Source organism: Corvus moneduloides, chromosome 5 (assembly GCF_009650955.1).
Source record: "Corvus moneduloides isolate bCorMon1 chromosome 5, bCorMon1.pri, whole genome shotgun sequence".
In the NCBI taxonomy this organism is placed as follows: domain Eukaryota; kingdom Metazoa; phylum Chordata; class Aves; order Passeriformes; family Corvidae; genus Corvus; species Corvus moneduloides.
Genome location: NC_045480.1, coordinates 61,441,072 through 61,510,387, shown reverse-complemented (window position 1 = coordinate 61,510,387; position 69,316 = coordinate 61,441,072). Strand labels below are relative to the sequence as shown.

The window sequence follows — 69,316 nt, the reverse complement described above, 5'->3', positions numbered from 1 at the left end:
GGGAGAGAGAATGAAGTGTAGCCCCAAGTGGCTTTCCTACTTTTCAAGTAGTTTGGTGGCTGCCAGAGGCACTGACAAGAGGAAAAGGAACCACTCTCCCCCTCACACCCAACCCTCCAGCCCCTCACTTCTTGTTAATTCAAAGGACAAATCAGAATATTCCACCCCGCAGCATCAGGATACTCAAATCAGACAAATCAGGATATGTTGACCCCAACAGACTTTTTGCAGAATTCAGCTGAACTCTGGGCTAGTAGGATTTCTGGATTTCAGCATTTCTGGGATTTCAGGATCCAGTCTAGAGAACTGAACAGAGCTACTCACAATCATAAAAACAAACGTGATAGTCATGAGTAGATTTGCTATGGCGACCACGCTCTGTCCTGCTGCAATGGCAAGTGCCATGGAAGTGGCTGTGTAGGACACCATCACAAGGGTGAACATCATTATAAAGAAGGCTTCTACTGTTGGTTTCAAACCTTAAAGATCAGAACAAGAAGGGTTTCAGTACAATCCTGCTGAAAGCTGTGCCATAACCTGAACACTATCCTGACTTTCCTAGTGTGTCCTGCCAACAGAATACACTTTGTCTGCCAGCATAGGCTGTGTCACTGAGACCCAAGACTGCCACGGTGCTTGTGACAGCCCTAATGTGTCTGTCCTGACAGTGGAGGACAGGATGAATAAGTAGTATGCCCAAAACTGCAGTAACAGTGAGGATAGCAGAATGTGTAGAAGTACTGTACTTCATACATCCAAAGTGACTTGAAGTTGTCCATCAAAGGAGAAACTTCTAGTGCACTTCCGTGAGCAGCAGCTGTACAGCATTCCACTAGTTTCCAGCAGAGAGCTCTCCTAAAGAACCTAGCGGCCTTTGGGTGGCTATGGATTTGTTAGCAAGGCCTGTCTCACTCCAGTTTCACAGTCTGAGAGCCTCTTGCTGATGTGTCCTTGTGTCCCATTGCTTGGGGAAAAACTCAGACCCAAGCCTACAAGCTGGTATTAATTCACACAGTATTAAGATCTTAAAACAAAAGCTTTTCCTTTAGGTGTTCTTGCAAGGATCAGAAAAGTAAAGCAATCAGAAGCCAAGATGGCTGTAGATGAAAAGGAATAGATCAAAACTACGTGGTAATGGTTATGGCTTCCTTCTAGGGACAGTGGAGATGAGAGATGTCACAGATTCTCTGATGAATGCTTAAATCTTTGTGCCTTTTCTGTAGAAAACAACATGGTGTGCTACAAGTAAGCTCAGTAACCACTACCATGCCAGTGTAGGGCTTAAACCTATATAAATATCCATGTGTACATACACATCTATCAAGTGCACGTGCCATGCTGATTTATTGAGGGGGTTGGAATGAGGCTGTAGGTGGCCATACTTGCCTAGCATGAAGTAAACTATGCAGGTGAAGATGATGCTGGGCAGAGTCCTTATGGGTATTAAATCAGCCATTAGCTTTGCTATGAAGTATGAAGACGTTCTGTAGTACCCACTGATATATTCATGTCTGGAACACAGAGATAGGTACAGCACATTACAAATTTAACCACTAAAAACTAGTTTTATTACTTTCACCCGGAGACAAATGAATTCTAGCTCAAAATGGATGAATTTTTCTTCTCAAAATGGAAGAAAATCTTTCATACTTAGGCTGTAATGCAACTGTCCAGTAAGCCACACAGTACAGAACTGGTGACATTTTCATATGCAAATAAACATGGGGATTTGTGCACATGATTTTTAGTAAATTTATGTGTCACGTCATTGAGACAGAGAGGTAAAGTTGGCATAATTTTCATATTTTTTATGCCATAATATGCATAGCTTTAAAAAATCCAGTTAGATTATATCCATTGCCCTCACTAGCAAATCAAAAACTTATTAATCAATGCCAAAATTGAGTATTCAAGGGTTTTTTTTCCTGCCGTGTCAATAATATTAATCTCTGAGCCATTTGTAATCATGGGTACCTTTTGGGGTGTTTGCAGACAACTCACTAGCAGACTACCAGAGTACATTTGCAATGAGCACTATCAGTGAAATAATTTGAAAACTCTGCACTAGCTGTACTTAAATGACAGCTACAGCATGTCAGACAATCTCACTGTCTAACGGTAGTGCCTGATAACCTTTTTGTATGCTTTACTTACATAAATATCTTTTTTTCCACGACAAAGAGTTCAATAGCTGAGATGCTGCTGAAACACTGGTTGGTGGTCAGAAAGAACATTGCACCCACTCTGCAAAATAGCAAGCAGTTGTTGAAAATGGGATGTAAATGTAGTGTTTCCACTACAGAGTAGTTTTTGGCATGCAAGGATGGCACGTTTTCTGGTGCAGTCAAAAGACAGAAAATCAACTGAGTTGGTTTTTGTTTGTTTGGGTTTTTTTTGGTTTTTTTTTTTGAGGGGTTGTGGTTTGGTTTTTTTCTTAATGCAATTTCCTGACTTGTTGAATTCTGATTCTTAGATTGTGAGGCATTGGTCTGCTGCAAACTGTGAGGAACGAAATAAGCAGTATGAGAAGTAGTCTTCACCTTTCCACAAAAAAATTTAAGGCACTTCATACCCACTTTAAAACTTGGCCATTTTTAAGTAGATTCTATGACGTGTTTCAAGGTTAAGAACCCAGAGGTTTCATAGTTGCAAACTCACGTGTCAGGTCAGGTACATACCCCTGTCAAAATGATACACAGACCAGCATAATTTGAAAATCTAGCTTTAGGTGCCTTACTGCTGGTAAATTCAGGTGTGTGAATAGAAACAGTTGCAAGATTAAAGCTTTAGGTTTAAGTAGCCACAAGTCTGTACATTTTAACCCTCTCAGTTCTGCAGGGACCTTGCTAGAGGGACAAAAGCACATCCTCGCTTCCAAGTCACATAGACTTGGCCTTACCTACTGATGTGAAGGGAAGCACTTGCTTTAAAGAGGTATTAGGCTCCTTTAAAGGGAGCTTTATCAAATTTTTGAGTATCCATTACCTAGACTGACTGACCTGTTCTGTAGTCCAGTAGAGTCCTCTTTAAGTCCAAAGAAAATGGCACCTACAATCAGTCCCAGAAAAGCTGTAACACACACCTAAATGGGAAAAAGAGAAAAGAGGAGGGGAAGTATCATTATCATTGCTTCATTATCATTTCCTGAATGCCAGGATGAGGAAGACAGCTTATTTTCATGCTCCACAGTGTGTAATTACTGGGCTCTATCAGACATCATATTAATGGGATTGTTTTTAACAAGATGCTACGACAGGACTGCAGATGTGCTGGTATTTGCAGTCTGTAACTATTTAAATAGTAGAGATAACAGCTGCCTCAAGGATGTCAATTAAAAGACTAAAGTGTGTGCATCACACGTTTTAAATGCTAAATGCAAATGACAAAAAGCTCAGGAAAACTGATGGTATCAGGCAGTTCTGTCATTTTTAAGCCCGAGCAATGCATGAGTCTTAACACCATAAACAACTTGATCCATGGTACCCTCTCGCTAAGATCCTGCCAAAAGGAGCAAATGTCAGGGATAATTCAGCTCCTAAACCAGTTGCAGTGGAAAGCAAGACCAAATTGGAGCAGATTAATGAAAAAAAGGCTTAATGAGCCATGTACCCCTAAAAAAATGCTGGACAAATCCATCCCTAATTAGAGTGGGGAGATAAAAAAGATTGTGAGAAACAAGTCAGGACCATTAACCTCAGGCTATTAAGGAGGTTCTTGAGAGCCTAATTCTTGTCACAAGGTCAGGCTTTTACAAAGCAATTATTAAGGATCTCCATAGTATCAACATATAGGCACACACACGTACTCAAAGCCTTTTAACCTCAGGGATTCTGGACTCGTTTACCTCCACACCAACCATTTATTCACTCATTATATAAACCATGATGAAGATAATTTATACCCCTGGATACAGGCCAATTTTTCTATTGGCTTCTCTAGAACTGCTGAGAATTGCAGTGGGAGTTTTGGTGGTGCTGTGACGGCAGAGTTTGGTCCATGAATTAGGGGATTCCCGAGGATCAGTCACTCTGCAGAGACCAGCCGTACATTCTTTATTTTTGAAGGCAATGTGCAGCTTTGAAGGAGTCAACACTTTCGGTGTTGATCCTTCTGAAAAAGCAGCACTAACAGAGCCTGGTGTTTATCTTCCATGGTGGGTGTTAGACCCCATTGTGGACTTCATGACACCTCATCCAGATGACATCATCACCAGTATGAACAGCCAAATGACCAAACAGCACACACATTACGAGACTGTGAAAATATTTTTGCACTTGAGCCAACTGCCAGCACTTCATTTTGTGCTGAAGTTTAATTTAAAGTATTCAAATGCAGTCTGTTAACTTTTCCTGACAGGGGAAAGGATTTGAGGCCAAACCCCACAGTGCTGAGTCTGGACAATTAGAGTCAAATCTGAAGAATGTTCTTGAGAAAATGTGTGAAACTGCTTGGGACCTAATGTGCTTCTGGCTGGGAGCAGCAAAATGCCCTGCTGGGAAGGAAGGGTCTTGCCTCCCAAAGTCTTTCACTAGTCCAAACTTAATTACTGAACAGTCCAACATTTGGGAGCATTCAGGACACCTTCTATCCCCGCATTCCTAGATCTTGAGCACTCTTTCTTCAGATGCTTACTGCAGTCAAAATATCAAGAGGCAAAACCATCCCAATGATTTGCCTGATAATCCAGGAGCTGAATAAATTCAATGTATACAACAAAATTATAGATGCAAATAGCCTTACCTGAGCTATGGAAGCCTGAGGGTTTCCTATCAGATTTTTAAATGTGCGCCTGGACACCCATTTCAGCTGGTGAAGGAAGGAATTGGCATATGTGATTTGCCGGAAAATTCCTTTGGTTTTCATTTTATTTCCTGAAGAAACGCTCTCTAAATATGCTTTTGTTTCTCGGTAGTAGGCAGAGTTGGAGTATTTTTCTGCTAACTGTTCAGCCACTGTTTTATCATATTCAGAGCTTTCTTCAGTGCTCTCTGCTGAAAAGATTAAAAAACCAGAAGAATTAAGATGCACATGTAGTTCCAGTGATTCACTGCACTCAGTCCCGTAGCAGGCAGTTCATAAGAGTCTGTATAAATAAGACCAAACCTCTGTGTTTGTCTGTGCAACCTGTCCCACAGGCAGCAGCCTCTCAGCACTCTGACCAGGCAAACCCCTGTCTGCCCAGGGAGTTTCAACCTGGCAGCAATATGGCATTTAATGAAAAAATTATTTTTACATCCCCTTTGCCCCCAAAAGTTTCTGTAAGTGATCTGTTTCACAGATCTGATTACATAATCCTGGACTTCCCAGATTTTTGATCCAGGTAATCCTGCATGTTTCTAATTTGGTCATAAATAAATTTCAGCTGGACCTCCTTTTTTTCTCAACTATAGTGCAGTGTGGGCTTTTCCAATGGCAGATATGATGTGTGTTGCCAGTTATAATATTTGCCAGAGCCTGATCACAGCATTTTTGTAAAATGATGGCTGCTCCTTTGGTAAAGATATAGTGAAACTGTGTTTGGGCACACAGAGTATTCATTACTTCATTTGCCCTTTCACTCCTGGGAAAAGAGGTAAGCTATTAGTGAGTGGCAGCAAAAAAGGATGAGAAAACATGCTCCATAAAATAGGTGAGAGCTGATTTGTTAGTTTGGGGATAATTTCTGCCTTTGCACAACTTCAGGGAAACATCAGGTGAGCAGTGGTACCCTATCTCTACCCCTTCCCACCCTGCTCAGAGGAAGGAAAACAGTAATTTCCTAATGGAAAAACTGTTCCATTAGGTAAAATATGCAAGTCGTAACTGCATCAAATTATGTCCTTAACTGGAACAATCGTCCTGGTTTATTGTCTCTGGTTCCGCAGGACTTCAGCTGCTTTGCCTTGAAGATGAAAGAAGCTCTTTCTCTGTGCTGAGGGTTAACAAAACAGTTTCTTAAATTCCCATTCCCACACGTTAGGACAACTTGACTCAGCTCTGGGTTTCATACCTGTGTTACTTTCATCAGCCTTGTTCATTGCCACGGCGGTGGAGTCTCCATTGATGACGTCCAGGAAAAAGTCTGCGGGATTGTTGTAGGGCTCGCACTGGTAGCCTGTGGTGACAGTGTTACGAGCCCTGAGTGGGGTTGTGTGACTGGCCAAGGGCTGTGCTTGGCTGTCAGGAGCATAGCCACACATCCTGCCCACGGAGCAGTCTGCACCAAGGGCGTGGCAGCCTTCGGAAAGTCCATGATTTCCTGAGGGATGAGCAGCACTGCTGGGCAGCACTGTCAGCAAAAGCGAGGTGACAGCTGGCAGCATGCTCTTCCCAGACCTAGCCTGGGCTTTCTCTAATTAAGATGCACCCAGGAACAGCTCATCCAAATCCACATGTGGGTCAAGAGAGGACACACCCAGGGAAATGCTCAGCCTGTTACAATGCTGGGCTTGCTTGGACACGCTGTGTCCAATTCCGGCCCAGAGCTACTGGCATTTTACTCAAGTTGGTGCAAACCAAAGGTTGGCCCTGCTGGAAGCTGAGCTCACCGATGGACTGGAAGTACTGGATGGCATGCTGGGCCGGGCCATGGTACAGCACTCTCCCTGCAGCCAGCAGTGTCAGGTTGTCAAACAGTCGGAATATGGAGTACCGAGGCTGGTGGATGGAGAAGATGATTGTCTTTCCTTGTTTTGACATCCTGAATGTGAAGAATGACAGAGATGTCAGCTTTGAGAATTGATTCAGTGTTTAGAATTTGAGAATAATAATGAGTTTGAAAGTTCAGTTAAGTCTTGATGAAGTCTGATTAAGTTGCTATGCCAGAGAAGGGAGAAGAAAGGGGAAAAAAGAAAATATTTGGGCCAAATTTACAGTGTCTGTGTGAGAAAAGAATTCTCACTTTGGAGAGAGAGAATTAACAGGTTTTTTCCTACCCTCTTTGTATATTTGGCTCACTGGTAAATAATTAGATGTCTGAACTCCCTGTTTGCTCATTCTAACTGTAATTCAAGTCAAATACAACTGAAGTACAGCAGAGTGGAGTGCTGAGAATGGGAAGCTGTTTCCAAGGCCATCACCTTTTCAGTAGCAGTAGGACAGCGTTAGCAGTGCTGGCATCAAGTCCTGTGGTTGGCTCATCCAAAAACAAGATGGCAGGATCCGTGATGAGCTCCATCCCAATATTGGTCCTTTTCCGCTCTCCTCCAGACACCCCGCGAGAGAACTGGGTGCCAACCTGATAGAAAACAAGAAACTTGTCTTATTTGGCCCAAAGAGAAATCCTTGAGTGAACAGCATCCTACCCACACGGCAGTATTTAGGGAGAGTTGTAAGGAATTTTGGCCCTACTCTCAGGAGCAGATGTAAATGTTATCTCACACACAGCCTGGTTCTTGATGTTAGTATTGCTGGAGGTCTTGTCTTTTTCTCCAATCACTACCTTTCTCTTTCACCTTTCACCTTTCCCTTTCCCTGCAGTGTAATGCCATATGGCAGCATGAGCATAGTCTGTACAGATCTCCATACAGAAATGTTATTAATTACTGTGTTACTGAAACAGCCTGTTGAAGTTTACTTTTTTTTTATTCTGCCATGATGAGCCATTTGATTAATTAATAAACCACTTACTACTGGATCATGGTTTAAGCACCTTGTTTACAGGCTTTACCTTGGAATCTGCCACTTTGCTCAAACCCAGTTCCTTGATGATCTGATTCACTCGTTCATCTTTTTCCTGCTCCTTCACTGACTTTGGCAAGCGAAGTGCTGCTGAGAACTTCAGGTTTTCTCTTACAGTCAGGGTTCCCATCACTACATCATCCTTCATTAAAAAAAAAGGTAGATACTTAGTGGTTGCTCAGCAGTTTCTATTTATTCCTCTGAGAACTGCATCTACCTATGTTTTATGCTGTCCTTGCATGCAGAGGAACAGTAGCAGCAGCCAGAACATGCAGTAAGGTGCATCTTCAATGCCTGTGTCATAGCAGAGAGTGGATTTCATGTACGTAATTGTATTTGCCTTAATTCATAAAGCAATGCCATATAGGAACAGCCTCCATCATGCATGATATCAAAATGCATAAAGAGCAAAGTGCTAAAAACTATCCCTTATGAATTCTTACCTTATTCATTTTTTTGGAGGTGTCAAGGGAGAGACTGAAGGGCTGAAGGGGCCTAAGGAGTAACTACAGCTCAGGTCATTATCACAGTGTGTTTGTCAATGCAGCCTCAGCCCACCACAGATGAGAGCAGGGAGAAAAGAGGGAAGGAAAAGAGAGGTTGGGTCCATGTGGGTTAGGATGAAGGTGTTCCCAACTTGTTTGTCAAAGGAGGAAGGAGGGGAGGTTTTTAGATACCATCTTCTTGTCTCTTGCAAAGGGAACCTGTCAATTGCAGGAAGTTGAGATTTACATGTGGTTTGAGAGACTGCCTTTCTGTAACATGCTGACTGCAATTTTAAGGAGTTTTCCTAGATTCTTGGGTCAAGGCAAGGTATTTGCAACACAGCAGCAACTTCTCCCAGTAGAATCCACAGTGATAAAAATTACTTACCTGTACTACGTACCCAGAGGTACATTTAAAGTTGGCAGGCTGAGGAGCTCCATTGATCAAAATGTCACCAGAGAGCCCATTGGGATCCTTCCTTGCAGCCAAAATGTCGAGCAGCCTAAAGGGAAAGTTGGTTACTTTGTCAGATGAACATGCAGGAGGCAAAGCTCTCTGAACCATAAACCCAGCTCACGGAACGAAGAGCTACCTAAAAGCGTATCACATTAAATGTTTGCAATTTAGAAAAACCCCAGCAACTTCCAAGGACTGAGTTTCTTTTGTCCTGGTTTCCTAAGGAAATGAGATCTGTGCTGTTTCGTGTCCATTTTTTCAATCACTTGATTTTAAGCTAGAATGGTGTGTAAGGAGCAAGTGTCAGCAAAGTACCAGCAAAGTGTGGACTAAAACTGAATTTCACCTTTCTCATACAAACTGATTGCCTTTTTTGAATTCAAGTATTTCTCGGAAAACAGTGAGGTTTGCACAGACCTAAATAAAAACTCTTTCTCTGAAAGAGAAGTGCATTATGCTAGAAGTGTGCAGTTTCATTTCCCCCTTGGGGTAATTTCTGTGGAGGGCAAAGGGGGCACTTACGAAGATTTACCACTGCCAGTAGGTCCCAAAATCGCATTCAGTCCTGGTTTCATGATGCCACTGTAAGACAAAACAGATAGGTTTTACAAAATAATTAGGGTGGGGTTATTTCTTTGCCTGTTTCAACTGGTAGGCCAGTGTAACTTATCTGTACTACTACTTTCTGCATCCCATTAATTTTGGAATTAATAAAGATGCCTAATCACAAGCAATATTTATGATCAGATTTCACCTTAACTTTTATTCCTAAGCACAGAAACATGACTAAAATGTAGCAAAATCTGTACATATATTTTTACCCCATGGATCTCTACAAGAGAAGCATGCACTTGCTTTAGCCATATTCTGTTCTCTCAACAGAGAGAATAATGGTCCCTGTAGACAGAATAAACTAGGGATTTGTCTGTACTTAAAATGCAGTTGATAGTTTCTCTGTATCTGGCATTAAAGCCCCATGAAACTCAAAAGCCAGATGGAAAAAGTCACAAATGACCCATGTGAGTCAACTGAGGTACCACAACACATGGCTTTTGAGGAAAGCAACAAAACCTTTAAGAGCTCATGTTTAGCAGGTGTGGAAATTCCCTGGGCAAAGAGCAGGACAGACAGAGTTACACAAAAGGGTGAATATTTATGATAGAAACTGGAGTTGGAGAGCTGAAAGTCACGGGTAATTTGAAATGGCATATTGTATGAACACTTGCCACTGAATTTACTGAACTGTGAATGGGCAAACTTTATTCACTGATTATTTGAACAAAGGCCATAATGACATGACTGCTTTACTGCAGTAGTGCTCACTGTTGGGGAAAAAACACCAAAAGAACTCAACAAAAAAATGCCAAAAACCCAGAAACCTTTACATCTCTTCAAAGTTAACCTAACCCTCATATATATTAATGTGTTAAACATTTTAAGTTAAACCCCCCCAAAAATTAACCTTTCCCAAGGCCACCTGAGGGAAGGAGACACAAGTGTGGGGGACAGGCTGTTGGTATCTCAGCTAAACACCCTGGCACAGTGGGAGGATTGCCAGGTAGTGTAGAGCGAGCAGAGCTGGCTGGTGTGCCTCGTGCTGATAGCAACCAGGAGGGCTGTACCCCAGGGCCAGGGGAAGTGAGCTCTCTGATGTACAGGCTCAGCCCAGTGACTGAGGGCCTGGGTTTAAGCACAGCTGGCAGCAAACACAAGGCAACCACATATACAAATAATTCTTCTAAATCTCAATCTGCATATTGTGCTGAATGGCTCAGTGACACGAGTAAAGTCAACTCTCTGGACAGAAATAAAACCTACATGTATTCTAGAGAGATGTTTAAATACGTACTTGACATCCCTCAGAACTTCTTTATCAGCGGTTTTTCGGAAACACAGGAACCCAGTCTTTGTCTTCACACGGTAGCAGATGTTGTGGAAGGTAAGCATGCTTCCTGCCTTGCCAGCAAAGTCTGGTGAGGACTGCTTTCTGCTGGGAATGCCATTTGTACTGGAGTCTGACATCTGAATGCATAGGTGTGGCTGGCATTCTGCCATCTTTCCTCTGGAAGTAAAAAACAGGCAAGGGGAAAGGGAAGATTTGATTAAGTATGAAGAGGAAACGTGTCTTTTGGGCCCGGTGTTCAGCACTGGGCCTATGGTAGGCTTGGAAGATGCCCATCTAGGAGTCTCTCTTTTGGATAGGAACATTGGGTCCTGTGGGCTCAGACCTGGAGACGACACGAAGCTGATGAAGAGCTGGGTCTGCCAGGGTTAGGGAGGTAGAAGACTTTCCCTCCACCCTGATGGTCTGTTGGGGTGGGCTGACCTTGGGTGGCCACAGCTGCCCACCCAGCCACCCTCTGAGGGGAATATCTACTCTGGAACCTGGACCTCCTTCTCTGGGGTTTGTAGAGCTGTTTCTCTCACATTTTCTCACTTCTCTCTCACAGCTGCTGAACAACAACTTTTGCCCTTTCTTACACAGGTTTCTAGAGAGGCTCTACCAGCATCACTGACACGCTCAGCTTTGTCACACCAGCTGGAGGTGGCTGTGTCTGCCACCTCAGGTGGCACAACCCCACAACCCTCACAACCCCAGGATCTTTCCCACAGAATCCTCCCGCTCCAAATACCCCTCAGCAGCAGCACCTGGCCACAGGCAACAACTGTTATATTAATCTAAATAATTTTGCCAAGGATATAGCAACAAGGAAACTGATATGGTTGCCAAGTCTGATATGGGTGACCAGTCCTCCAACTCAGCACAGTTACACTGCTTACAGCAAGGAAGGAGGCAAATTATGAGACAGTTTCAGACATGCTGAATGAATTTGAGAGCCATTAGTAAAAAGGAGCCTTGCAAAAAAAAAAAAAAAGCACCATTTAATCTAACAGGCTCATACGGTCACATAAAAACCCAAACCCAAGCCCTTATCTTGTCAGTTTGCTAAGGCTGCTTGACAGACAGCTTGAGCTGTCCTTTGTGGCTATTGGCACAGTGAAACCTCTGGAAGCTCTACGTTCAGCAACCAGCCTATCTGCACATAAAGCTGGTTCATCTGTCTCCCAGGGATGCTATCCCAAATCTAGCCCAAGATTGCCTCTTCTGAGAAAGCTGCAGTCTTCTGTGCTGACTAAAAGATAAGGTCTTAATGTTTTACTAATCAGTAATCTTGGCCCAGTGCAAAGCAACTGTGTTCAAAATGTAATTACAATGGGTCTAGCTTTAATTTGAGCTAGAATGCATTTTTAATAAGTTGAACATCAATCAAATGTGCAACATTTAAAATACAGAGGCCTTTTACTGATAAACTGCATACACTCTCACTTGTGCCAGAGAAGATTTACCTACCTGGAGGAGGACAGGTAATTTTATAAGGCTATTTTTTCCTGTAGTTTCTGGGCTAATCTGTCTGGACATAAATCACTACCTTTTGAAAGGATGCTTTGGTAACTCAGAGATGTGTATTCAGAACTGCAGTGGGAGTCTCACCAAGTTCTGAACAGCTGTTTGCCGAGCTGTTTGCCAAATACTCAACCACAGGGGCAACACCAAGGGTAGGCATTAGAAAATCCCTTGAGCTGTTGGATAACCAAGCAGCACAAGGTGAGAGCAGAAGTCAGGAGACAGTGTGACTCCGACTGTGATATATCACAACATATATAAGGTATTTGGATCAGTATTTTGCTTGATCGCATTTTTTTTCTCAGCTTAATATTTCAGTATTGCTGATGCAACATTACAAGCAAATGAGAAAAAAAAATGAGGTAGAATTTAACCTCAGGCATTATCAACAGAATGGTTACATTTTTTTTTTGTTTGTTTCATTTGATTTTGTTGGGGTTTTTGTCTTTTTTTCCAAAGACTGGCATAAAAACCTAGCTCAACACTTGCACTGAAGTTTCTGAAATGCTCTTTAGAGAACAACCTTTTTTTTTTAGGAATTAAAGAAATTCAGTCTTCCAGACTGAACTAGACAGGTAGACAGTAAGCAGAGAATCATAAACTGTTTTCACAAATAAAGGATGACACTGTTTCCACAGTGTCGTTCCTAAGAACAGACAGTCTGTCATAGTCAAATTTAATCTATCAACCAAGTTATGATGAGATTGTACACATCCTTGCAAAAATGTGTGTAGAAGCTATATAAATAAATCAGGTATGGGAAGAATTACATACACCCATAGCAAACAGCCTCTCAATGGCTATTTAATACAGTTGTCAGCAGGAAAATTCCAGTTCAGGAAGGCTTGATAGCCCAAATTGCCAGACAAAAACAATGTTCTTCGCTATTGTCCCTTGGGAAAGCATTAACTACTGGCAGCTGTGAGCAGAGGCTGGCTTCAGGTCTCACTGGACCCCTGGTGTTAAGTTGTTACAGCCCTTCCTGGCTGCAGGGTGCTTGTGCCACTTGCAGGGACAGGATAGGGTGCTGTAGGTGGAACACCTGGAACATGGATTTATCTGTGTTCTGTTCCTCCCTTCAGAAAAACGTGTATTGGTGGGGACATGCCATTTATCAAAGTTAAAAAAAAAATCTACTTCAAAGGTTACATTAATACTGAAAATAGCATTTTACACTTTCAGAGCTGCTAGAATTTATTGCAGAAAGAAATTGCAGAATGCTCATTTGCTTAAAGCTGGAGTGGTTATTTCCTCTGTGTGAAACCTGTGTTGGCTGCTCTGTTCTCAAAGGGGCATAACCACTGCAAGGTCTCCACCACAGCACCTCCTTTGGCTGGCAGAATGACAGGGCTCTGGACATGCTGCTGGGAAGGGGCTTGAGGAAGTCCCAAGCCCCAGCTTCTGCCTCTGAGCAAGGCTGGCACCAACACAAGATGGGGTCAGCGGTGGTGCTGCGTGGGTAATCTGTGGAAGCCTCTGAGAGTGGCAATTTGGATCTCAGCTAACAGTGTGCTGGGAGAAGATGAAGTGCTGACAATAGAAATAATGCTCACGTGCTAAAATTAGGCGTTTGATTTGCTTTGCTTTTTTGCATGCCTCTTTTTCACCGTAAAGAGTTGTAGTGAGATAATCAGTTTGGTATTTTGAAAATCAACATTCCCATTTCTGATCTAGCAATAAACTTCACCAGACAAACAGAGGGTCCTGCTCCTTCACAGTGAATGTAATTATCAGCTGTTTGCAATTGCTCCTTAGAAACGGAATCTCTAAAATATTGCAGCTTTTAATTGTTTAAAAAAAATTGAGTTTAATGTGATATACAGCCATGAAACATTTTAAGTCAGAGCTTTTGCAGGACAAAGAAACAACCAAGATGAATGTTAATAGAATAAATTCCTATGCAAATTTTAAATGAAGTTTCTCAGATTTCATTGCCAATGGCTTACAAATATTTACTTTAGATCAGAAATGAGCAGGAGATTCAATGACAACATGTACTGCCTGCTGTATTCAGAAGTATTTGTTAACTTCAATAAAGTGTTTCATATCCTTATCATATCAAGCCTGGCTATAACACACTTTGCATCAGCAAAATAAAAAACTTATAAACTCAGGAAATTTTGTAAATTTTGGTTTGCCAAATAGTTCTAAAACATTTTTATTGCCTTTGATTTCAGCATCATTTCAGCTCAAGCCTAATAGAAAATCCTTTTCTTCAGAGATATTTAGTCTCAGAAAATTTTGTCAGGAGACGAAGTACTGGATCTAGAGATTTAACCTTTCATTAATGGCAAAATGAAACTACTTTCTTAAAAACAACCAAGAAATCTCTTTGCCCACTGTTTCAATGCACATAAAATGAAAGTCTCAGTACAGTCACTTTCCTGAGTATTCTTCTGAGACTTGTAAAGTAGAAAGTCTCATTTTTCCTACACACACAGGGGCACTGAACAAAACCATCAAACAACAACGAAATGTGCTACAAAGTTCAATTGATACAAACCCACTTGAGCCTCAACAATACCATACCTGGAGTCTTTCAAACGGTTTCAGTAAAAGTATTTGTGTGCCTTAAGATATATTGTCTATACAAAAAGCTAAGGAACATTTATTCCCGTCAGTCTTCCTGCAAAGCTTTTGGCACCAGAGGGATTTGCAGTTCAAGTAGAAAAAAACCATAATACTAAAAAACAATACTTTAGGAGGGGTAGTAAAATTACTGATAACAGAATTCAGACGTGCATTTTTTAAAATCCAGGCAGTTACTCAAAAGATTTTAGCTCTGTAGAGAATAAGCATTGAAGTTACTTAAGGAGAAAGAATTTTAGAGACAGAAGCAGCTTTCAGCAGAATTTTCTAAAGGAAGCTGCCCCAAACCCTTTTTAGAAGCAGTCTTTTTTTTTCTGGATACTTGAACATGCCAGAGAAACCACAATTAAGTGTGTTATTATTTCTCATATTTTTAATGGGTAGAAAGTTAAGTCTTGCAACCTGCAGGCTGAGACAGTACTGTATGTGCATTTTGGACTTGGGATATATATAAATTCACAGAAGTTGTAAGTATACCTTTTCTACCCTGCTTCTTTAGCCATTTCCAGGGATGTGGACTGACCAGAGAATTTCTGTGGGGATGCAAAGGGGCCAGGACCATATATTCCTCTTTCTCAGGAACACGTGCAGGAAATTAAAAGCGTTTGAGTAAATAAGGATAATGCGATTCTGGCAGTCTGTAAGTTAATTGGCATCCGATTTACCGGGGATTTGTAACCTACCTTCCATGAAAAGAGCCCTGTGTATTAACTGGGGACCGAGCAAGCAGCGCATGGTGCGTGCAGGCATTTGCATGCACGTGGATGTGCATGAGGGAACACCGAGGATGGCAGCTCCTGTAAAATTTTCTCATTTTTCACCTTTTTACTTGTTTTAAGCCTTGAAACTTCCCTTCTCCCCCCGTCCCCCCCGTCCCCCCCCCCCCCAGCATTTAATAAAGCACATTTTCATTGATTTCTTGCCTTCCCAACAAGATCCCTTGAAAAGCTAGGAGAAGGCAGGCGAGCGTTTCGCTGTGATTTCCTTGGCTGTTGGAGAAAAACAGCTGCTGAATATAATTCCGCAGCAATGGCACGGTAAGCAATTCCTGGGCGAGGAAGCACGCCACTACACCGAGCTAAAGGTGCCTCAGTAAAAGGGCTGAACTGCTGCTACAGACTCACTCACCAGCAGCAGGTCCGGGTCAACGCTGCGGGGCTGCTGAGGAGGTGGCAGAGGCGCTGGGAGGCATGCAGGATCCAGGGAAGGGAGGAGCAGGAGGTGTACAGGAGCCCAGCGCCGACGGCTCGCTCAGCTTGCGGGACAGGGCAGTGCCACCCGGATCATCACATCTGCTGCAGGACGAGCAGGCAGCTGGCTTCCTTGCGCTCCGTCACCCGGGGAGTCTCCACCCTCTCTGTACGCTGGGGAAGCCACAGGGCCTTCTGGGGAGGGCAGGGCCAGGGCGAGCCACAGCCTTCACCTTTTCTCCTTTTAGCTGAACAAGTCGTAAGCTGCAAGGGCAGGACCTCGCCGGGAGCTGCCCCAACCCTACCATGCCAGTAGCGGTGACACTGAGTGAAGGAGAACATCTCCACCTGCCTGAGGCTTGCAACCATGGACAGCTGGCAGGGTGGGATGAATGCCAGCATGGCATGTTAGAAAAGGCTCACCTGGCTATGGTGTCTTCTCTCCCAGTGTCCTGAAGGTGGGTATGTTTTCCTTCAGTTCCAAATACCTGCAAAAATGCAGAGGCTTTTCTGAGCCCATCAGAGCAGGGTTTTCACAGGACAGTATGTGGGCATGTCATTGGTGCTGTGGAAGGAACCAAAACTGAGGCAGCCATTGTTACAAAAGGTAGGAGCGCTGGTCCCCAGCTGAGGTTACTGGGCAGCATCAGCCACAGCTTTCCAGGAGCTGTGCTAACACTGGGTGCAGGATCAATGATGGGCATGCCACCTCTCATATGTGCTCTCTGATAGAGCTTTGCTTTCCAGGACAGTTGTAGCTTCCAATAACCCCAAAGATGAGGTTGAGCAAACTTTGGGGGATGCTGAAGGAACTCATTTGGTTCTGTTGGCGCCATCCCACGTGATGGCTCTGCCAGAGCTTTGACAAATGCACAAGGCCATGGAGTCACAATCTTTCTCCTTGGCAGATGACTCAGAAGAGTACACATTATGGATAGTTTTCAGTTAAAATAATGATTTTTATCCTCTCTTTTTCCTAGCAAGACTTATCACTAATTATTAAACATCAAGGCTGCCTGTAAGAGCTCTCCTGTAACGAACACCACAGAGCCAGATTTTTCAGGTGGCTGTAACTTGGGATGGGTAAGTATATCATTGCTCATGAACCATGCTCCTGAGACCTTGTTCTTTCCTTTAGCAATGATTTTATAATAATTAACCCTCTACTGTATTTATATGAGACTTTTAAGCATGCCAGCAGCTAGTGAAAATCATTTCATAGTCCCAGAGGCATTTGAGAAGATGCACATGTGACCGAATAGGTGCAGAAATACTGTTATCTCATTCAGGGAGCATATCTGCAGCCTGGGCCGGAAACCTCAGTAGACAATTTGTAGTATCAGATCTGGGCTATTCCCAGGCAGCTTGGATGCAGGACTCAAAGGTGTTCTACGTAAGTTACTATACTGGGAGGATTTGTTGACTCTCTTGAAGGCAGAGGCCCTGCAGAGAGACCTTGACAAGCCAGAGGGCTGGGAAATCACCAACCACATGAAGTTTAAACAAAGACAAGTGCTGTATTTTTCACCTGGGATGAGGCAACCCTGGATGTACGGACAGACTGGGGAATGAGAGGCTGGAGAGCAGCGCTGTGCAAAGGGACCTGGGGGTCCTGGCTGATTGAAAGTTGAATGTGAGTCAGCGGTGCCCTGGCAGCCAGGAGAGCCAGCTGTGTCCTGGGGGCATCAGGCACAGCATCGACAGCTGGGCAAGAGAGGGGATTGTCCCACTCTGCTCTGCACTGGGGCGGCCTCACCTCCAGTGCTGGGGGCAGTTTTGGGTGCCACAATATAAAAAAGACATTAAGCCATTAGAGAGGGTCCAAAGGAGGGCAACAAAGATGGGGAATGTTCTAGAGGGGCAGCCATACCAGGAGTGGCTGAGGTTATTTGGCTTGTTCAGCCCTGGAGAAGAAGAGAGTGAGGGGACACCTCATTCCTTGTGAGGGGAAGAGGAGGGGCAGGCACTGAAATCTTCTCTGTGGAGACACTGACAGGACCCCAGGGAATGGCCTGAAGTTGTGTCAGAGGAGGTTTAGGTTGGATATTAGAAGAAAGTTTCTTCACCCAGAGGGTGGCTGGGCACTGGAACACGCTTCCCAGGGAAGTGGTCACAGCTCCAAGCCTGACGAGAGTTCAAGAAGATTCTGGACAATACTCTTAGGTACATGGTGTGGTTCTTGTGACTGTCCTATGCCAGGCCAGGAGTTGGACTTTATGACCCTTCTTGGGTCCCTTCCAACTCAGGATATTCCTCTATGAGTTAGGAAAAAACAGAGCACTTGCACAAGATGCAGAGAGAGGTGCTGTTGCTCTCAGCATGACTGGTGCTCATGCTTAAACCAACAAACCAACAACAAAAGGAGATGAAAAACTGTGGTTATTTTGTTTGCACAGATATTTGTTCTACTGTAAAGAGCCAATATGATTTGGGGTTTTTTAACTGTGAGCACAGGTATCCTTGTGATCGTTTCTGAGTGCATCAATTCACAGTTTTTCCTGTCTTCAGGCATGGAGCAGACTGTCTGAAGGAAAGCCCCAGCTTGCACTAGAGTCTGAAACACTGAGTGAAAGGAATTCAGCCTGTCTTTATGCAGTTTCAGGTACTGGCCAGGAGCAATTTCATTTCACTGGGAAGTTTTTTCTCTTAGACACATGTGTAAGTGAGTCTGAAGGGACTGTGTTATCAACTCTGATAGCTGCTGAGATGCTTAATGGTCTTGTATAAGGATAATACAGAACCATTCATATTCAAATTAGTAATAGAAGAAATGCACTGTAGGAACACGATTCCTCAGAGATAAGGTTATAGATTTCATTAGGGAGAAAGAGGGCACACTCTGGCGTCTCACTGGCTTTGCTGCTGCAGGGCTCCCCAGGAGATCAGGTGGACCCAGGGTTCATGTACTGCTGCAAGGCTCAAAACCTGTGCCCTCAGGAGTGCAAAACTCGGTAATAAATTCTACCCTCATAAATTTTTTTCTATCTTACTGTCTCCAAGGCCGTGCCTACCCCAGGTGCTTGTCAGATAAGAATGCATGACAAGTGACAATCCTCATCTGTCTTTGGGCAAACCTGTGGTGTATCGCAGGATTACTTAATGTTAGTAACTGATTGAACATGGAGTTCAACCTTTCACACTTGTGTTTTGTGCTTGGTCAGATGTGAGGCACACCCACAACATGCAGCTGACCTTTGGTCAGTTCACAACACATAAACCCTGAGATGTTACACACACTGTAAGTGAGGTATCCCCTTATCAGACAATGCTTCCAAGCAGCTTCCATGTGCTGTTTAAATATTAAATCTGGCAGAAGGTCACCACCAGTTGTCCATTAACCAAAACAAAAGGTGGAATCTGTGCAGCAACCACACCAGCCAAGGAGAGGTACTGGGCTGTGACCCTTCTTTGTTTAGAGTTGAATGAGGCTCTGCACTTCCACCTCAGCACTGGAAGGCAATGTTGAAAAACATAATAAAAATTTATTACAGGGAGGAGAAGAAAACACATTTTGTATGAGTAATTGCTACTGAAAGACTTGAGGTGATGAACCTCAAGGAAGGGATGTACAGGTTGAATCTAACGTTACTCAATATGATGCTCACCGGGAATTCTCCTGAGCTGCAGATCAGGCTGGCGTGGAACAGTACAGTACTTCCAGCTTGGTGTCAAACCTCTCGGGAATCATTTGGTCTGCCTCATTTGCCCTGGAAATAACATGATGAACCTTTCCCCTGTAAGGCTTAACATTCCCATATCAAATGACTTCGACTGTGCCCCAGAAAAGTACCAGTAAAATCACTGTGATGTTAACATCACACATTTTACTTGAGTGGGAGGTTTCCTACCAGGTTCTCTGATGCTCAGAGTGAGATGCATTTCACTGATGTGTTCCAGCCTCCTGAATTTAGGCTTAGAGCTATAAGCCTTCACAACCCTGCTTTGTCTTACAGGTGTTTTGACTCTACGTTGCTTTTCAGGCCAAAGCCTGGCTTACTTGAGAATTAACATACCTAGGAAATATCTAAGAGCTCTGTTTCCTCTCGGTGAACACAACAGTTCCTTAAGCTGCTAACACCAGCTAACACCTTTCCATGTCTGCAGTTGTTTTCCTTCCCAGCTCTCTGATTTCTTTGAGACAACAAGTCCCAGGGAGGGAGTCGAAGCACCCCTGTGGCAAGCACTGCATCCTCTGTGAAATGTCCCAAACACAAACAAAGGGCAAGGACAACTAGATAGGTACCCTCAGAGATTATGCATCCATTCATGGATGTTCTAATATGTCCCAGCGACTGAGGTGTTTCCTTCTCACTGCTAAATTGCTGTGATCTTGTGCCAGAGCAGAAATGTCCAGTCATGGGGGAATTTCCTGTGGACAAACGGCAGCAGCAGCAGGGCAGTGCTGAAAAACTGTTCCTCTTTCGTGTGCTGGACTGCGAAGCACAGAAGCAAGTGGAGCTCTCAGCATCCTTCTTCCCTGCTGCCCTCTAGTGACTGACACTCTGCTCTCCCGGCTCACGCTGCACAGATTCCTGAAACACAAAGCTGCTTAGGGGCCAGGCCCGGGGGAAGAAAAGAAATAGTACCGAGTTTGTCCATTAGCAACAGTGTGGGATGTGAAACTTGGTGGTAAAGAAGTGAGGGCTTCGGTGGGTCGATGCCGCGTTTTTCCCTGATGGGTCCCTCGTGGACCGCTTGGGCGGCCCTCTGCCAGCACCCACGCATGCACACAGTCTCACCTTCACAGGTGGTCACGAACAGCCACTCACACCCACAGGGTGTGCACGAACCGGAGACAGAGAGGCGAGAGGGGTTCTCTGTATGCAATTCCGAGGCGTTTAATGACAACACCCCGAAGGGAACAGAGGCAAGAACAACAACCGACAGTCCGTGCCCGTTTTATCGAAAACGCCCAAAGGCGGGCAGAGCATCCAAAACCAATAGTCTGAGGGCTAGGGGGCAGAGGCAAGGCTGAATGACATAACAGAAGCCAATGGGAAAAGGGATGGGAGGGGGAAGAGTGCCAGTGACCAGCAGCATGTAGACAAAGGGAGAACTTTCTAGCACAGTTTTGTAAGGAGAGACCACTTTTAAGGCAACTTGACGGGTGTAAAGTGGACTTAGCCACCGCAACATGGTGGTCTGGTTTAACTTGCCTGTACTTCATGCAGGCAGCACCACCACTGCTCTGCTGCAAAAATGGAGGAACAGCAAAAGAGCTTATTGGAAACGTAGAGAACCACCCTGGAACCAGCCTGCTGTTTCAGGAGGGGCTTGCATTAGTTGTGCTTTTACCACCATCCACTACATCAACACACTGCGTTAGCCTTGAAGAGATAAGAGTTTCAGAGAGTGCCTGATCTGATGCTCAGGGTCATGCCTCACTGCATCATCTCATGTCCCTGTGGGATCAGTGCAGAGCTGGGGATGTTTAGTCTGGAAAAAAGAAGGCCCAGGAGAGACCTTATTCTCTACAACTACCTGAAAGGAGTTTGTAGAAAGGTGGGGATCAGCCTCTTCTCCCAGGTAAACAAATGATAGGATGAGAGGAAATGAGAAGAAATTTCCTCAAGTTGTGCCAGGGGAGTTTTAGGTTGAATATTAGGAGAAATTTTGTCATGGAAAGGGTGGTCAGGCATTGGAACAGGCTGCCCAGGGAAGTGGTGGAATCACCAACCCTGGGAGTGTTAACAAAATGTGTAGATGTGGCACCCGGGGATGTGGTTTAGTGATGAACATAGCAGTGTTAGGTTGATAGTTGGACTCGATCTTGGAGGTGTTTTCCAACTGTAATAGTGTGCTTTGTGGGATGGGCTGTCTCCCATTTCTGGGAGTTCCTCAGACTGTTTGAAAACACCCCCCAGACTTAATTTCTGCCTCTGGAGGCAGTAGGAGCATCCCTTCTCTGAACTGTGCTTGGAGCCCAAATAGCTCAGGGCTTCAAATATCCTGAAGTGGAACATCCATTGCCTGTAATTAGCATACCATGTCCAGGAGCTGGAATGACCTGAAACTCAGGAGAAACCCAAGTGTCCCTAACCCAAGGTGTAACAAGAGGAGGAGGTCTGCTGGCAAGAGCATCTTGTACCTCAATGGCAGAGCAGCCAGAACCATGATTTGGAGCTGGAGCTGGAAGATGCAGGAGTTGAAATCACTTGGAGCATCGAATACCTTGAGCTGTAAGCAGCTGGAGCAGCCATCAGCCAGAACTGTGAGAACCAGAAGTATCTCTAATCCAAAGTGTCCAGTAGCTGAAGTGCCTATCAGCTGGAACTAGGGTGTCTTTCACCCAAGAGCCACATGGGCTGTCCCCTACAGGGAGCCCTTCCCAGCAAGGAGCCTGGCCTCTTCCTTTGGGGATTAAATACATGTCACATGCTCCTCACTGTGTGGAGGGTCACTCTTAGTCCCATTCCTGACAGCAAAGTGAGATGAGGGTGACCCTGGCTCTTCTGGGCAGCCATGCTCTGAGGGACTGCAGGCTGTGGGGGCAGGTGAGGAAGCAGCACAAGGCAGTGGTACCCCCTCTGTACCTAAAAAGAGGAGAGACACTAGTCAGTCAGAGCTCCGGGGAGCACACCCCAGAGACTCTCAGGAGATGCCTGTTCCCCTCCCCATCCAGAAGAGTCACGTCTCTCTCAGAAGGGCAGCCCAGGAAGGGCATCTTGCTTAAACCCGCCTGCTAAGCAGGGTGCATTTCACCCCCACTGTGTGCACAGGGACTGTACCCACAAACACTGGGCTGTCCCCAGTACTACACAGAACTGCTGGCAACGGGGTACAGCTGGGCCAGACCCCAACAGCTCTTGGTTCACCTTCCCTGAACTTCCTTCCCAGCTCCCAGCCCCCCAAATGTGAGGCACAGACCTCGTGGGTGGGGCTTTGGTCTGGGGGGCTGTGGCACTGAGACCTTTTTGGCATTGTTTGCCTCCACATGTATTCATGCAGAGGCAGCAGGAGCAGACCCAACCCAGCCAGCCATGGTTATCCTGGGCTTTTCCCACCCTGGCCAGCAGCGAGAGACCGCCCTGACAGGTGTGGGGCTGTTTGGTCGTCACTTCAGGCACTCACCGGGCATTGCCTGCAGCTCCTGTGTCCCCTGACACTCCTTGGATGAGGTAGGCACTTGTGCCTCTCGCCCAGGCTTGGAGCTGGCTGCTCCTGGCTCCTGGCTGCTCCTGGCTCCTTGCTACACCTTCACAGCACTGCCTGTGCAAACAAGAGCCCCGTGAGGACACAAGGGCAGAGCTGGGTCAGGAAGGACCCGTCTCAGCACCAGCAAGGAAAACGATCACCACAACGATCCTGGCCTCGAGGGAGGCATCATAAGGAAACCACAATGATCCTGGCCCCAGCAAGCTGGCAGCGGCCTGAGGGAAGGTGGAGAAGAACAATGCAGGACCCCTCGAGTCGGAAGGGAAGGCTTAACATTGCTGCCAGAAACGCCTCAGGACCAGGAAAATATCTCTGTTCCTGCCATCCCTCGTCCTTAAGCAGCCGGGGCACGGGGACAGCTGCCAGCCCAGGGCTGACGCCGACCGGGAATTCCTGGTACCAAGGTGCCTCGCCTGGGGGTGCTGCGGGCACGTCCATGTACCTTCATGTCCCTGGGACGTGCGGTCCATCCCAGTGGCGCTCAGCCCGAGAGCCCCGGTGCTCCTGGGGCAGGACAGATGAGGAAGTGCCGAGTCCTGGCACTGCGCTGGAACAGCCTGCAGGGATCTCACGGGAAAAACGGGATCCCTGCGGGAAATCCAAGCTTATCACGCGTCCTTGTGTGCGCCGTAAGGGTGGAACATCGGGAGTGACTGGCTGGGCCGTGCGACAGCCAGGGACCGCCCGCGCAGGGACCGGGATACGGGCGGGTGCAGCTCTGGGTTTGTACGGCTCCGTGATGTGGATCACCTGCGACGAGAGGCTTTTCCTGCCTGCCTGCTACTGGCAGCAGTTTGGCAAGGGTCGTGCTGGTAGCACCTCAAATAATGCATATAGGTATGCCTACAGGTAAGTGATCATGAGTACATACTTGCTTTAGTAGTGGCCATTGGTAGTAACTTTTAATAAAGAAATTCACAGAATCAAAACCTCCATGTCCTTGTGTCTGCTCAGCAGCCTTCTGGCTGCTTCTGGCTCACTGTAGAGGACACAGGTCCCTACAGGGTTCATGGCTTTGGTCCCTGGTCCCAATGGACCAACCCCTGCATGCACTGGAGGAGAAAGAGACCTGGAGAGGAGACTCCATGATCAAGGATGGGCCTAGGAGTGGAAGGATGTTAGCAGGAATGACTGTCAGGGAAGCCCAAAACAACCTCCTGTGAGAGGAGAGATGGAGGCAGAGGGCCTGCACCTGTCCTTGGAAAGAGAGGACCTCAGCATGCCTGGCTGTGTGGCTTTGAAGCCCTTGATCCTGGGTGCTCCCAGGTCATCCATGAGCTGCTGCAGCAGCCGGGCTGCTGCTGAACTGGCCGCCTCAAACCAGGCAGCTGCCTGTGTTGTGGGCTGGGTCTGAGCCCAACCCTGCTCTGTGCTTGTCAGGATGCAAGTGGCAGGGATTTAGTACAAGCAGCCAGGAGGGAGCAGAGATGACCCAGCATGCCTGTGGCCACCCGTGACATCTGTCCCCACAGCACGGACACTGTCAGCTCCCAGCTCCGGCTGCCACCACAGCACAGCCGCTTTCTCCTGCTTCTCTGTGCACAGGTTTATGTGTATGAACACACCCATACGCGCAGTCAGCAGCGGCACAGCCTCACCCCTGCACACCGGGGGCAACTGCAACGGGAGTTGTGATGGTGCAAACAGGGGAGTGGAAGTAGTATTTTTGAATAAATCCCGCTCCTGTCCTGAAGGTGCCAGCACAGAAGCACAGACATGACAGAGCCTCCGGGTCCCCTGCAGCCCACTCTGGGCAAAACCCACCTTTTTCTCTTCAAAGCAATAAACCTTAAGCCGGTCTGAGCCAGAGCAACCCCAGTCCCAGACTTACCTCGTCCCTGTTTGTCACCATGGCAGGCAATGGATAAACCCTTGCACCCCTAAGTCCCAGCTCTTCCACCACAGCATATTACACCTAACACCCACAGCTGCAGGGGTCTGACCCACAGAGAAGCAGCTCCCCTGTGATGGTCTCTTGACAATGTTTGTGTGGGGAAAGAAGAATGAGACTGGGAATCCCACAGCATCACCATCACTCCCCACTTGTGTCTTGGTGCTGGGGACAGTCCAGGTAGCAGTAGGGATGGGATCACTTCTCTTGGGCCTCTCTGAGCAGCAGGCAATGCTGTCACCAGCTCTGCCCATTAGCAGTGTCCACAGAGAAGTTGTTCCCATAACAGATTTGGCTTTTATTTTATTTTCTCCTCACTGAATTTTGTGGTCTGGACTCATTCCAGCGTGGGTGTGCAAGAGAAAACCTTTACCTGACAACCTCATCATGGCTCTGACCACACAGCCTAGAAAAGTACAGCACTGATTCTGGTGCTGCAGAAGGACACAGAGACATAAATAACAACACATGGGCAGGAAGACAGGCAGTGCTTTTATTGCTGGCGTTACCAGGGAAGAGGGGATCAGGCATAGCGAAGGCAAACTCCTCATGGTGCGTTTCCCAACATCCAGGGCAGCAGCATCTCCTGCCTGCAGTGGCTCCACAGGGTGCACTGAAGATGGCAGCATCTGCAACAGGACAGGAGAGGAGGGTCACCCTTTCCTCAGCCATTTCTGCTCCGTCACTGCAGCAACCCTGTATCTGGAGTCAGGTGTCAGTGGAAAGGGAGACCGCAGGAAGGCACTGGGTGCTGTGCAGCAGTGAGGTAAGGCAGCACCAGCAGCCCCAGCTTACCAGAATATGCCCTGCGCCTTCCTCCGGTTGATGTCTCTCTTCAGCTGGCAGAGTGAACATGAGGTGCACCAGAGGACAGTGCAAAAGTCTCCCAGGATGGAGCCCTATGGAGCAAGGGACATTGCATGAGTAACCCCTTCCCACACCAACCTTTAAGCCTTTCAGCCTTTCTATTTGCACCCCTGGGCAGCTCACCTGGGCCCTGCAGCACACTGTTGCTCATATTCAGCAAGGGCTGGGGTGAAGTGGTGTGTGGTGCGATTATCTTCAGCTCACAGTGGTGAGGCAGATGTGTCCCTGACTCCCAGCCTGCCAGGATGCCCATGCAACTCCCTGCCTCTGTCCTTCCCCTTGGGCACCCCTTTCTCCTTCCCTGAGCTGAGTCACTGACCGGGATGTTGTATTTGGTGCGGTACAGGGTCCTCATGGCCACGCTGGAGCCACACAGGCAGCACTCGTCCATGTCCCCAGCCACTTGGCAGTCCAGGCAGGGGAAGCAGAATATCCCACAAAGACCTGTAGGACAGTGAGACGTGGGCTTGGCTGAGGGGTGCAAAGATGGAGGAAAGGGGGGAAAGCCAGCCAGGAGCTGTGGCTCTTGACATCAGGCAAGAGCTGCTCTGCCTCCAGTACCCACGGGAGTGGGGTTTGCAGCAGGGGTAATGCTGCAGAAGGAGCAGGGTAAAACACCAGGAACACATCATGAGCAACAGCAGGAATGAGGGGTATGTCTATACTCACACACGCCGCAGTCGGAGCAGCAGTCCAGCAGCCCTGTCTGCCACTCCCCCGGCTGTTGGGCAGCTGAAAACTGGGGTTGGACTGTGATCACGGTTTGAGAAGCCATTGCCAGCACAGGGTCAGGTCACTCCAGGCAGCTTGTGGTCTGAAGGAAAAGCCATCAAAGGAAGATGCTGCAGGTCTTTCTGAAGTGGGTGTCTTGCTCAGGCTGCTGCATTCAAAGAGAGAGCTCCCTGGGGAGTCCCCACTGCCAGGGGACTGCCACCCTCACCACAGAGGGGGGGCACAGCTCTGCCAGAAGCTGCCACTACCCCCTGAAGCAAAGCCCTCCCCAAAACCAGTCTCCCACCAAAGGCAGCAGCACATCATCCCTTGCCTATGCAAGTACAATGCCTCTGTGAAAACAGAGGTCCTTCTGCTTCAGAGCTGCAGTGCTTCAACACTTCAAACCTGTCTTCTCATCTCCAGGTCAGCTTTCATCATTGTCTGCATAAAATTGTCTGTGTTTTGGGCTGATTTTGTGGTTTTATTTTTTGTTTATAATCACAGTCTCCCAAAGCTGCTTGGTTCCAGCTTCCCCAAGCTCTCAGGAGTCACCTTAATCTTTGCTTCGTTCTGTGAGGATCTCAGCCTATACTCTTCCTCCTCTCCCTTCCTTCTTCCCTTGCCTTTTTAGTGTGCTTCAAGGCAGTGGGTTTTCCTTGTCTCTTTCCATCACCCTAAGCCCTGTCACCAGTTCCTATCCCTCCTCCACTTGACTGTCTGTGCCAACACCTCATGCCCCTCTTCCTCAGTCTCCTGGGGTCACCATGGCCTGTGGAGTTCCTCTCCATCCCATCCTTCCTCAGTGAGGGGCAGCATCCTCTGAGGGCAGGAAAGCTGCTGCTCCACAGCACCATCCCCAAAATCACCTGACCAATGTAACAACTCCACCTGCACCTCCATCAGGGGCCCCTTCCCTTCCTGCCACCCTTGCAAGGCACAGCACTAACCTCTGCCACTCTCAGTTTCGTTTTGGAGCTTTAATTAAAACAAAACAAAACAAAACAAAACAAAAAAAAAAGGAGGCTGCTCCCACAGAAGTCCCATGCAGACACACTCCCTGCCCTGCGTCCCAGCTCTGCACCACTTTGTTAGGCGCTTGAAGAGGATTGTTTTCACACCAGAATTGCACATTTACACGAAGTTAAGTATTAAACAACACAAGAAATGTGGTGGAACAATTACTGTGCCCAGCACTCAGACGATGCCATTGAGCTCATTACCCACATTGGAGAGGCACCAGCTGTGGCGCTGTGTTTGTACTGACTAATGCCAACAGGTGGCAAAGGGGTGGCTCCACCAGCAGCTCCTGTGGCTCCCCAGTATTTACAGACTGTCCCAGGCACAGCCTGTTGCTGTAGGGCCAACCCTGGTTCCTGGTGATCCCAGGAAGAGGAAAAAGATGGTTGAATTATGGTGTAAGAGGGAAGAAAGCTGGTAAAAATCTCCACATGGTTCGCTCCTGACTTTGCAGCTTTCTGCAGGCAGTGGAAGCATGGCTGGGCTGTCCCTGTCTGAGACACCTGTGAGTGCAGCAGGGGACACTGCACCCACTGTCCCTCTCCAAATGCCTCCTGGCCCTGCCCTGGCCAGCTGGCCCTGTTTGTTCATCCACGAGATGCCAGGTAATTCCCAGCACCTCTGCAGCCAGTGTAGCACCTCCTAGCATGCCAAAACAGCAGCCTCTTCAGGAAGCCTTGGCACACGATGATTTAAGAAGCAAGAGCCTGGAGAGGCAGGGGAGGAGACAGACTATGGACAGGCTGTGCAGTGGTAAGCCCAGCAAGGGACTCCCATGCAGGGACAGGGATGTCCAGCAGCAGGCAGAACCACAGGGACCACAGTGAGAAGTGTGCACAGGAGCAACAGCAGCAAGAGAAGTTTTAGGGGCAGGATCCTTCCAGTCAGACTTCCCCTTCTCCCCAGGTACGAGCACACCACATCCCTGCATGGGTGGAGGCTGCAGTGCGGAGCCGGCAGCAGCCTGGAGAGCCTCTGCCACACACTCACCTCCCGACAGAGGCCCAGGCCCAGCACACCAAATGCATCACAATTCTACAGTTCACAGCCCCATGGCACCACCAGCCATGCTGGAATGACTGATGGGGACAAAAGGATCCCAAGGTGTGTGCAGCCACATTTCACTGACAGCCCAGCTCACAAAGCCGCATCTATAGGCACATGTATTTGTGCACAAATGAACAATACAGAGCAAAAGCTGCTGTCCTCTACCTCTGTTCCCCACATCTCTCAAGATGCCATCAGCAGCACCCACTATGCAGAGTTAACCCTGAAGCAGTTTTCCAGGTAGAAAACCTCACCTTTGTTTCCAGCCCTTCCCCTCCCCAGCCTCACTGCTTCAGCCACGAGCAGTTTCCATACCACAACCAAAGCAAAGCCATGCCATACCTCCTTTCCAAGCTGTCCTTGTCCCAGCAGATACGTGTCCTTTTCCTGGTCCTTATGCCTTATATGTGCTCTGGTAAATGACCTCTGCTCCCTCTGACTAACAGAGCAAACTCCAGCTTAGGTGCAGCTTTGCACAATGACAGCTCCCCTGCTGCTTTCCTGCTGCCCGCCCTCACCTTTCCCCACCCTGGCATCCTCCAGGCCCAGAGCCCCAGCGGGAGAGGTTTTCAGAGAAGGGCAGTTTGTTTCCAGGCTCCTGCACTGCCCTATGCCATGTGCTGCTGGAGGTGCAGCACCTTTCCTTCATCAAACCTGAGCATCCGCAAGAACTGCCTGTAGCTGCACTGGGTGACGCAGGGGCGGCCTCTCTTAGGATAAAAATGCATTTTTCTGTATTGCCAGGCATCATCCACAGGACAGTCTGGGCCACCTGGGGTTTAAGCAGTTGGGAGTGCCATCACACCCACCCACCCCACAGCATGGGCAGAGCAGCCACCACCTGCCCTTCAGAAGTTTTGTAGTGAAGGTGAAGGCAGAGTGGGGACGAAAATCTAATCATACTCTCCTTAAAGAACGAAGCTGGGAGATATTTGTAGGGATCAAAAATTCTTTAGCATTTCTCTTGAGAGTGATGGAGAGAGGGTGGGTGCAACCACCATCTTCTGGATGGGAAAGCAGGGCTCACAGCGCAGTGCCGACAGATGGGATCTGTAAGGCCATGGAGAAAGATGGCACTGTTTGTCCACGGAGAGGACACACATAACCCACAACTCAACAGGTTTTTTTTATTGCAGGTGGGTAGGAATTCATGCTCAGGGTCCATGTCTCTGCAACATCGAGGTGAGCTGGTGCCAGGCAGCCCCAAATCCCCATGCATTTATACTCAGAAAGGTGGCACTGACCAACAGCCCTGGACAGTCACCTGGGCCACCACAGCAGGGGCAATGCTGGGTGGCCTGCAGAAGTCACTTGCCTGCAGGAAGACCCAGCTCTGCCCTGGAGCAGTACTCATTTTCTCAAATTTTGCAACTTGGAAGAGCAACACCGACTCCTTCAATGTATTAAATATCCTTCAATGTATTAAATATCAGCTTTCTAAAAGCTGATCCAAAACCAAAATAGTAGTGAAAATCTCTCTCTGCAGCAGGCACAGGGAAACCTCACCTGCACCAGGGGCTGCTGAGATGGATGGAGCAGGAGAAGGATGGGTGCTCTCAGGCGGTGCAAGAGTCACGTACACAGAGGTAGGAAGACAAACTCAAAACTTTATTGCTGCAGTTAGTTAGGGGAAATAAAATGCCATCAAGCCAAGCCTCACACGGTACATTTCCCAACAGTCAGGGCAGCAGTGACTCATGCCTGCAGCAGCTCCAAGGATGCAGCGAGGATGGCAGCATCTGCAACAGAATGGGAGAGCAGCATCAGAGAGCAGGGCTGTGCCTTGCCACACTCGGTATCCTCCCAGTCCTTCCCCCTCCACCCTGCACAATGTTCCCAGGAACATTTTATTTCAGGATGAGTTACTCATCACCTGTCCACTGCCATTTACCCACTGCAGCAAACTTTGTCCTGTGTCAAGATGTTGGCAGGAGAGGCTCTGGGAAGCCACTGTGACAGCAGCTTTATGGACCAGCACCAGCACCCCCAGCTTACCAGAATATGCCAAGCTCCCTCCTGCGGTTGATGTCTCTCTTGATTTGGCAAATGGAACACACAGGGCAACACAGGGTAACACAGAAGTCAGAGCAAATGGACCCCTGTTAGGGAGACACTGGTTAGGGACAGAGGCTTCCCAGAAGCCATGTTCTGGCCAAGAAGATGATAATCACATTCCAGGTCAAGTACTCTTTTTTTCTTGGCTGGCTGCAGCATCCTGAGTAGCAAACACTGAAGCCCTGGGCTGGCAAACACCAAGCACCAAGGAAAGGAAGGAGGGAGCCTTTATGCAGGCTGCAGACAGCTACTTATCATTTGACTTCTGAGGTTCGGACTGGGAAGAAAAATGAATAGAGGAACAGACAATTTGGGCAAAGTGAACTTGGGCCCCCATGGTTTGCTCATGGGACAGCACCAACTGGCCTCCCCCACAGGAAGAAGCACACCCACATATGTACTATCCACCTTTCTCCCAAGCCTGATTATGGATCTTTATCTGTGTAACCAACTTCACCCATTCTTTAGTCGGCACAGTTATCTCAAGTCTTTTCCATCTTTCTGATGTCTATGTAACTTAGGTCAAAGTAACAAAGTGCTTATATAGCTTGGGTTATAAGGTATCTATGTAACCTTAATATCAACATAACCTAAATCATGACTTTTTATCAATATAACCTGAAGAATATCAATATAACCTGAAGCATAGCCTTCTATACTTATATAGCCTGAATCATAGCTTTTGATGCCCATATAATCTAGTATGAATTACTTTTTATACAATGCAATGGCTAGTATATAGTTAACTAGTTGCTTATATGCAGAATGGAGGAGAAAAAAACCCAAAACTTACCATGTGTACAGTTTTAGAGATAGAAAAGTGTAGTACTAATGAGAAATTGGCAAGCCAAAGCCAAAACAAAGAATTTAGGCCGGTTAAGACCGGACGGACCGAAGAGCATCGTAACTGCACATACCCCGAAAACGAAGTTGAAAAGTTCAAGTGCAAAGAAGACTTTAGAAGCCTTCATCAAAGACTCCCAAGACCCCCGAACTGGGGAAGTGCACACACAGTACAAAGAATTATCTAATAACCATGAGATCATGCTATGTAAATTAGTTCCAGCACGTATGTGATGATGCTGTAATGACATAGCAACATTAAGCAAAATTTACTGTATAAATATACCACAGCACTTGACAAGGGGGAGTGAGTTAGGAGGAAAAATCCCCCTCACCACCAGCACTGCAATAAACAAATACCTGCTCTGTAGACATTGGTCTATGGGGATTTATTTCCAGCCTATTTTTCAGGCATCATTTCAAAGCTCAAAGGGGAAAGCAGTAGCTGAGGTGGATATAAATGGGGGAAAAAGGGTGAGTGGAACCACTGCTGCCCTGAGCCCATCCCTTAAGTGCGGAGAGAGGGGCCTCGGGGGCACCTTGTCTTTCGGACTCGCAGCACGTGAGCGGGCAGGCTCAGCACTGACCGGGATGTTGTATCTGGTGCGGTACATGGTCCTCATGGCCACGCTGGTCCCGCACAGGCAGCACTCGTTCATGTCCCCAGCCACTTGACAGGCCAGGCAGGGGAAGCAGAACATCCCACAGCAGCCTGGCAGGGGGAGAAACACAGTACTGGCTGAGGCTCTGCCCGCCCGCCCAGAACCACCAGCATCAGGGGAGCAGCTGGGAGAGCCAGGCAGCATGGCTGCACAGTGGCACCACCGAGCCAAGCAGAGGGGGTGAGGAAAGTGTGTCCCAGGCACTTACAGACACCACAGTCGGTGCAGCAGTCCATCAGGCTTGTCTGCCACATGCATCTCGAGACAGAGGACATGGCCCCACCAAACTGCGGCTGGATCGTCACAACGGTTGGGGCAGCCATTCCCAGGTCCTCTTCTGAAAGAGACAGGAAACAGGATAGTCGGTGAAAAACCTGTGGTCGGTCTGAACCTCCAACCAAACTGGTGGCTATCACCCTTAGCAGGCCGCCTTTTGCCCAGCTCCCTTGCAGCTACTGGAGGTGATAAAGCATCACCATATTTTGCCTGCATTTTCACATTTTCTGCCATTTTATCCAGCCTTCAAAATAGCATCAAGCCACTGGTGTTCCCCACTCCTCCCCATAAAGGCTCTGCTAGTGCTTAGATGCAGCTCATTTCCCTTGTGCTGAACTGGGCTGGGCAGTGAACTCAGGCATTCCGGTTGCTGGACTTGGCATATTTTACATAAGATGCCTTTGGCATGGGCACAGAGCATGTGTGAGGAGCCAATTCAGTCTGAATTCAGCCATTTTAGTTTGCCTCAACTCCGGTAGTCAGAGGCATGTGGGGGAGGGAGCGTACGCCCGCCGCTCACAGGAGGCAGCCAGGAGTGGGGAAGCCTCGTCTCTGCGGAGCCTCGGCCTGGCAACACCCGCCAGGAGGCAGGCAGCGGGAGACACTGCGGGGGGCTGCTCCGATCAGGCCGCGAGGAGGCCTCCACCAATGGACGGCACTGGAAGGCTGGACAGGGCCAATGGTTCCCGGTCCTTGGGCAGACTTCGGGAGGGGCCGGGGGATATAAAACCCAACTGCATCAGGGCTCGCTGCTGCTCGCTCGGGCCGGGCGTTTGCTCCTGCTCGCTCCCTCCTTTGCCCTGGCCCCAGCCTGCCTTCTGGCTCTCCTGCCCTCGCGGGCTCGCCCTTGCACCTGTCCTGCCTCCCTGTGCCCCTGACCGCCGCCTCGCTGCTTTGCCCTACGTTCCTGCCTGGGCTGCCTGCTTCCAACCCTGCCGCCCCGATCCAGCCGTCACTGCCCGCCCTGCCGCGCTGATCCAGCCGGTCGCCGCGACCGTTCCCACGGTCTTGGTCCTCCCGTCCGAGGCGCCCACTCACCGCGTGTCAGCTACCCTCGCCGCAGGAGCCGCGCCCGTGAAGCCGCGCCCCTCCGGGAGCCGCGCAGGCTCGGTCAGACCCGGCCCGGCCCCAGGCGGGCAGCGTGCACACGCCCCACCTCCCGCCTGGGCACCGACAGCGCTGCCCTGCTTCGCTGGGGATACGGCCTTCTTTTCCTCTCTGTCTCGTCCCTTTGCTCTCCCCGGTCTTTTCCATTTTCCTCTCTTCTTTTTTGTCTCTTCTAGCTGTCTTTCGCTCGGGCAACTCCTTTCCCTTCTCCTTTTGTTGTCAATAAACGGTTCTCGGATACAATGTTTGCCTCGTTTGGCCTCAGTCCGTTCCCGACCATCCATTTTTAAAAATCTCGCAGTTCCCCACAGTGGAACGCGACAATGTTCGCGTCCACAGGGAAGCAGCTGCGAACTCATTTCCTCATAGCAAAGCCAGCCCCCACACAAGAGAGATACTACCGAAAACTCATATCTCTGGTTTCTTGACATAGGGAGCCAGAAAGGCAGAAAATCAATGTCCGAAGTCTGACACCCTCTCCTTGCCTTCCTGTGGTTAAGCAAGCAAGTATATCTTGAAAACCAGTAAGGTTTTTCAGGTGTGAAATAATAATAATGATGATAATTATAATAAGAATAGCAACAAGAACAATTCCTCTCTGCTTCTATTTCCCTAGCCAAGAAAAAAGCACAGACTATTCTTAGGTAACTTTTCAAAGAAATTTTGGGCTTGGGTGAGGTTCTCTGAGATAAGATTAACTGCCTGTTCACATTTGCTGAGACTTTTTTTCTGTACATTGGGTTGGTTTATTTCTTAGGAACTGCACTTTGACAAAAACAGACCCACCCTGCTGGGTGGTCAGGCTCCTCTTCCTCCTCCTCCTCCTCCTGTTGCTTCTGAGTTCAGAAGCCAGAATAGAAACTGAGGTGAAGGAGTGGTGCTGGGGGAGGGGGAGCACCTTCCTTCTCCATCCGTTGGAGTAACACGTGCTTCTCCAGAAGTCCTACTCCTGGCTTCAGCTGGCATCACATGCCAACCTGCAAGCCCGGCGGGAATGCAGCTGGAGGTGGTGGTACCAGGTGCGTGTCCAGAGGGAAGTGCAACGTCTCTGCCTACCCACAGCAGTGCCACCGATATGTGGTGAATCCCTCTACGCTTTTACAAATGCACAGTGGTCTGTACACGAGTATTATTCACCTATTTTCTCCTCTCCTCGCTGCAAACAATAATGAGGAGACTGAAGCGCAGCTGCTCTTGCCACCAACAGCGCACCCCACTGAAGAACCAGCAAGCACACAGGGAGACCAGCCATCAAAAGCCATCAGTATCCGAGCTTCTGGCAGGACGGCCCAGTTTAAACAGAGAGTGAAGTACCAGTCAGATTCCTTCAACACATTTATACAATTGTGTTAGCAGCAGAAAGCAGCAAGCAAAGGTGAACCCATAATCCAGCTTTTGTGCACAGCTTTTTAAAAAAGCTTCCCCAAGCTCCCCCCCCCAACTTCCCCAAGTAAGATTTGCCAGATAGTTTCCTTCATATTATGTGTTAAGCAGGAAAAAAGAAAAAAATCCCTACTTTGACACTATTATCCCACTCTTCACAGGCTAACAAGTTACTAGTACTTCCATGCTTTTAGAGAACTAACCTGGTGAGCAGCCTTGGTCAGTGCAAGCTTCCTCTCCAGCTGGGATCCTGCACAAAGAGACTCTGGCGAAGATGAAACTAAACGTGCTCCCTCAGATGTTCTTACTGGCAGCCAGCAGTAAAAAAAGTATAACAGGTGGGAGGTAACTTGAAGGCGGAAGTCAGGAGCTGTGCCCTGTCCTTACAACCACAGACTTAACACATGCAGAACACAATGATTTATTTTTCCTTTTCCCAGGAGTCTTCTTTGAAAAAAAAATGTTGCATGTTTATTGTCTTATTCCCTTAACTTTGCCCACATGTTGTTGCTGTGAGTCGTTAAAAAACGGGGTATTCACAGACAAAAACTCTTAACTAATTGAAGTCAGAAAGTGGTATGTTTATTATGCAGGTGGGCAGCTTGGGAGTCGCCTCCTAGAGATGTGCCAGCCCCTTACACGGTTATTTGCCCACTGTTTATTTCACAAAGTGCTACATATTAATCATATACGTACCTCCAGCACTTCCCATTGCCGCTTCCTGTTAAAATGAGGTTACTAGTCCTTTGCACATGCACAATTCTTTTCTTGATTTGGGTCGGTGGTCTTGAAAGATGAAGTCAGGGATCTCTTCATCACCATGAACTTCCTACCTTCTATTGTGGCAAGCCTTGGCAAGCCTTCTGGAGATGGTCCATACCTCCCCCCTGTATTTGATCATGCAATCTAGGTGCTAGCTATAATTCTATCAGCTTCTTTTGTCCTTATGACAGTTCATTTACTATAAGCAAAGTTTCAGACAGGTACATAATAGTGAATAGCACTATACTCCTTGGCTAAATTTCTAACTCTTCATTAACTTATCCTTTGGTTCAATCAGTACAAATTGCTTCTAACTCCTAGGTAAAGTTTAACTCTTCATAATCTTGACTCAGCCGTTTGGGGGACAACAGCTCTGAATGATGTGCTTTCATTGGGACAGACATTTAGGTTTTCATTTCTTACAAAATACACCCCATGGAGGCTTTCTGTAAAAATTAGCTGATTCCCTAAGTGCTTGTCACAAGCCACGTAGCCCAGTTACCATAAAATTAACCGAGCATTTACTATACACACATAAATGTCCCTTTATGAGATACTAATATTTACAGTTTCTGCACTAACATGCCCCAAATATGTAACCGCTCATGCTCTGTGCAAGTCAGGACAGTTTTGAATGTACTTCCACATTTTGTAGAGAACCTGTGGCCCCAGGACAGCACTTCTTGTTTCCCAGCAGGATGTGTAGAGTGTGTAGAGATCCCAGAGAGGGTCTGGGTGACTGCTTTCTCAGGAGCAAGTCAAGTTCAGTGTGTCCCATGGGAAGTGCTGATGGTGAGGTTCCCTGCTCTCTCGCCCTCGTCAAGAATGGGGAAAGGGAAAGTTGGGGCTAAACTTCAATGTAGCAGCTTTGTCAACAGGCTGGAATTCATGGTGCTTTAAATGAAGCCTTTTACTAGTAGCGCTGCTGAGAAAACAGGGAGCTGTGTCCTGAAATGCTTCCCCTGGCTTCCAGCAGCTCCAAAGTTTAACTGTGGCTGTCCCTGCTTTTACAATGGGGCTGCCTGGCCACTCCCTGGCTGGATCATACACAGTTGGTGTTTCGTCTAAGAACATTGCAATAGGCTGTGGACATTGAGGTTTGCAAAAAGTTGTACATCAGAAGATTCTCCCTAGAAGAGAAGACGCCTGACATCCCACCGGCTGGCTGAATGATGCTCATGGCCTAGGAATCTGCTGGGAAGGAGGGAAATGGGAAGCTGAAATGTAGTCAGAGTTTTTAGGTGGTAAGAAGAAAAGGCTCCAGAGAGACCCTGGAGTATCTCCCAGTACCTAAAGGGAGCTACAAGAGAGCTGGAGAGGGAATTTTCACAAGGGTATTTAGTGACAGGGCAAGGAGGAGTTAATTAAACTGAAGGAGGATAGATTTAGATTAGATATTACAAAGAAATTCTTCATTGTTAGGGTCATGAGGCACTGGCACAGGTTGCCCAGAGAAGCTGTGGATGTCCCATCCCTGGAAGTGTTCAAGGCCAGGTTGGATGGGGCTTAGAGCAACCTGGTCTAGTGGAAAGCATCCCTGCCCACAGTATGGGGTTTGAAACCAGATGATCTTTAAAGTCCCTTCCAAATCCTTCCATGATTATTTCCAAGAAGACAATGGAAAAATTCAGCTGGAATAAATATTCACCAATTTAACATGTACTGCAGTAAATGCAATACTGATGAAGATTCAGGAGCACAGATTAAAAAGATCTCCCCTAACATCTTTTTGCTTTCTCTGCAAAGAACAAAGTATGAATTACGCAGTCTACCATTGTATTTTATGAAGCAGTTACAGCCAGAAACTCGTTTATTCCAATTTGGGCCGCTCACACATAAATGTTCATGCCTGTTCTCTGTACCACTTAAGACCAACCTGCAACTTCAAACACTACCACAAATAAGCAAAGCCACCTTCCCCAGCACGCTGCCTCGTGCTATTCACACAAACACTGGTGTTTCGAGTGGTGAGAGGTGTGTTCATTCAAGAGGGTCTGTGAATCCCATTGGTGTGCAGGTCAGGGGGGCTGCCTGGCACAGAAGGGTGCCTGGGGGCCTGTCTCCAAAGCTCTGGTCCCACCAGCCCTTTCCAGAGGCAGAGTAACAGCCTCAGGGTTTCATTTCAGACATGGAGAAGGGCTTCTGAATCAGAAACTTCACCTTTCTTTTCAGGTATCTCAGCAGCTTCAATGGAAGAACATGTTACCCACAAACCTTGTTTCCGTCCCACAGCTTGAAATGGCTCAGACAAAAGGGAACTTCCTGCAGCTGTAAAAGCCATAGGAGAATGGAGCTGAGCAAGTGCAAGGGGAAATTTTTACAGCCCTTGGAAATACAACTGAGGGTCAGGTGCACATCTCATCAAAACTGAAGCCATTGCAGTTGGTACAAGGAGAGACAGACATGCTCCCATGTCTGCACATCCCTCATCCTTCCCATGCCAGGGACACTGCACACAATGAAGAGGGTCTGCTTGGGTGGCTGATCAGAAAATGATGCTGTGGCTGGGAGCGTGCAGTGCCATCTGAGCAAGATGCCTGAACCCCCTGTGCCACAGGCACCTGAACATAAGGTACAGCACACAGTGTAGAGCTCACAGACAGACAAAGGGTGTCACCAGCTTCACAGCAGCTCTTAGCCACAGCAGGTCAGACCTAAACAGAAGTAGCAGAAGTGGTTTCAAATCCCTCTACAATCGCATGCTAGCTCAGGCAATGGTTTGTCACAAGATGTTTCACACATCTTGTGTGAGAAAGACATCACACTCCTTCTGGCTGAGCTTTTGCTTCCTGTGGCTCACCGCCTTTTTACGCTTCCGTGGTGCCACTCTTTGTCCAGATTACTCAGACTTACCGGATAATGCCCTCCAGGAATCAAGCTTTATCTCAGGAGCTCACAAGGTAAAAACCAACTAAATTAAAATCAACAAATCAACCCTCTTGTAACAAACAGACCAGTCCAACTCATAAATTTTTGTAGTCTGCTGCTTCATTAACTGCCTAACTCAAAAATTCACTGACTTGCACCTGCACACAAGCAGAACCACCAGAAGATGCAAGTGCGGATCCTCCTGTCCCCGTCCCCATCCCCATCCCCAGAGAGTGGTGGGAAGCAGGAGAGCCTCAGCAGTCAGCTGCTCTCAGGTCAGCTCCAGAGTCTTTCTGGAGTAAGTTGACCCATGGCTAATTTGCAGCTGGGACATGTGCTCTGTGCCATCTCTATGGCAGTTTTATCCCAAGCTGACAGCCTCTGCCAGAACAATGCAGGGGATGATGGACCTTCCCTTCTCCCATCCCTTGTGTCTGGCACACATGGTGTCCTTGCTTAAACCCCATGGTGCTGCTCCCAGTATTCACAAGGAGCACCTGAGCAGGAGCTGAGTGAACAGCCACACATGACGCATCATAAAGTTAATCCAGCATTAACCAAGGTATTGGCAGAAGGACATCCAACACACTTTGCAGCAGTATTTGACAGGTGAAAAGTATTTTTTCAATGTATTGATGTTATTTAGCCAAATAAGTTGTACTGCAGATTAAAAAGGGCCTTTACTACTTAATAATAATGATGCTTTTTAAGACAGATGGGAGCAGGTATTGAGAGAGTTGAACCAGGAGAGATGATGTGCAAGACGGGGAAGTTGTATGGCTCTACACAGGCTGCACGCACATGACCACAGGTCCCCTTCAGAGGAGAGATTTGCTGTTCCATGGCAGTCTCATGACCCAACATGCTCATCCTGATGGAAGGGTAGGTTATAACCTCTGATGGAGGTTCCCCATCTGCTTAACCTCCATTTTTCTGACTTAACGTGGCATAAATAAATCAGCACTGAGCAACTCGAATTCTTGAAGGAAATTTTTTGCCTTTCGCTTCTCCTTTTGCCACTGATTTCTCAAGCAAAGCTTGAAGACAGCAGGTACAACACTCATTGCCGTTGCACCCACTCCATGTGGAAGGCTTCCCTGTCTGCATGTGCCAAGATCTCAGAGGACCCCTGGCAGCACAGCAGCTCACAGCTGGGCTGAGAGACATGGGAAGGAGTGAGAGGACACTTCCCCTCATCCTACCCAACATATGAGAAAAAACGGAACACCAGTAGTTGTCCCCAGGTGGTGCTGGCAGCAGTCCCACTGTGGAGAGCACATTCATCAGAAAAAGACACAACAAGACAGGAAATTGTAGGTGCCAGAGTCCTGCTTGGGTTTGAGCAACCAAGTGTTTATCACCTGTCACCTGGGAGAGGCGGCATGCACTGCACACCAGACCTTCAGCTTGCCCTTTACTTAGCCAAGAGCAACCTCAGCCCCACCAGCTCCAGGGACAACCTGTGCTTACACAGCCTTGGCTTTCTGCCCTGGGTTTTCCTCCCAAGGAGGAGGGAGGCAGGACACTCCCACCCCTCATCTAACAGATACAGTCAGAGTGACACTTTACTGTGGTCTGCCAAATCCTTCTTTTATTGCCTGGCTGCACCCATTGTGTGGTGTCACACACAAGGAAGTGTGGGAAAAAAGGGATCATGCCAACTCTAAGCAAATAAATTCAAAGCGCCTTCCAATAAATGCTTAAGTAAAGCACAACAGTAATACATGTTATAGTGTTATGCAAGTCTGTGCTTTCCTCCATTTTCCTCTCAAGTACTTTTATTTCCATTTATATGTATTCCCTGAAAAAGTGGTTAATAGCATGACAGCATTTGGGGGAAAATAAGCTCTAATGAAGCTGAAAATGTGTTTGACAAATATTTGGCTGTGCTGCAGCATGAGTGGCAACACAAAATGAACACAGGTTTTTTCACTAAGCAAAATGCACATAGATTTTTCCACCTAACAGTGTTGAAGTTTCTCCCCAAAGCAGTCCCCTGGTGCTATGTATGTGCTGCTGCTTGCAAGGTTAACTTGGAGATAAAATTATTTTCCTTTAATATCGAATCATAGAAAAACATTTATGTTGGAAAAGACCTCTAAGATCATTGAGTCCAACCATTAACTGGGCACTTCCATGTTCACCACTAAACCATGTCCCCAAGTGCCACAACCTCACACCTTTTGAACACTTCCAGGAATGGCAATTCCACCACTTCCCTGGGCAGCCTGCTCCAATGTGTGACCACCATTTCAGCAAAGGAATTTATATCCAGTCTAAACCTCCCTTGGTGTAACTTGAGGCCGTTTCCTCTCCTCCTGTCACTTGTTAGCTGGGAGACGAGACCAACTCCCACCTGGCTGCAAGCTCCTTTCAGGGAGTTGTAGAAGGCGAGATACTTTTCATTCAGAGCTGAACTCTCCGAATGCTTTGACGTCAGTGCAGGAAAAAGATAAGGTCCTGTGGAATGGGCATGCCCCACTGCCCTCACAACCTGTTACAGGCTTTGTTCTGTTCTTTATGCCGTTGATACAATTTATATTAAGTATATTTTATTTATTTTTTTATTTTGTATTAGGTGTATTTCCTTGTTACTGTACCTGTCACAGACAAGAAGCTCTGCAATTTGGAGGAACTGTGTTTTGCAGGCATAAGGATTCAGGGCTGGCTTTGGATTTTTTTTTTTGCATGAGGATGGAAATTTCCACCCCAGAAATTACAGCTGTATTGTTAGAAGCATTGAACTTGGTATGAACACTGTTCTTTCGTTGTTGGTTTTGTTCTGGTTTCTTTTAAGTCTATTAGACTTCTTTCTGCTTTGTTTAGACAAAATCACTTTTGTACAGCTGCCTGGAAATGGTGGGTTTTGGCGGTTTTTTTAAACACCACCATCCAGGAAAAGAAAAAAGCTGTAAAACAAATGGAATTGTTTTCTATTTTCTTCGTAATTCTGGTACTGCATCTAGCACACTGTGTTAAAATTTGCTGTGGCCTTTTGCCTTCATCACAAAATACAGGGAGGCATTGCAGGAAAATCAAAATCACCTCTTCAGTATATGCAGCTAGTACCTAAACTTCGCATTATCCATGGCTGGCTGATGCATACATTTTTTCTTGGCAGCTTTGAGTCTCAGAGCCTCTCTCCTGGTATTTGCACTGTGAAGTGTTTAGAAATCAATTAATGGCCCTCTCCTAGCTTTTGTCAAAATGGAAATAAAAAAGGAGTGCCCTTTTTCCCCAGGTCATGTCACCAGTGGCTGGTGAGATGCCCGACCTACTGCCCTGGTGTTGCCAGGCTCCCTGGCAGCTAGGCCAGCTGGCACAGGCTCTGCAGCACATACTTGGGAATAGAGGGAGGGAATATCCTGACTCCCTCACGTTAACGGCATCATATTTACCAAGAAATACAAATGGCAGAACCCAGGCACAGTTTGCCTTGGCTGATCCTCCTCTGGCAAGCCTTTTCCCTGGGAAAGGGGAGTGTGAGACCTCCCGTGTGCCACTGTGCTAAGCACGGTTCTAAGGCAAAAATCCAGCCCCACCCTGCAGGGCTTCCAGTGCCTTGGCAACCTGTCCCTTTATCCCTGCAGGAGCAGCACCCTTACTTTTATAGGGCTAATCCTGGACAAAGAGCTGGTGTTGCTTTGATACACCCTTCTACAAAGTACAACACAAGGCAAGGGTTGGTGCTGGCAACAGAGCTTTGTTTCACTCAGCAACTGGCAATGTTTCAGTTTGCCACTGTCAGGCACATTTGACCTTCCTGCTGGCTGAAAGACGCATTTGTTATCTCAACATCCTGTGGAGGAATACTTGGAAAAGGAGGTGGGGGAGAATGGCAAAGTTTGATAGTGGAGAAGAAACTTCCAGAGGACATTGTTTATTTGTGAAAAAGGACACTAATAAAAAACTGATGCTTAGAGACAGGTGTACTTTTTAAGAAACTGTGTCTAATTCCAGCAGAGTATCTTTGTGAAGATTTGGAACAGAATACCTTGGGAATGAAGGGAGGAGATGCACATGTATCTGCCAGCAGATCCAAACAGGAAGGTTTTTGCCAGGAAGCAGCTCAGCCTTTACCTCTTTTGCACTTTAAAAATTATTTATTTCTGTGTATTAATCATAAAATTCTCACAAATTTAATATCCTCAGTATTACAGCTTGGAACCTAAATCTGGTTTTCAGGCAATTAACCTAAAATACAGCTATATCTTATCTGTGTAAAATGCATTTTAAGATGAATTTGGAAAACTCCCACAGAAAATGTGAAATTATTTTTGAGTTCAGGTCATGAGGACTATTTTTAAACTTTAATTTATACTCTATTTAGCTACACCTTTTTCTTCCTCTCATTTTAAGACAAACACTTGTGACAAGCAGTCATCAGACAAAGGACACCAGAAGGTTCAAAGGCACTACAAAATGTGAGCTTTTCCCAAATCTGAGCTACTTAAAGACACTTCAATATGTTAAAAAAAGATTAATAACTTTTGCCACCACCTCTCTAAATTAATACTACTAGTACTGAGAAACTGATCCATACTAATTACAAGACTTTTTAATTACTAGTAAATGGCTCATAAACAAAGTTCAACATTAGGTTGGATGCATCAAATTCTCCCTCTACAAAATGCAGCTATGTCACATAATTCATCAGAACCTTATTGTTTTTCATTTTTAAACTGCTTTTCATCAGCTTAATACTTTCTCCACCCCAAAAAATATAAACCCTATTTAAGAACAACTTCTGTGTAAGGGCCATTTAGTAAGCCTGCACTTGCTATTTTTACTGTTTCTAGGCATCCCCCTAAAAACAAGTTTTTCCTGTAAGACTACAAATAAAACTGGCAGGCATAAGTCAAAACAAGCGGAATTTAAAAATAAAAATAAAAAAATGTCAACAGTTTGCATGATAAATTTATAGCCCAAGGTCAACCACTGGTCACACACAGCTCTGGGCTGCTCTGTTTTTGTTTTCAGTCCTTAGTCTGTGTTCCAGTCACTCTTGACAAACAAGCTCAGCTCACTCTGTGCAGGCAACTTTGCAGAAGCCTGTTCTTTTCACATGGAAAGCACCCACTGCAACAATCACAGCAAGAGCAGAAAATCTTCTTAAATACTTCTCTATGGACTCCTTATTGTGGACCTCACACACTCAGAGTCCTCACTGCTCCTAGACATCCCAGGAGAAAAACAGTTATTGCAGTTCTTCCATGCAGCAAGCTCCAACTCAAACTGAGAACTACCTTTGTAATAAACCAGACCATCAAACGTGTACAGCCAGATTTTATTTACATCCAGAAATCATTTTGCATTTTTACACTTGCTGTCACTAAGAGACACCTGCTTCATATAAAATCTTGGGTTCACAGTCTCCAGAGCTTTGAGCAACCAAGTGTTTATCACCTGTCACCTGGGAGAGGTGGCATGCACTGCACACTAGAGCTTGGTTTGCTGATACCACAGGACCAGCAGAGGAGCTTCATTTATTGGAGCTTCTATGCAGATTGAAGTTATTGACATATAACCAAAACTTTAATTGTAGAATTATCTCAATTGCATGATTCCAGAAACAAGAATGTTCCCACCAGCTTTTATAAATAAACAATATAAAGCAGCTATACTTATATTAAAAGTGTTTTTCTTCTTACAATACTTACACTTTAGTTAGACTAAAATATAAGTATAGTGATTTCAACTGTTTTCTGAAGGCTCCCCTACATTTTTAAAGTCTTTTCACTTCCACAGATTTCCAAGCACAATCCCTATGAAGAGCAGAATTCCTACAGTACGATTTGAAGCAAATTTTTTCCAACAGTCTTCAGGCTTGTCCATGTCCAAAGTGTAAATCTGCAAAAGCACAGTGCAACATAACAAGATTATTATTCTACAGACTCATAAATATCTGACACATCACAAAATGATCTGCAACTTCAAAAAATTATTCTTAAATTCCTAAGTCTACCCTTACCTCCACAAGAAACAGGAATACTCTGTGCTTAAAATTTTTTTTGCCTAACTGGCATCTGTGTTTGACAGATTTATTCAACATACAGCAGAGAAGTCAAGGATCTCATATGAACATGGTTCCCAGGCCATTTCAATGGAAGACTATATAAACAGCCTGGTTACTGGTGTATCTGGTTTGATATTTAAAAGTGCAAAAATATCTGGCCATGTCAATAAATCTCTTTGAGGTTTTCCTCAGTTGGTTGCCACCTAATTCTTCGATGTAGCTTTAAATAAAAATAAGCCCCCCAGAACATGCACTTTTCCATCTCTGCTGCAAGGTGGTGTTCCATGTTCCAGTAGAGACAAGGCACTGGAGAGCCAGCAGTGAACCAGGGTAACTGGAAAGCACAGGGGAGTGCCAGGCCCTGCCTTGCCACACAGGGCTGGTTCAGTCCAGTTGCTCTTAGCCAAGTTCATGCAATTCCCTTCCAAACAAGAACCAGGACACCTGCAACAGCAGCCAGAGAGCATGGCAGCTCCCTGCTGTGAGTCACAACTAAAAGTAAAACAAACAAAAAAAAACCAAACCCACAAGATATAGCAAGAGCAAAGTTACTGAAAAATATTGCCAAAACCAAACTTTGGTGCCAAAGTCTTGAGAAGGATAACAAGAGGGAACGTTGAGCAAAATGAGTGAAAAGATTAATAGAGAAGGAGCCCCTAAAACCTCAAACCTTGCACTTCAGCCTTTGAAAAAGCTAAACCAGAAAGTATTTGGCTGAAAGAAGTGAAACCTACCCCAGAAAACCTGCTTTATTTGTGGTTGTACAAAGAAATCAGGGTTGGGTCCTGACGAAATCATCAAAAACACTTCACAAGCTTCTAAAATATGATGTGATCCACACCCTTAAGAACTTGTCAGCCCCTCAGACACTGGGGACTTGAAACACTGAACTGACACATAGAACTCAACAGCAGCCAAGCTATACTTTCAGAAACACAAGGAAAGTAAAAGATACTATTTTTCTGTTGGCACCCTTCTTGAGAGGGATATAATTTGACATCATCATGACCCAAATTCCTCTGCCTCAGGCAAAAATTCAGTGAATTAAGGAATCCTGGTCCTCAAGCATCTTACTCAGCTTTCTAAACTCAGTTAAGCACACGATCAGAAATCCTGAACAAGAAGGTAAGCATGAAAACATTTAAGCAGGACTAATATTAAAATAATCACTCAAAAAGAAGCTACTCTATGGTACACAGAACAGTTCTTCTATTGTGACTTTGGCAGTCCACACGATTGTGAATTCTCCATCAATTACACTCATTAGGTCTGCATCCTCACTTATAAAGATTCTTAAAAGTGGTTTCCACTCATGCCAAAACCACGGCATAAAGCCTCACTAACAATTCAAACTGTAAATGATCGTGCAGTGGATGTAGTATTCTTTCCCTCATACATTTCCAAGCACAGTCACTAGGAAAACAGCAGCTGAGTGCCAGAGTACATCACCACAAGAATTCACTTACTCAGATATATGTTTAATATCCACGCATGAGCATTAAAATGCAACATATGACCAACATGTTTTAAAAAGTCCCACATTACCACAGATTGAACTGCTTTAGACTGGCAATGGTTTTACTACTTGCAATACACAACCTCTGCCACCATTTACCTATCAAGACCAGCAATTAATTTTTGAAGAGAACTGACCTGTCACTTACTACAAGACTGTGTAACACAGCTGTTAGGATTCAGAAAGAACAAGGTAACAAGATCCTATCTGCATCCTTTACTGAAAAAGCTAATTTCTTTCTTTCTGTTATGCATAAAAATTTCTAAACTAATGCAACTACAAGACTGAACTTAATTGTCCTCTGCTATAAAAAGAACTCTGAGCTAGAACTGTCAATTAACACAAAATTATAATATTAACATCTGCTATTATATGTGCCAGACACTGCAAGAGCCGAATCAGAACAGTCAACACCACAGTACTTTGTAGCTTACTGAGGTGGATCTAGCAGCAGCTGCTGCTGGGAGTGAGGAGAAAAGCATTTCCTTGAGGTCACAACTTAATGTGTGCACTTCTGGTGGTTATAACAGACTGAAAGCAGTGCTCCGCTGTTTGTGGTCAGTACCAAAGAGCTCTTCAACCAAAAGGTCTGCAAAAGGTACTTAAGAGGACCAAGCTTATTGTCAGAAGACTTCAGTTCTCATTACAGGAACTGTTTTGCATGGGTAGCTCATGAATTGATGGGGGTTGAAGAGTGCTCTGACTTCTTAGTAAGAACTTCCACATGGAAAAAGTATAAATAAATCCATCAAACCTGGTGTGCTAGATGAGCCCCTACGGCAGCTACAGCCGAGTAATACGGGAAGGTTTGATTGCAATTCATCCCTGCCACACACAAACTCAGGAGCATGGCCAGGCTGAAGCCACTGAGCCACTGCTTCGTGTCCTCCTTGAACTGCAATGCAGTTGACTTCACACCAATCATGATGTCATCCCTCTTATCCTGAAATGAAAGGATGAATTAGCAGAAAATCCATAATCCAATGCCACTTCATAAGAAAAATAAAAATGGGGGACTTGCTTAAATTTCCAATGCTTCTTACTAGGAACCCAATTTAAGAGCAGTTGTAGGTCCCCACATTACAATTTAAACTAGAAGGTTGGTCTTAGAGCTGCTTTAGCAGCCGAGAGTTAATACCAACATCAAAGTTATTTACACAATATGAAAGTGTGAGAGCACAAAGGGCATTTTACTTCCATCTTTCCACCTCATTTGTAAAACCTTGGCAAACAGCAATAAAATATTGAAGGGCTGAGACTTCTTTGGTGCTGCTTCAGCTCAGCTGAAGGGGAAGAACTGCAAGAGGTTAGTTCTGCTATTTGACAATGAACTTGTAAATGACACATGCAAACTTGTGTGTTTAAACACAGGCATCTGGAATGTCTCACTGTTACCCTACCTGATGTGCATAAATGGTGTCGTACACCAGTGTCCACATGACTCCAGCAAAGTACAAGGGCAAACACACAGACCACTCACACGACCCTCTGATGGCAGACCAGCCAAGAAGGGCTCCCCAATTAAATGTAAGTCCTAAAAACATCAGGAGAATTTAAAAAAAAAAAAAAAAGTTAGAAGAATGCCAGCAGCAATTAAATATTATTTATTTGAGGGTGTACTGTATCAGCAACTTTTTGTATAATACTGGCATCTCTATTTTTCTACTGCTTATTTTCAGACAGGTAATAAATATAAGCTATTTGACATTAAATACTCTGGACATACAAGGAAAAATACATATACCACACATTTTTCCCTAATTTAAATTTGACTTCATTAGTGTAGGGCAACATTTGCACAGAACTATTCCAGAATATTCAAACGACAGGTCTGAAGGTAAAATGCTCAGATGTCAGTGTAACAAAAGATGTCAGCATAACTGGCTGCAAAACAGTACACAGCAGCCAACTATGGTACTTCTGGGCTGAAAATAACAATTTTGATTAAAAAAACCCCCTGAAGACAGCTGGAATATGAAAGCCAATATACACAGGTATGTTTTAGTAGCTCAGCCTAAAATACAAGCACCATCGGTATCTGTCCAGGAGTTATTTTAGAAGCTGAAGACTGAAATGCTGTACAGACAAATCTGTATTTAAGAAGGGTTTTGAAATAACCCCAAAACCATATCTCATTCTCAAATGACTAATATTTATTTCCTCCCTACTTTTCTTCCTCCTATCACTCTATCAAAACAAGGAACTGATTTCTAACAAAAAAACCCCATCTAAAGCCACACATCAACTCTGATGCCTGATTTAAATGAAGAAGCTTGTGGCACAACAGAGCTTTGTGTACAAGTTATTTCTATTTTGATATAAAGTTTAAAAAAATCTGATTGCTAAAGCTCAAATATTAATTTGTAAAACACTCCAAAAACTACAGCTGAAATAAAAAAACCAGTAAAAATATTTCCATCTCACCCAAAACTAGCTGTGGCCAGTATGTTATTCTCTTCATCAGAGGGTAGGTGACCACAAGGGATAAAGAGGCTGCTCCCAGAATGATACTGTGGAAAGTACCAAAAGGATTATTGTTTGCCAGGCTAAAGATCGATAGATGTAGTGCAGCATTACAGGATCTGTACATGGTACTGAACTAATTCTTTTCCTTTCAACTACAATTCCATGACTAATAACCTCCTCCCTCTGACCCCAACACCTTTTCTGCTCAAAATCTCTGTGCTTAACCCAGGACCCAGAACCAGCCTTTAAAAACCAAAAAGATAACTCATACATCACCTATAGTAATTCAGACACAGAAGTACACAGAGTGCCAGGCTGAGCTGTCCCCCGAGAAAAACCAAGGACTGAAAAGTGGAGATATCTCCAGCTGCCAGGGGTCTGCTTGCTGTCCTTGCAACCTAAAAAATGGAAATAGTATTACCACCAGGTACATCTGCAAGTGATGGGCAATTTTTGTTTGTTACATTGTTTTTACAATGTTTTGTTTCCTATTTTCTGAGGAGAAATGAAAGGGCCCTAATTTTGTTGCTGACTTTTGTTTCTCTCTAATGGCATTTTCAGAATCCAGTCCTATTGATGTGGAGTTAATAGCTGTGAAATGACAATTAATTTAATCCTATCTGGGATACAGTGGAGTTTAGAAACTCTGTCTGGAACAAGAAATCATATAAGTAAACTCTAAGAAAAAAACAAATATCAGAAAAAAAGTTAAAATAAATGAATGGTGAGTTACTTGCCAAAGGTGACCAATGCTGAAAAACCCCAAATGACTGAAATTCACCTCAACATGAGGAAGAACTTCTTCACACTGAGAGTGGCAGAGCCCTGGAACAGGCTGCCTGGGGAGGTGGTGGAGTCTCCCTCTCTGGAGACATTCCAACCCCACCTGGATGTGTTCCTGTGTGACCTGCTCCAGGTGACTCTGCCTTGGCAGGGGGTTGGACTGGATGATCTCCAGAGGAGCCTTTCAACCCTAATGATTCAGTGAAATTGTGCATGTCAATGAAAATGGTGTCAAGTCCATTCAAACAGGTTCAAAAGCCAACTTTTTACAGAATATTATGTACATATAAAGTGCCTTGCCTATGCTTTAATAATGTGAATTTAAATATACTCTTTTAGCTTGCTCTCCCCCCTGCCATCCGGTTATGTTAAACACCAAATACTGCTTTTGCAGTTTAAACACACACTTAATATATCTGTGACCAATTCCACTGCACGGTGCAACCAAACATGGGATGTTTCACTTAAAGAAAACATCCCCCAAATAATCAGTAACACGAAATCTAAATCACAAACCACCATCACCTACACCAGCCCACATCCTGCTCTTGGCCTGGCCTCGACTCTATGACACTTGTGTTGAAGGCAGCCCTTTAAGGTACTCCAGAAAAAGCTGTGAAGGCAATTTTTAAAACTTTCCATCTAACCACACATAATGCATAAATTAAATCATTATACTGAAATTCCCTCTTACTTATCACACCCCCACATCAAATCTGTTTAGCATATGTAGTTGTTAACATCTTCCAAACCCTAAACCATCCAAAGCTGCCACAAATCCCATCCTGATTGCCTGCCTTCCCAACAGGACAAATACAAATGCCGTAGTAAGAACTTCATATGATTGGATATTCTGTGTCTTGCATGGCCAAAACCCAAACTCCAAAACCAGAGGAACAATACAGGAACAGAAAACAGGACGAGCAAACAGTGACGCATCACCAGGACATTCCCCTCCAAGCCTGCACCTGTGCACATTTCAAAATCTGACACTGGGCACTGCCTTTTTGCTTATTTCCCTCTTCTGAACAAATGGGAGATGATAATTGAAAAATACAACATAAGAAAAGGAGATTAGCTCAGGGTTGGGCATGATACTCTGAAAAGCCAAAATTAATTATACAACAATACAAGGAAACACTGCTCCTAAAATTAAGGGAAAAAAAAAAGTGGTCCTTGGGTAGGTTGTAACTAGCAAGTATAGCAAGACAGCGTTACTTGTTTTGTTCTGTCATGCAAAACAAGGTCGAGAAATAAACTTTTTCAAGTACTACCTACAGCTGACAACAGCATGTATTTTATCTGACACAGAGGTGAGTATTCCAGAAGATTTATTACAGTCCTGGACAGAGAAATGTTATACAAAATAAAGTAATTTCTACTATTTTTGGAGGAAACTTAGATTAATTGTGTGCATCTCAGATAGAAACATGGAGGAATTCCTGAACCTGAGGCCTGTACTCAGCAAGGAATCACTGATGATGTTCGTGTACTTCAGTGCCTTCAAGATCCTTTGTGCCTGGCTAAGAAAAAATAGCATCTGTTAAGTGGAGTCACCCTCCCTGGAGACATTCCAAACGCAGTTGGATGCATTCCTGTGTAACCTGCTCCGGGTGAGTTGGCCTTGGCAAGGGGGTTGAACCAGATCATCTCCCGAGGTCCCTCCCAAGCCTAAAAATTATGTTTATTCCGTGATCATGCAGATGAGTGGGCACATGCTTGGTTCACTGAATCACAGAAGGGCTGTAAGACCAGCTTGTTCCAACCCTCGTGGAGTGGGCAGGGACACTTTTCACTAGACCAAGTTACTCAGAGCCCCATCCAACTTGGCCTTGAACACTTCAAGGGATGGGACATCTAAAACTTCCCTGGGCAACCTGTTCCAATGCCTCACCATCCTTACAGTGAAGAATTTCTTCCCAATATCTAATCTAAACCTACTCTTTCAGTTTGAAGCCATTCCCCCTTGTCCTGACATGCTCGTGTCAGCAGCCTTGCTCCATCGTTCTCTACCTGTCTGTCATAGTCGCGGTCCCACATGTCATTGATGGTGCAGCCGGCCCCTCGCATGAGCACGGCTCCCGCGCCGAACAGGGACAGCATGTGCCAGTCCGGGAGGCAGCCGGGAGCGGCCGCCAGCCCGATGCTCCAGGTACACGGTAGGTACAGCAGCCACGTCCCTGCGGGGAGACAAAACCCGCGGGCGGGCTCAGCGGGGAACGGGAGCCCACGGGGTGCACGGGGCCCTGAGCCTCCCCGCCACGCTCACCGGTAGGCTGGTGCAGCCGCATGAGCCGCAGGTACGGCTGCAGCGGGGCCGGCGCGGCGCGCACCAGCTCGGCCGCCGAGAAGCTGCGCGGCCCCGGGGGCGCGGCGGGGCGGCGGAGCAGCAGCGGCGGGGCGGCGGCGGCGAGGGGAGGGCGGGCGGCGCGGAGCCCAGGGGTGCCCCGGAGCCCGGGGGGGCCCCGGCACAGCCGCGCCAGCAGCACCGCCGCCATCTTGGCGCCGCCCCGTTGCGGACCGGACGGGGTCACGCGGCGCTCCGCCCTCCGCGGGCGCTCCGCCCTCCGCGGGCGCTCCGCCCTCCGCGGGCGCTCCGCCCTCCGCGGGCGCTCCGCCCTCCGCGGGCGCTCCGCCCTCCGCGGGCGCTCCGCCCTCCGCGGGCGCTCCGCCCTCCGCGGGCGCTCCGCCCTCCGCGGGCGCTCCGCCCTCCGCGGGCGCTCCGCCCTCCGCGGGCGCTCCGCCCTCCGCGGGCGCTCCGCCCTCCGCGGGCGCTCCGCCCTCCGCGGGCGCTCCGCCCTCCGCGGGCGCTCCGCGCCGGGGCTGGAGCGAGGCGGGTTGGTGTGGGGATTATCGTCGTCCCCGAAACGTAAAGTGGTTGTTCTTGTCATACGCGTCATCTCCCAGACCTCTCCTCGCTGTAGTTAATAAAAACATTTCGGGTTTCCCCTGCGGCCTTTGTACCTCTTCTCCTCGCTCCCTCAGTTCTCCCACCATCTGTGTGAGGGACTGAAATGCTGAGGGCGAATGACTCAAATAATCGGCGAGCTGCAAAAGCAGCCGGCCCTTAGCTGAGGCCGAATTTGCAGCCCCCGAGCCGGAGGGGAGGAGGAGGAGAGGGTTTGGTGTGTGTGGTGGGAAACCTCGGACCTGCATAAGAAAAGCCCAGGAGACCACAAGAAATCCACCTTCGGGGAGGTACCTGGGCATTCCCACCTGAACCAGAGTGTATATTAACCCAATGAACTTCACGTTTCAAGGGCTTCCCCCACCCCTGATGGATCAAGACTGCCACCATCACACATCAAAATTGTATCAGTCAAGTCTCATTGCTTGGTCCACAGGTGGTGATATCTGTGCAGAGAAATACATAGTGCCAGAGGTTTATGTTCAAAAAGGAGACAGAGGAGTCCTGTAACTTTATTCAAATAAAGGGAGAGGCCATGGGGCATTCTCTTGGGGTCTCTCAAGTTGTTGGAGGACGCAGCCTCCTTTTAATCCTATTTTCCTGGCCGCATCACCCTCTTCCTTTCCCCATTGGCTGAAGTACTTGAGAGGTACAGACTTCCCAAAATGCCTAATACAGACCCCCTTCTGTATGCCCACCCCTCCCCCACTTCTTTTTCTCTGTGTCTCTGTTCTTTTTCTCTAAGTCCAGGAATTTAACACGGCCTTGGATGAGCAATAGTCTGTGTCAATTAGTAACATTCCTCTGAAATTTATGGTTCCTCCTGTTGCTTCTTTCACCTATCAGTATCTGGCTTTTCCTACAGGCAGACTTACAGTTTGTTTGTAAAGACACATTCTTCTCATTCCTTTCATGTCTTTCCACTATCTTGTCCTTTCTCTTTCTTTTCCTTAGGTATTTTCTTAAATGATATCTTTATAGTTTTCTATTGTTGTATTTCTGTTGATAATAGCCGCAACAGCTGCATAACTCCTTTCCATCGTTCTAAACTAAGCCTGATGTATATAAACACCAGACATTCAAGTGTCATTTCACTCTAATCCACCCCGAGGGACCGATTAACAAGAACCTCAGTTACCTCACCTTTGGGGGCTGGTCGTAACACCAACTTATGAGTTATTGCACAAACGAGAGAGCAGAGGACAGAGCCATAAAACCTTTGCTTTGCATGGCATGGTTTCAGTGCCAAAATGTCCCCAGATCTGCTGCTGAAAGATTCCTTGGGGAGTTTATTGTCCCTTTAGAGTATAAATTTTTTTCATCACACACTTCTTTCAGCTTGAACGACTCACATACTGGTAGAAAACAATGGAAACCATTCTGAACTTTAATTTTCGAGACCCTGACTAGCAGGAGAAAGTGAAATATGAATGCGATGGAGAAGTGACTTTAATGTTTTGCCATTTATTGTTTTAATAAGTAGTACTCTACAGCAGTAAAATGATTTGCACAGGACCATAAAGGAAGTAGTTGCTCAACTCTGATGAGGAGTAACTAATAATCTAGTCTCCATATTACGTTGATAAGGTCATCATGGTCTCTATTCAGATACAGACAAGTGCCTGAGGTATATTTAAATAGTGAGTCCTGGCAATGAATCCCCACAGCCTCTCTGCCTGCTGTGTCCATAGGAACACAGATGCTCTGACTGTCACCAGGTGGATGCTCCTCTACAGACACTGCTTTGGGGCTTTTTTATGTTTGATGTGGCGAGGAAACCCTGGACCGTCTGCAAAAAATTTTTAAGGAGCTCATGGAAATAAAGCAGAAAAGTAAGCTTTTACAGTTACTGCCACTGTGTTTATATTCATAATAAAGTGGCCTGGCCCTTCACTGAAAGATAATCTAGGGAATAGCTCATTTCAGACTAATAAAACTCAGCTGTCTTGTTTGGCTCAAATCTGAGTTGATGGTCAAAATGTCCCTGACTGTAAGAAGACTATCAGTTTCCTTATTTCCACATACACCAAATGATCTCCTGTACCAAAGTCTGATGCGACTTACTGTATTTTCCAGGAACTGATTTACAGCAAATCCAACGTGAGTAACCTGGCCTCCAGAGTCAAAAGAGCAAAAGTGAATTGGAATGAGTGTGAGATATGGTTCTTACTGTTCTCAAATAAGTGTACACACCCATATTCAATCCCCCAAGGTTTACAACTCTCACAGAGAAATAAAAGCCCCAGAGATAAGGGTGGGGCAGGCATTGGTCCTGTGAGGGTGATGTTCGTCTCTCTATCATAACTGTCTGGGAGTGCTGGGATCCAGCATCTTTCCCATTCCCTGCACTTATGTCCCTCTTGCTCTGTTTGCATAGAGCTAACAGTAGGTAGTAGCTTGATGTGCAGTACTGTGAAGAGAAAGGTGGTTACTGAGCCATAAAGCAAACCTCCCCACCCCACGGTGAAGAACCGGGCTCAGAGAACGAGACGTGGTTGGCAGCAGCTGCTATTTGCATGCACAAAGATCCCCGGGCCCCTCCTGGTAGTTCCTGTCTGCCAATCACCCGCATATGTATCAGGTCTGAGTCAGACTGGGTGCAGGGCTTCCGAACTGGTGGGCAAACACAACGGAAACACACCAGCCTGTGTAGGATTTCTTTCATTTTTGTGTACTTGGGTACTCTTGTTGATAACCAAAAAAAGCACAGGTAGTTATGACCAAAAGAAAAGTAGGGAGTGTCCTGGTATCAGTATGTCAAAAAGGAGTCTTAAAAAAAATGAAGATAGCCAAAAGCTGGTATAAATAGTTTTAATTAAAATCTTCAAATGCAAAACCCACAAGCATTGGAATAAACAAAATTTTTAGAAAAGTTCTAAAAAGAAGCTACCAGACAAAAAATAACTTTGATGTTTTAGTTGTAACTTATATTTTAATAACAATAATAAGATATTATTAACTTTATACTGACTGTACGTAAGACTTTCCACTTCGTCTTACACTCTCTTTACTTCTTTTATGGAACTTGGACAACATAAACAAACTCAGCCTTCCTCATTTCTGATCTGTGTTATCCCCTGATACATAACCCTTCACAGAATGCATCTGTGGATGCACACACTCCTTTGACACACTGAACTCAAGTATAACCTTTTTAGTGTGCAGGTTGTCATCACAGCTACAAAAGTACATCAGTTTCAAAAGTACTCTCATTAAAAAAAGGTTCCCTGCCCTACATTAAGTCCCATGTAGCTGGTAGCATCTTTTTAAACCTTAAAAAGGGAAGTACAGTCATGTGGAGTTGTTCTTCCCTGCTGTGCTCAAAATATCATAAGGCATTGACAGTTGTGTGGGTTACCTTCAAGAAAAGTAGATGCAAATAAATATGTGCAGGTGGCCACAGCTACTGTCCGAGGCCTTTTGTTGCTCTGGGGACCAGCAGCCTGTGTGCCACAGGGAGCTATTGCTGGCACAGCCAACTGCAAAAATGGTGAAGGCACAGCTGGGGAGAAAAGCCACCACCAACATAGATTTCTGTCCAAAATCGCTGTTCTCCCAGTAGGAAGGATGTGAGCCTGGCTGGGCAGTTCTGTCCCCAGGATGCTCTAAGGCCACTGATATCCCTCTGGTGGTTGAGGGGTGAGTGGTTTGCTCAGCCTCTTTCCTATGCCGTTTCCGCGAGGTTAGGGAGTGTAAAGCAGAGAGAGCTTCACCCGTGCATAGGTTCAGGGAAGTCCTTTCCAGCTGAGCTGCCTGCAGGGCGGTGCAGGTTAAGGAGTCACACACTCTCACAGTGCAGCCCCCTGAGCACAGAGGGTTATTGCCAGGGTGCTGGCAGGCTCCTCTCCTTTCCTTGCAGGGAGGAAGTGTGTGATGGCAGAGGCAGACCACCCTAAAGGAACAGCCTGCATTTCCCGCGCCAACAACTCGCCTTTGGAAAGCACATGGCCACAGCTCCATCTTGTGACTGAACTCTCCTGGCTTGAGAAAAATGTGTGGCGCCACCCCAAATCTGATAGAGGATCTGGTTTCTCTGCGTGGCCTTTCCCCGTGCAAACATCCTGACCGTGGTTTGCTTTGCATGTCCACACTTTCCACCCCAAGATACCCTCAGCAACCATAACCCCCTCTCAGGCTTCCCCACATGGTGCAAAGTCACAGCTGTGCAGCTCAAATGAAAACCCTGCTCATCCTTTCTAAAGGCAAGCTTTTGAAGAAACTGCTTTAGGAACTGTGCTTGCAGAAATGAGAGGGAGATGGGAGGCTGCAGTGCCTGGGCTGCCAGAGCCCCAAGCAGTGTGAGAAGCTGATGTGGCTCTGTGCATGGTGTGGAGGAGGATTCCATGCTCAAACACAGTGATAGGCTGGATCAAGAGCAAAACCAGTCCCTCCCTGGTCTTGTTCTACCTGGATAATTCTCCTGGGATCTTTCACGTACCAATTACCCAGTGGGATCTTATGTCTTCCCCAGCTCTCAGTTCATACTAGTGCTACAACATTTGCATCCCTTACCAGAATTAAATCCCGTGGTAGAAATGTGAATTTCTAGGATTAGAATTCCCTACTAGCTAAGTGCTTTTCATTTATCCTGAGTGTGTGTATTGACCACTTAAATGCAAGCAATAGCTTTGGCATTTTTGATAACATAAAAGCCATAGGAGAAGGCTGGAAGGCCGAGCAGGGTGCCGGGACCAAGGGACTTTTCCATAAGCTCTGGCAGTGTTTCGTCATCCAGCATCCGTAGCACATGGCCGTTCAGCTCAATAGACCTGGAGAAGGGACAGAGAGACTGTTTGGGCAGCTGTGCTCTGTTTACCACTGAGTACAAACTGCTCTGGGCCTGAGTGTAAACAGTAACTCAGCCCAAAGCCAAACTGAACTTCCCTTGAGTGTGTGTGTACACACACACACACAGACATCTGTAGCACTCCCTCTGCAAGGACTCCTTCAGAGTGGTAGCACTAGCACATCAAAAAGTACATTTCTTTCTCTTCCAGTGAGGTCAACAGCTAAAAAAAGGCTTTGAAAAGTACAAATTTTAATTGTTTTTTTTCTCCTAAAAATATGCATATTCTTCTATGCCCACAGAGCAGATCCATCCCCTGTGGATGTATTAACAATGACAACAAAAACACCCCATCAACATACAAAGCCTAAACACGTTGCTGTAAATCAGGAGCCAGCACTTGGGAAAGCAATATACCTGTGCTTGTGCAAAAAAAAATAAAGGACTTTAGCTGCTGGTCCAGAGTGCTGATGCCTGCTAGGAGATACTTCCAAATTAACATCAGGTGAATGTCCTTATAACTTAGCAAGCTTTCAGTAGCCTGAGTTTAGGAGACCTGATTAAACAGAAGTCAGATCTTACTGAAAAAAACCCATATGACTGAATGGTAACCTCTTCTTTCCCCTGGCAAATTGAATAAGGTGAGGTTTTAAAGACCTTCTAAGCCTACTCACAGTCTTTTCCACAGGGGCCGGAGGAATTGTAACTTACCTGGAAAGAATGTTCTCTTTGCCATGAGGCAATAAGAGGTACTGATCCACGTGCTTGCTCGATAGGTAATTCGGTAGCTCCAAATGTTGGGTAACATTATAGAGGTTTAAGGCAAACAGCGTCACATCCCCTTCTCTGTACTTTGGGCTGCAAGGCAAGAGAAGGTGATGGTGGGGATGAGGAGACAAAGAGGTTTCACAGAAAAAATGTGCGAACCTGCACTGTCCCAAATGACATTTGTTGGCCCGGGGTTGGCTGCGGGCTCAGTTTTTGGGATATTTTGTCCTTTCTGGAGGCTTACTTGAGGCTGTTTGTGCAGTGGAGGTAGACACGGAGCTTCCTCTTGTCAGCGCCTGCCAGGCCAACCTGCAGCACCTTGGTACCCACCAGCTTCTTGTAGAGCAGAGAGAGCCAGTAGTCCTGGGAGGCACAAAAAAATGTGGAAACGTTTATGTACATGCCAGGTGCTCCACACAGCAGAGCTGTGAATCTAACCTTCATTTAGAAGCTCGTTTCAAGAGGTTTTCCCCTATAGCTTTTTGCTTTACCAAGCTTTTCACCCTATCTATTTAGATTCACACAAACACCATAGCTACAAGGGAAGCCCTGCCTGTGAGCAACTAAGGTACCTTAGAGTCATTTCTCCCCTCATTTGCAACTCTCAGAGCTCTGTCAGGGAGAGATTGTTTGCATTTTGGAAACACCCTTCTGCAGGGTACAGAGAACCTGAGGGCTGAATGCAGGGGTGTGAACTGCCCTTCCTGCAGGAAAGCTTGCGCCTAAGGCACAGGTGCAAGACCAGAAAGAAACTCCTAAACTCTAAGGCCTTTCATTAACATTTTACTTTTGAACAGGTCTCAGGATTGATTTCTGAACCCGAGTCACCAGTGCATCCTCTGACACCCCAGGATGATGCCTCAGAGCAGGATGATGCCCAGCGCAGACTCATTTTTTTGAGGTCTTTCCAGGCTTTCAGGGAGCTTCTTCCAGCTCATCTGTTTGTCTTTGAGGTTTTTCTAGGAGGAAAACCTTTGTGTTTCTCTTCTGACTCACCACAAGCCTGGGAAAGTACTTTTCCTATCAGCCTTCATGCTCAATCCCTCTGCAAGGAGGTGCAGCCTTCTGACGCTGCTGTGCTTCCTAATTTCTGTGCTAACTACAGCTGATGGACTTGGGTTTGAATTTCCCTGCCTCTGAAGCGTTATTGGCTTGATTAACATCTGTACTGCCTGTAGGTGAGGAACAAGGCACATAGTTTCAGTCCAACTTAAATCTGTTTTAAATGAGGGAATAAAAAGCCCAAAGCAATGAGCCTGATGATGCAGCCCCTGGCATAGGAACCAGCTGAGCAAGCAGGACAGGAAATCCCCATATGCTGGGTTTTCTTTCAGGCTGGATCTAAGACAACCCACGAAAATCACAATTTGGAAGCAGAAAAATGAGAGGGAAGCTAAAAAGAAAGATGCTGTCCTCTCACCCCAAGCTAAGTGCTAGTAGTACAAAGAAATGTGCTATATGTGCAAGAACAATGTATAGTTCCTATAATAAAGTTTTATCACAGCAAAATGTTATTTCCTAATGAATCAAACTATACTGAATATACGTTTCAATTTAATTATCCTTCAGACACCACTGTAGGATGAATATGCTCATGACCTATAATGCTTGAGTCTTGACTTCATGTTGGCCAGGTTTTCGTGTGGAATATGATTTATTTTAATACCTCTTTTCAATTCTGTTTATAAACTCAGCTGAGGAGTAGCCAAACCAAAACAGGCCATCCAGAAAAGCCTTGTGAGCTCCAGGAGCACCTGCGTACAAACCAGAGCATTGTGTCCCATGGATCAGTCTCTGCCGTGCTGAAGACTGGCTGCACCCCTGCAGTTGCACTAAATATCTTGTGTGCATACATATATATGTAGTAACACATTAACCCCTAGTGGAACATGAGATAACTTTAGGTACAAGGATACCTGTGACCATCCAAGCAAAAAAAGGTGTTAAAATAGCTGACTTGTCCCTCCACACCCAGCATTGCCTGTGCAGAGGTGCATTCAGGGGGTGTCATTTACATACCGGCAAAGGCTCAAAGTTGGCATCCACCAGGTGATAGGTCCCTGCCCCAAAGAAAACCTGTCTCATCACCACATCAATCCCCTGCCTGGCTGAAAGCCCGAGTTTGTCCAACCACCTGCCAAAAAATGAGGCAAATATCACACAGATGAAATTGCTGACCTCAACTGTACCCTCTTGCCCCTCTCCAACCAGCTCGGGAAGCATGAAAGCAAAAATTAGTGCATGATGCTGACTTCCTTAAAATCACACAAATAATTTCAATTCAGATCTTGCATTGATTACATGAAAAAGTAATTTCAGACCACCTCTTGAAGTCCAAGTTGGTGGGAACAGTTGCTCTGTTCCCCTGTTTGCAGGTGGTGGAAACCAGGAGCGGCAGCAGATTCTCCTGAACTGGCCAAGGGTCTGAAGGCTGAGAGAAATCATCACACCAACAACAAGGTCACCTGTCATTACCAGACTTTGACTTGCTAGTCCACCAGGCCCTTCTAAAAAGGTCATCATGTCTTACAGGAGGGAAAAAAACTGCCCACACTCCCCAGAAAGCCTGAGGAAGCCACATTCCTCCTGTGGGGCAGCCCTCTTCAGCTGGCAAAATATGTAATTTCCCCACACCTGCGACATGGTACTCACATAAAGCCAGCAACATAAGTGTTAGACAGTCTGGGAGCTCCTCCTCCATAGGCAGAGCTTGTCTCTCCCAGCCAGACCTTCTTGTCTGGAACAGTCCCACCAACAATCTGGCCAGTGTGGCATTAGGGAAGAAGAGAAAGAGACAACAGTTAAGTTTTTTGGCTACTGAAATAAACAACATTTTGTGCTTTAGCCAAAGGCTCATGTAGGATGTATGCATTTAAGGGATAACACCCTGAGATGAGATGTCACAGAAATTTGGATCTAAAGGACTAGAAGTAGATTTACATCTTCCCCCCCAAAAAAAACTTGCTACCCATGTAAAACATCACTAAATCCAGGTCCCATAATTCTTCTTGTGCTGAGTAGTGCTATATTCTAAGTTATACTGTTCTCAGGATCTCAAAATACAAAAAAAAATGCAGCCGGGAAAATGGGATAACCATAACTTACACCCCTGAGTAATTACTACATCAATAAATGAGAATGCTGTAAGTGTGTAATGCATGGCATCACGCACTTTTGCTGCATAGCAAACTGATGGAGATCATTTATTGTTAGTATTGCTAATCTTATGGGGTTTTTTTTAAATTTACAGCGTCAGCAGAACACAAGCTTTGAGCATCCCTATTTATTGCTAGTAAGAAATGGTGCTTTATTCTGGATTCTCTGCTAACCCCCTGGAAACTGAACTTAGGAATGATTGAACAGGACAAGGCACCTCCAGGACTTCATATATGGCTGCGGCAAAGGAATCCAGCACTTCAGGGCTCAAGAAATCCCCCCTTGTTGCACTCCGTCCATTCACATAGTAACTGAAAATAGGGGAAAAAACATAGCCAAAATTAGGGAAAAATACCACCAGTGGTACAAAACACCACTGAAAGTATTCAGTTGATTGGTACATTTATCCACAGCACGGTTTTTCTGTCCAGTGCTTTTTAGTTTTTGTTTTCCAGATGTGTAGGTCTGTCACTTGTATTTAAGGGACTATCAGATATAATTACCTCCATAGAGGCAGGATATCACAGAAATTTCCACCAGTAGAAGTATTAGGTTTGTTTGCATCTACTCGTTTAGAATAAGGAAAACGTCACCAAGAGCCAGCTTCTGTATCTCTTCTCTTGTTGAGGAGTCTGACACTCCTATGTGATTACTTGCTTTACTGTATCAAGTTATATATTAAAAATATAATATCCCAGAATCTGTCCCTCTGCTGGAATATTTTGGCCACTTGGAGGGCGCCAGAATGTGGGCATCCTTGTGGCGTGAAGGTTGCCCTCCACCATGAGCAGAAGAGCTTTTAAGTCTGGTTTGTCCACATAAATTGGGATCCCTGTGGTTTTTGCATTTCATCCTATCACTCAGTCCTACCAGAAGTAGCTGAAGCCTTCCAGCCACAAGAGGAAGCTAAAACCTGATAATCCTAAATTAGTAAAGAACAGGCCAGGAAGGGGAAAGGACATATTTCATGCCTTTCTAGTAGCTCAAAATACAGAGATAATTCATGTATGTATGCATATATATAAAAAATAAGTATGTGCCTCTTTTCCCACTGTTACCTCACTGATGCATGTAAATGTCCTGCTTTTGACATGCCTTCACATGGAAAAGACGTTCAAACATGTGGAGTTCATGGCCCTGGGGCCAACTTACTCCACTGCCCTCGTGAGCACTTTAAACCTACAAATCAAGAGCAAAGGGCCACGTGCCAGGGCTGCTTGCGCTGCATGTGGGATCTGAGGGTGAGTTACCCACACAGAGACTAAAATGACTCAGAGAACAAACTCAAGGGAGCAGGAGGAGCTGCTGGCACTTTTCCATGGACAAGGGTCAGCCAGATCTGCAGGGCTTTTCCTTTATATCAAGTAGATATAAATAGAGCAAGCAAAATGATCCTCTTGCATATAATGCATTTTCTGCTGCTGTGCTTATGTGACAACCCCCCACCACAGCTTTTGGGTCTCTGCACCAAGTAGACCCTTTGGAGACTTCAGCATTTCTGTAATGTGCTCCCTCAATTCATCTCTTATTCTGAACAGAGAAATTTGTGGAGAGGCCCCCAAGGAACTGTCGAAAGGCACATTTCACCCCTCTTTTCTGTTGAGATTGACAGTTCTGTTCAAATTGACATTTTGTAAAGAAAACGAGGCAGTAATCAGAGTGATAGTGGTATCCAAGCGGTACTTACTGGTGCCATGTGACTGAGTCGATGACCTTCCCTCCCGATTTCAGGAAGCTGCAACCAGAGGGCATGGCGGAGAGCAGACGGTTAGCAGTACTAGTGATGGGTCATGGCCCTCCCACCAGTGCAACGCCAATCGCAGCCCCCCCTCCCCCCCAGCTGGCAGTACTGATGGTGAGTGCTTGGGGACCAGGCTTGCCATGGCTTTTATGCAGGCTTTGGGCAGCCGGGCTGCCTCTGCAGGTTGCTGGGAAGATGAACTGATGTTTATATAACACATGGGTGTTTCTCAGGCTAAAAGCCCTTGTTGGCACAATCCTAGAGCCAGTGCTCAGTGGGAAAACGTGTGGACCACTGGTGTACTGCCAGCAGCTGAGTTTCACCTGGCTGAGTATTCAAGCCTTGAACTCATGCATGCAGGTAAGATTTTAGTTGTCCTCAGTCAAGGGAAAAAAAGTTGTTCAACCCCTACCTTGAAGCCTCTTCATGCCTCCTGCATCTAGGGGCAGACAAGCCACAATTCTCCACACCTGCCCCACCCCAGGGAGTGCTGCTGGCACCTCACACCCCTACCTTCTCAGCAGTCTCTGAGTGTGCTTTCGGGGCTGCCCAACATCGGGACCATAGAGCTTGGCATGCTGGTAGAGGGCATAGTTGTTCAGGAGCTGGCGTAAGTGAATAAAATCTTGCCCCAGCTGGAAGCCATCGATGTGGATGCCAGATTTCTTCCTGAAGCTGTTGGGCTCTGGGGAAGACACGTGCACATCAACATTCCACTCTATTTCTGGGGCACAGAATAGGGCAGTTACATCCAAATGGGAAGCACCAGTCCCCTAAGGCTTCACCTGATCTGGCCTGATGTGGGTGAGATATTGGAAGGTGAGCATGAAACCAAAAGCCCAGGGGATACAGCATGCTGCTGTCCAGCACTCTGTCGCAGCTAGTCCCCATAGGTGACATTCTGCACCTTGTGGGACATCGTTCACCTCATCTCAAAGCCCTAGCAGGATCAGCAAAATCATCTCAATTTGCTCATTCATTGTGTCTTCTTGTGAAATCCCTTGTTGCAAATTAAGACCTTAATGTCTCTTAATAAAACATCACCTTGCCTTTATGTGCCATCATCCAAAACATCCAAAGTTACCAGACCATACCCTGTGGTGGTACTTTTCCAGGTGGCGGCTGGCCTGGCCAACAAGCACTTACCATTCCCAAGCTCCCAGGAGATGTTGTACCTCTGGGAAGCACAGTAGTCCAACAATTCCTGGGCATTCGAGCTGTCCCACTGCAAGCCACCTTTCCGCAGCAAGGCGTTGAGTCCAAAGATCAGGTGAAACCCTGAGCAGTTTGCAAAGCTGTAGAGAATATCCAGTGTATTTCCTGCACAGAGGAGAAAGGAGGGGTATTTATCTCAAGGTTAGAGTGTGCTAGTTGAGCTCTGGCCAAGCAACAATCTTTACTGCCTGTATTTATTTAGCCTGATGCTACAGATGTGCCAAACTCTCCCAACCAGACAGAAGAAGTCAGGCCTCACTACACAACATTTAACAAGTTTTGAGAACCTCCCAACTCCTGCAGCTGAATACTATTAAACGTGAGGTGGCAAACAGTGGGAAAAGAGTTCTCTGAATATTTTTCTAAGTGGGTGAAATGTTTCTTTTTCAGTGATTTCAGCTCCTAACAGCCTATGACCCTTTTACCATGGGGCAGAGAATTGCATCCCCCTGTTTAAGTCTTACTTGTAATGGTGGTGTTTTTGTGCTTTTTCCGGTTCTGTTCGGCAAGAATCAGCTTCTCCTGGCTAGGCCATTGGGCCAGCAGCAGCTTCTCAACAGCAGCAAATGCAGGTTTCAAGCCACAAGCCTCTGTAGGGCAGAAGGGTGATAGGAATTAACTCCTCACCTCCACAGCCAGCGAACCCTTGTTTCAGTGAGCTGACAAAGCGTAGACTGCCATGCCTGAGGGGCAGATAAGCCAACCTGGCATGGAGTGGTGTGGCTGGGATCACAACCCACCTTGCTGTGGGCAGGAACAGGGCAATGCTTCCTGCACTGCCCATCTCGTGCAGGGGAAAGTGCTGACTTCCCCACATGGCTCACTGGCAGGAGTCATAAGACACATTTCCTTCAAATTTCATGTTTTTTCTTGGCATGCAAACCAGGAACAAGCCATAACCAGAGAGGAAGGCAAAAGCCATAGTCACAGGAAGTGGCCACTTAGCAAAGTGCTATGAGGGGAAAAGTCCCACTTGACTTCAAAACTGAGCATCACGGGGTTGCACAGTAGTGTAGGATTGCACTGTTGTGCTATGTGCCACAGGAACAGACAGGATTTTTTTCATCTGAAACACCTCTTGAAGAATTTATGCACTTTTGCTAAGTTCAAAAAGAAAATACCGAGCTCAAGCAGTTGGCAGGGGTCTAGCAGGTTTGCCCTGTCAAAGTGGCAAGAGGGCAAAGCTGCACCCCCAGCCCAGCTCTCTGGCTTTGGCAGAGAGATTGAACACTGTTCTCCTCAGATTATTTCTTCTGTGTGTTACTTAATTTTCATAATGAAGCTGCAACTTCTGAGCTGACTTTGACTGCCTCCCAGGCAGTGGGGGAGCTCCCAAGACTGTTGCAGGAAGCAGAAGACAGCAAACGGAGAGTCTCAGCAGATGCCAGGGAGGATGCAAGTTTCCCCACATCCTTTCTCACTTTCCCATGGCTGGCACAGCTCTTCCCACAAACCATGCTGAAAGCCCACAGATCTCCTCTCCATGGATGACAGCAATACTGACCCTGTGGAGGGCCCCCAATGCTGCTGCTGTGCTCTTGCAGCATCCTCAGCCTGTATCAAAGACCCTCCAAAACCCAGGATGGTTTCAAGTCTAACACATTGATGCCCACTTTACCTTGCTGTGCCTGAAGTTCCCAGAGGATTTTTTCTTCTGAAGTTGAATCCTTGTTGGGATCAAAGATAAGAAAATCTGTCTCAGTGCCACCAAACCTCAGGAAACCTGGGGACAGGGCCGTTGCCAGGGCACGCAGTTTGGAATTGCTGAGGAAGGAATGCAGAGAAACAGAAAACCACTATATTTATGTAGACTGTGTTGAGCGTAAACATGGCAAGCACTTTGAGGACCATGCTGCAGCAGGTGACCTGGGGCTACCCAGTAGCCTCAAGGCATTCCTGACACCTTGCTGGGATCTGCATCCCAGCCCTCTGTCCTGTACAGTCTGATGTACAAGACGGACACTGATGGCCAAGTGAGCCAGGAGAGCGTTTATGAGGCAACAAGGGGAGGACATGCCTGAGGGAACATGGTCATGGGCAGGGAGTCAAATCTTGGGGCAAAGTAAGGCAAAACTTCAAACCAGGCTTGTTTTTTTGGTCCTAAACACCCTCCTCCCCCAGATGTTTTGGCTTTGTTTGTGCAACACCAACATAAATGTCCTGTGAGAAGGTGGACACAAAACTGACTTCACATCATCAGCCCCAACTTCCATCGACAACAGCCAAAGCAATTGCCTTTGTACCCAAGGAAGATTAGGACTCCCTGCTGGGACAAGTGTTAGCTTTATCAAAGCAGGTGTACAAAAGAACATAACTGTGATGTGCTCACACCCCGTGCAGGATGTGCAGTACCGACACCCAGCCCTCTCTGGGGGACACTGCAAGGCGTCAGAGGGCACCAGGCACGTTAGGCACTATCTGCTCCTGGTGACAAACAGCAGATTAGAGGCCACCAAATACTTCCTGCTCCTTGTGGTGGCAGGGCTGGCCCCAGACTGAACCGCAAGGTGTACGGTTGGGGCTGGATGCTGGGGACTTGAGCACTTTCCAGTAAAGCTGGTGACACCTTTCTCACCACTTCAGTGAGGAGGAAAACTTGCAAGTGGTGGGAAGAAGGAAATCAGGACTGGAGGATCCACATATTTTTTGAATACCTTCACAGATGGTGATCCCACCATCTGCTTCCCTGGGCAGCCTGTTCCATTGCATGACTACCCTCTCAGTGAAGAAATTTTTCTTAATATCCAATCTAAACTCTCCCTGGTGCAACTTGAGGCCGTTTCCTCTCCTCCAGTCACTTGTTACCTGGAAGAGACCGACCCACATCTCACTACAACCTTCTTTCCGGTAGTTCGGGAAGCGATAAGGGCACCCTGAAGCCTCTATTTCTCGAGGCCGAACAACCGCAATTCTCTCAGTTTCCTTCTCTTTTTTTGTCCTGCTAGCAAAGCAGCTCCTCTCCCAGGCTTATCCCCGAGCTGACCCTTGCCTGCATTCACCCAGCCCAGCCACCCCTTCCCCGAGCACAAAGGAGCCGGCGAGGCTCGCACCTGCGGAAGGTACCGCCTTCTGCCCTGGGAGGATGGAATTCGTGAACCGCGAAGCAGAGGGGATCCAGCAGCCTCTTCCCGACCCCAGTTCCAGGGGTGGGGGACTCCTCGTTCCCCCCAGCTCGCTCCGCAGCGCGTTTGCCGAGATGGCCCACCCTCCCAAGACCTTTTTCCTTTGCCCAAAGGGGCGAGAGGCGGCTCACCTGAGCAAGGCGACATAGCGCGGGTCCCGGGCGAGGCTGGCATCCAGCGTGAGGGAGAGGAAAGCCGGGCTCACCTCCCCTCGGGGGCTGCCCTGGAGCCCCAGCCGCAGCACCGCCGCCCGCTGCCCCTCGGCCAGCGCCGGCAGCAGCAGCAGGAGCGGCAGCAGCATCCTCCGCTCCCGGCCCCCCGCGCCGCCGCCGGCACCACCCCCGCGGAGGGCGGGCCCGAGGCTGCAGCGCTCCGCTCCCCGCCGGGAAGAACCGCGCTGGCGTGAGCAGGACCTTCCTCACCCTCTGGAAGGGCTCCAACAGCATCTTCGAGCCTCAAATCAGCACCAAGACGCCCGAAACCCGGGGTTACCCAAACGCCTCAACCATTGCAAAATAAACCTGTGTTTCCAGCTGATTTCTTTCCTGCTCGCACCTTTGCACCCTTGCAGCCGCCTCCTCCAGCATCCCGGCCTGCCCGAGCGGCCGTGGGCGTTTCCGTGTACAACCAGCGGGCTGGAAAATGGCTACAGGCTGAACGCTGCCGCTCCAGGGCTGAGATGTCAGCCTGGCACCCCAGCTGCCGCCTCCACTGCGGGAACCCGAGTCCCAGCAGCACACAGCCGTGTCAGGCTGAAACCTGCCTCTCCCTGCTACACTGTTGGAACAAGTGTACGTCCTAATTACAGAGGCAGGAAGCTTGGAATTACTGTTACAAAAAGATTCAGGTCGGCTCTGGGCCTGCGCCCCAGGTGCTCCTCGAAGAGTCCAGTCTGTACCGAAACTCCTCCTTTGGCGACAGCTGGCCTTGCCCGGGAGGCCTGTCGGGAAGGAGCCAGCTGCAGCCACGGAGTAGGTATGGCTTAGTATCATAGAATGGCTTGTGTTATTCCAAACCCCACACCATGGGCAGGGATGCCTCCCACTAGACCAGGTTGCTCAAAGCCCCATCCAGCCTGGCCTTGAACACTTCCAGGAATGAGATGTCCACAGCTTCTCCGGGCAGCCTGTGCTGATGCCTCACCACCCGCACAGTAAATAGTTTCTTCCTGACATCAAGTCTAAACTAACCCTCCTTCAGCTTTAGGCTGCTCCCCTCTTGTCCTATCACTCCGTGCCCTTGCAAAAAGTCTCTCTACAGCTCTCTTGTTGTCCCTTCAGCTACTGGAAGGTGCTCTAAGGTCACCCTGGAGCATTCTCCTGTCCAGACTGAACAACCCCAGCTCTCTCAGCCTCTCCTCAAAGGAGAGTTGCTCCAGCCCTCTGATCACCTTTGTGGCCTCCTAACAGGTCCACATCCTTCTTATTTTGAGGGACCCACAGCTGGATGCAGTACCACAGATGGAGTCTGGAGTAGCGGGAGACAATCACCTCCCTCGACCTACTGCCCACTCTCCCTTTGATGCAGCCCAGATTACAGTTTGCTTTCTGGACTGCAAGAATGTTTCTAAGTTTCTATGCACACTGCTGAAACATTTGCAGAGTTTTTAATCAATTCCACTTAGCACCGCCGTTGCATTTTCCACCTGCACCAGTTCGTCCTGAAGTGTCCATGTTTCGTGTGAAGTTTGTTCTGAAAACAGCTGTCTGCTGGAACAGCCCGCGAATCTGTTACTTTATTTGGGTGCAGCACTTCCCACACGCACCGAAGTTTGGGCATTAATCAGCGTGGCTCAAGTGCTCGCCTGCCTGGCCCTTCCGGTTCCTGCTTGCTCTACATTTTTGTACTATTAAGTAACTCTCCACCAGAACTAGAAGAACTCGACCAAATTAATTCTGTTGCTGATAAACACATCCATGGCCCTGCCAAAAAGGAAGCATCAGTGACACCTCTGACTGTCCCAGTATCTTAGTCAGGGTAGTGCTTCCCATTTTGGGGGTGCAGCACCGATTATGTGCCTACGCCCCAGGAAGGGCTGGGGTGACTATCTGCCAGAGGAGTAACTCATCTATCAGCAGATGACTGGAGTACCAAACAAACTACCCAGTCCCATGGGTGAACTAAGGATATAAGAATGTAGTTCAGTGTGTGAGAAATCATTGCTGCAAACCTAGCTAAGGTTGTTACTACAGGTACAGGAAAGGTCAGGAGCAGTCAGGCAAGATGCAGCCGGTGCACAATTTTTTCTGTTTGTAGTGGTTTGGTCCAAAATACTCATTACTGTTTATCTGCTGTGAGATAAGAATTAGGAGAAATGCAAAACAGGCACCAAACTTGAAAGAATATAAAGAAGTTTATTAACAGACCTAAAAGAAGAAAAAAAAAATTATACCACCTTCAGAACTC

At 46.7% G+C, this 69,316-nt stretch overlaps 5 protein-coding genes and 1 long non-coding RNA gene across 8 annotated transcripts in view; all 6 read right to left on the bottom strand.

Annotated features, from left to right (window-relative positions):
* ABCG2 (ATP binding cassette subfamily G member 2 (Junior blood group)) overlaps positions 1-16,086 on the bottom strand; it is an 18,809-nt gene extending 2,723 nt beyond the window's left edge. The window contains exons 1-13 of one of the 2 annotated variants that reach the window (XM_032110078.1): positions 15,725-16,086; positions 10,451-10,663; positions 9,124-9,183; positions 8,533-8,647; positions 7,649-7,801; positions 7,059-7,216; positions 6,528-6,679; positions 5,990-6,094; positions 4,741-4,991; positions 3,000-3,082; positions 2,155-2,244; positions 1,387-1,511; positions 325-479 (exon numbers count right to left, since the gene is read on the bottom strand). In XM_032110078.1, the coding sequence (XP_031965969.1) occupies positions 325-479; positions 1,387-1,511; positions 2,155-2,244; positions 3,000-3,082; positions 4,741-4,991; positions 5,990-6,094; positions 6,528-6,679; positions 7,059-7,216; positions 7,649-7,801; positions 8,533-8,647; positions 9,124-9,183; positions 10,451-10,656 (1,653 nt within the window). In that variant the 5' untranslated portion in view covers positions 10,657-10,663; positions 15,725-16,086. The remainder of the gene's footprint in view (positions 1-324; positions 480-1,386; positions 1,512-2,154; positions 2,245-2,999; positions 3,083-4,740; positions 4,992-5,989; positions 6,095-6,527; positions 6,680-7,058; positions 7,217-7,648; positions 7,802-8,532; positions 8,648-9,123; positions 9,184-10,450; positions 10,664-15,724) is intronic. The other variant, XM_032110079.1, reaches the window with a different exon arrangement.
* Positions 16,087-25,337: 9,251 nt separating this feature from the next.
* Positions 25,338-26,700, bottom strand: LOC116444624 (placenta-specific gene 8 protein-like). 2 transcript variants are annotated; one of them, XM_032110185.1, is made up of 4 exons: positions 26,369-26,700; positions 26,019-26,143; positions 25,628-25,731; positions 25,338-25,461 (listed from the first exon to the last, which is right to left on the bottom strand). In XM_032110185.1, coding segments are annotated over exons 1-4 (336 nt in total). In that variant the 5' UTR covers positions 26,475-26,700; the 3' UTR covers positions 25,338-25,460. The 2 variants fall into 2 exon arrangements, with proteins under 2 accessions (XP_031966076.1, XP_031966075.1); XM_032110184.1 differs by lacking the exon at positions 25,338-25,461 and having other exon boundaries at positions 25,624-25,731.
* A 3,364-nt stretch (positions 26,701-30,064) lies between these two features.
* On the bottom strand, positions 30,065-33,345 carry LOC116444582 (placenta-specific gene 8 protein-like). The gene is made up of 5 exons (XM_032110115.1): positions 33,221-33,345; positions 32,246-32,374; positions 31,915-32,087; positions 30,473-30,576; positions 30,065-30,216 (listed from the first exon to the last, which is right to left on the bottom strand). Coding segments are annotated over exons 2-5 (393 nt in total). The 5' UTR covers positions 32,361-32,374; positions 33,221-33,345; the 3' UTR covers positions 30,065-30,215.
* Positions 33,346-34,560: 1,215 nt separating this feature from the next.
* On the bottom strand, positions 34,561-35,425 carry LOC116444583. The gene is made up of 2 exons (XR_004240391.1): positions 35,007-35,425; positions 34,561-34,745 (listed from the first exon to the last, which is right to left on the bottom strand). It is a non-coding gene; the product is annotated as an uncharacterized LOC116444583 (long non-coding RNA).
* Positions 35,426-43,701: 8,276 nt separating this feature from the next.
* On the bottom strand, positions 43,702-51,712 carry COQ2 (coenzyme Q2, polyprenyltransferase). Its single transcript, XM_032109893.1, has 7 exons — positions 51,484-51,712; positions 51,228-51,394; positions 48,708-48,829; positions 48,390-48,475; positions 47,366-47,499; positions 46,720-46,908; positions 43,702-44,283 (listed from the first exon to the last, which is right to left on the bottom strand). The coding sequence occupies exons 1-7, from the start codon at positions 51,710-51,712 to the stop codon at positions 44,170-44,172; spliced, it is 1,041 nt and encodes a 346-aa protein (XP_031965784.1). The 3' UTR covers positions 43,702-44,169.
* A 4,846-nt stretch (positions 51,713-56,558) lies between these two features.
* Positions 56,559-67,412, bottom strand: HPSE (heparanase). Its single transcript, XM_032109773.1, is given in 13 exon segments — positions 56,559-56,891; positions 57,620-57,766; positions 57,921-58,039; positions 59,696-59,810; positions 60,329-60,435; positions 61,050-61,143; positions 62,520-62,567; positions 63,087-63,258; positions 63,720-63,893; positions 64,253-64,378; positions 65,407-65,552; positions 67,042-67,268; positions 67,270-67,412. Coding segments are annotated over 13 exon segments (1,722 nt in total). The 5' UTR covers positions 67,357-67,412; the 3' UTR covers positions 56,559-56,731.
* Between the last annotated feature and the right edge of the window lie 1,904 nt (positions 67,413-69,316).

Coding starts and splice junctions, on each gene's coding strand:
- LOC116444624 (XM_032110184.1), bottom strand. CDS start 26,474: ATGGCTTCTCAAACCGTGATCACAGTCCAACCCCAGTTTTCAGCTGCC. Junction 26,144..26,368: donor CTGCTCCGACTGCGGCGTGT/GTGAGTATAGAC, acceptor ACTGTCCTACAG/GTCTTTGTGGGATATTCTGC. Junction 25,732..26,018: donor GCACCAAATACAACATCCCG/GTCAGTGACTCA, acceptor CTTGCTCCATAG/GGCTCCATCCTGGGAGACTT.
- COQ2 (XM_032109893.1), bottom strand. CDS start 51,712: ATGGCGGCGGTGCTGCTGGCGCGGCTGTGCCGGGGCCCCCCCGGGCTC. Junction 48,476..48,707: donor CTGTGTCTGAATTACTATAG/GTGATGTATGAG, acceptor TACTTTCCACAG/TATCATTCTGGGAGCAGCCT. Junction 44,284..46,719: donor GGGCTCATCTAGCACACCAG/GTTTGATGGATT, acceptor GTGCTTTTGCAG/ATTTACACTTTGGACATGGA.
- LOC116444582 (XM_032110115.1), bottom strand. CDS start 32,360: ATGGCTGCCCCAACCGTTGTGACGATCCAGCCGCAGTTTGGTGGGGCC. Junction 32,088..32,245: donor CTGCACCGACTGTGGTGTCT/GTAAGTGCCTGG, acceptor TCCCCCTGCCAG/GCTGCTGTGGGATGTTCTGC. Junction 30,577..31,914: donor CTGCGAGTCCGAAAGACAAG/GTGCCCCCGAGG, acceptor TCTCCCTAACAG/GGGTCCATTTGCTCTGACTT.